This window comes from Coregonus clupeaformis, chromosome 30 (genome assembly GCF_020615455.1).
Source record: "Coregonus clupeaformis isolate EN_2021a chromosome 30, ASM2061545v1, whole genome shotgun sequence".
Lineage (NCBI taxonomy): Eukaryota > Metazoa > Chordata > Actinopteri > Salmoniformes > Salmonidae > Coregonus > Coregonus clupeaformis.
This window is the reverse complement of record NC_059221.1, coordinates 47,897,548-47,949,387: the sequence shown is the minus strand read 5'-3', so window position 1 is coordinate 47,949,387 and position 51,840 is coordinate 47,897,548. Positions and strand designations below refer to the sequence as shown.

Here is a 51,840-nt window from a genome sequence, read left to right as displayed (position 1 = left end):
AGCTTAGAATCTTTGCTAGATTTATATAATAGTAGGAAATAATACCATGCCGGAGAAGGACCCATTTTTCTTTATTTTTCTTTCTCTTCTCAAGAGAAAAGTTTTTAGTGAATATGACAATGGAATATGAATATAAATGCATCAATTTAGGCATGGATACAATAACAAACTTATCCCAGTATACAACAGTGACGCTACAAAAATCAGTAATAGTAATAGTTATGATTATGCAATTAAAGTGCATAAACTTAATGGCATTATTAGGCTGTGGGTTTATGTAGTCCAGTTCCCTCAAAACTACAGTTATGGCGCCTCTGAGCGACCAATAAGAGCACAACATGTAGACTTCCGTGGGACTCGGCTTCACACATCACGGGGAGGGGTGAATGGAATAGCCGACAGAAAGTTTTAGTACCACTTCTTCGGACTTGACATGAACTAAGGAGAAACTGGGACCATTGTACAATTATTTACAAATGCCTAATGACATACCGTGTCATATTTCTGCTGGCGTTAGTGTGTTTAGGCCTACTGAGCGGTAAGTTTTCTCCGTATGGTTTTCTCTGGCTTTCATAGACTTTCCCTGGCGCATGTAATCGGCAATACCGTTACTTTCTGTTTTTTAAACCTAACGGCTCTGGATTTGCTCATGGAAACTATCTGTATAATTGAAGTTTCATCAATTATTATTTTTTTTATAATGGATGATTTTATTATATACTGTAGGTTTGTTTTTGTGGGCAGGTGTCATGATGATTCAAGTTGTCATTTAATCATTTTTGGAAATATGTTCTGAAATGACTAAGGTGTAATTTACAATGTTGGCAAATTCTGGTTACTAAATTTTTAATGCAACACTTATCTTGTTTTGATGTGTTGATACTAATGACTGTATGGGGTTGATACACTGTTACTGCTGACAGTGCTTCTCCTTGCTTCCTGCTTTGCAACTTCCTATGCAGAGAAGTTGATCTGAAAGAAGAAGTTGAATAAGCTTCATACGCACCATCATTACATAATTTTTTTTATTATGAGCATAACATATCATTATAGAGTATCTTATTATAGGCTAAGTTTACAAACATGAGATAATTATACATGCTACATTTAACATCCCTTATACATCCATCTATTCTAATCTAAACAAATCTATTCCATTCTTCCTTGATAATAGATAACTCGTGTTATGGAACAGCAAGTGAGTGATGAAGAAGAACCTCAACCCGTAGTCCTTAGAGAAGAGAACCGGAGGAGGAGAAGAAAGATGAAAGCCTTTACCTCCACCTCCTCCGTGGCCATGGACCAGATAGCCGTCGAGTTCATCCTCCCCACCACCACTAAGAGTAGCCACAGCCCTGACACCTTGCTCCTGGAGGTGGCTGGGAACTGGACGGTGGAGCAGGTGAAAGCCCAGGTGTGGCTGAGGGCAGTAGCCACCAACCTGTGCCCTGAGTTCTATCAGAAGTACTCCCCTGATCACTGTATCCTGCTCTACCAGAAGAAGGGCAACTGGTGTGAGATCTATGACAAGCACCAGGTGTTTCAGACCCTGGACTGCATCCGCTACTGGAAAGGTAGAAGCTTTTAGTCCTAAATCTGTCTTTTATATAGTTGAATTTTTGTATATATTTTATTGTGAGTTGTATTGAGATGTTTTAATAAAGTTGTATTTGATTCGAAAGCGCTGAAGAAAGATGTGGGGAAGATCCACCTGACGTGCAGGCCTCAGCCTTCCGAGGAGTCCACACAGTACCAGAGGTACCTCAACTACCTGATTGGCTACGACGTCACCGATGTCAGCAACGTGCACGATGACGAGCTGGAGTTCACCCGGAGGAAGCTCCTCACACCCCGCAAGATCGAGCTGTCCGACCGGGACCCCAAACTCTACTCAATGGACCCTTGGATCACATCCAAGCCCCTCCCGGAGTACCTGCTCACCAAGGTATGTAACCCCTAACCTGGCTGCTCCAGGGGTGCAGCTCTGTGGCGACCCTGTGCTGCTTGCCTCCTCCCAGCCTGTTCTGTGTTGGGTGATACAGTATAGCTGGGTACTATGACAGCAAAAAATAGCAAATTTCTTCAATATTTCATCAATAAAGATTAAATCATATTTGATTCTAGGTGACCAACAGCCACATCCTGCTGGTCATTCACAGGAACAAGGCCAGCCAGACCATCAAGGTGTCCATCGACGACACGCCCGTCCAGGTGCTCCAGACCTTCTTTACGAAGATCTCTAATAAGAGGGCTCTGCTGGGAGTTCCTGAGGATGTGTGTGAGGCAGACTACGTCCTGAGGGTGTGTGGCAGGGAAGAGTATATCTATGGGAACCACCCGGTCAGGGACTTCCACTGGGTCCGACAGTGCCTGAAGAATGGGGAGGAGATCCATCTGGTTCTGGAGTCGGCTCCTAATCCGGATCAAGACCTGGTCCAGAGAGAGGACTGGGCACAGGTGGATGACTGTACTGGAGTGGCAGGTAGGCTAGCATCAATATTCCCATAGTAATCATATCAGAATATTTCACCAATAGATTACAATTGACAATATGCGCTTTTCATAAAGTAAACAAACTCCCCAAGCCCATAGAGTTGTGCCACAATAACCAATATTATAGCACTTGATTTGACTGTGGAAAATATTGCTTTGATGATTAAGATTATTCCTATTACTTTGTTCCAACAGGCACCCATGAGCAGCTGACGATCGACGAGAAAGACCATGAGCGGGTCTTCACCATCTCTCTGTGGGACTGTCACAGGAAGTTCAGAGTTAAAGTCCTGGGCATAGACATCCCGGCCCTGCCAAGGAACCCAGAGCTGATCGTGTTTGTGGAGGCCAGTATCTTCCATGGCCAGCAGCTCCTGGCTCAGGAGAGGACCTCCTCCAAGGCTTTCACTGAGGAGGTGCTGTGGAACACCTGGCTGGAGTTTAATATACGTATCAGAGATCTGCCAAAGGGGGCTCGCCTCAGCCTACAGGTAAACTGGTGAACTGTATAATGGGATTTGTTTAGCCTGGCAGCAATATCTATATTTGCTTTAGCCAACTTCTTTGTTGTGAACATGCTATTATTTCTGGGATTTTTTTTGTAGAATACCAGTCTATTATTTGGAGAATATAATATGAATCACAACTTAATGAAATTAATTGCAATTTAACTCTATTCTATTTTCTCCTCTCCCCAGGTGTCCTGTGGGAAGGCCCAGACCCAGATCTCTAAGGGCACCTCCTCCTACCAGGACAATGGAGGATCCCCAGTTGGAGGTGGCAGCGGCAGCCATGATGGTAATAAGACTAAGAGTCGTCTGCTGTACTACGTCAACCTGCTGCTGGTGGACCACCGCTCGCTGCTGCGCCAGGGAGAGTTCATCCTCCACATGTGGAAGATGCCTGAGAAGACCGAGGACAACAGCAGTGTCAACGCAGACAAGCTGACCTCGGCCACCAACCCAGACAAGGCCTCCTCCATGGCCGTAGCCATCCTGCTGGACAAGTACTGCTACCCAGTGGCCCTGCCCAAGAGCAGGGAGGGCAAGGAGGCTGGGGGGGAGGGTCGGGAGGCCGAGGGAGGGGAGAGGGGGCAAAGGGAGATGCCTAACCACCTGAGGAAGCAGTTTGAGGCAATTGTTGAGACCGATCCACTGCACCCTCTCAGCCAAGAAGACAAAGAGCTGTTGTGGCACTTCAGAGAGGAGTGTATGCGTCACCCCAGGTAGGACTGACTGGCATGGTCATGTAATACAAATTACTGAATAACTTTGAGTAATCTGAGTTTATAACACAGAAGCACTTGTTTCAACCCAATGCCATCTTTCTGTAAGAGTATCACTGAGATCCTTCTGTGAATATGATTCATTGCGATTTTTGGGAGTTTTATTGAAATGTTGTAAAACTCCCTACTGTTTCCTCCCAGGGCGTACCCCAAGCTGCTGGGCTCTGTACGGTGGGGTAGACAGGAGGCTGTGCTGGCCACCCATAGGCTGTTGGAGAGGAGCTCTGTGTGGGACCGTAGTGTGCTGGATGTGGGCCTGGCCATGCAGCTGTTAGACTGCCACTACTCTGATGCTCACGTCCGCTCCATGGCAGTACGCAAGCTGGAGACCCTGGGGGACGACGACGTCCTGAGATACCTGCTGCAGCTGGTCCAGGTGAGTTAGTCAGACTTGTTGGAACCAACATTTGTCTGATAAATGTCTGATGTGTTTCAGTCTTGGTTCTGTCAAGATTCGGTCTGTGCCATAGAGGAACCGAGTTTCGTTACCCAGCCCTAGTCATGCAAGTTGATGTTTATTGTCATGAGTCTTGTCCTGGAGGCAGAACAGAGCGATTTCCCCTTAAATAGGCCAGCTGCAAAGTCAAAATTGGCTATATTGTAAAAATTTATGAAAACAAAAATGTAAGGTTAGGTTTACGCATTAAGGTTAGCAGTGTGGTTAAGGTTAGGGTTAGGTTTAAAATCAGATGTTATGACTTTGTGGCTGTGCTAGCTAGGGACCACTCTGCAAAGCTGCCTCCAAAACAAGATTCATGACGAGAAAGACTAACCTGCCCTAGTCATAGGTGGTTGGTCAACCTGTCTCTGAGTGTAGAAGCACACATAAAAACAAAGTAGTTGTTTACATTGACTAGAAAAAACACAATAACAACCTTTACAGACAACACTTCCCTTTTACCTGGTGTTTTCCCTGAAGGGAGCACCTGTGGGTAGTTTTGCATGTGCCATTCGTCAGTGTAGAGTCAAATAAACTGTCACTACTGTCAACAATGAGGCCTTGGTTAAACATGCAAAACAGTATGTCTCCTTCTGTATTTATGTTGTGTTTATGTTGAGAAAAATGCATATGTGTGCTCTCTGTAAAAATGTATGCACACATGACTGTAAGTCACTTTGGATAAAAGCGTCTGCTAAATGGCATATTATTATATATTTTTTTCAGGCTGTGAAGTTTGAGCCTTACCATGACAGTGCCCTGGCCAGGTTCCTGCTGAAGAGAGCTGTCAGGAGTAAGAGGATAGGTCATTTCCTGTTCTGGTTCCTGAGGAGTGAGATAGCCCAGTCCATGCACTACCAGCAGAGGTACGCTGTGCTGCTGGAAGCCTACCTCCGAGGCTGTGGAGAGGACATGCTGCAGGACTTCAGACGCCAGGTGGGTGATCATATAGCCTCGACCCCAGCCGTAAACAAGAGTATGGTGTGATGGGACACAGTAGGAGTGGGTGAGGAGAGTTCCTCCTCCTTATAATGTGACTGTAGGGCTTTGAGTATTGGAAAAATATATATAAATCCCAGGACGACTAGAGGTCGCTAAAGTGTCAGATAACGAGGATATGAATAAAGAATCATCCAATTAATTATCATCAACAGGTGGAGATGACAGAAGCCCTGCAGAAAGTCACCAGGGAGATTAAGGCCATTTCTGCTGAGAAATATGATGTCTCTGCACAAGGTGAGCCTGTCACCTCAAGTCAACGTACCTAGTATAAGAGATCAAGATTAAATGAATATGTAATGAATCCTGGTGGTATGTTCAGTTGTGTTCCAGCTGCGTCAGAAGCTGGAGGTCCTGCAGACGTCTGGGCTGCCAGAGAGCTTCAGAGTGCCCTATGACCCGGGTCTACGGGCTGGTGCTCTGGTGGTGAGTGGAATAATACCTATCCATCTCTATTCTACCGCCTCTTATTTTCCTCCATGTCTCCTCTCACCTGTCTCCATCCCTTTCTTTACCATCATTTCCTGTATCCTCCTCATTCTTACTCCTCCATTCTCTCCTGTGTTTGACTGTAAACATGGGTTCCTCTCTTCAGATAGAGCAGTGTAAGGTGATGGCCTCTAAGAAGAAACCGTTGTGGCTGCAGTTTAAGAGGGCTGACCCCACCACCCTGTCCAGTGACACCATTGGGGTCATCTTTAAACACGGGGATGACCTCAGGCAGGACATGCTCATTCTACAGGTGTGTGGGCTTGCCTTCTCAATGGGTTAGGCAAACTGTCCGCCATGTTGGCACCAAATGTTCCATGACAACGACATTCTCCTCCTTTAGATTCTGCTGATCATGGAGTCCATATGGGAGGAAGAGTCTTTGGACCTGTCCTTATTGCCCTATGGCTGTATCTCTACTGGGAATAAAATAGGTATGTCAACTGACTTTACACTGTCATGATGCTTTAATAATAATATATTATAACATATATAATATATATAATATATACTGTATAAATAATAATATACAGTTGAAGTCGGAAATGTACATACACTTAGGTTGGAGTCATTAAAACTTGTTTTTCAACCACTCCACAAATTTCTTGTTAACAAACTATAGTTTTGGCATGTCGGTTAGGACATATACTTTGTGCATGACACAAGTAATTTTTCCAACAATTGTTTACAGACAGATTATTTCACTTATAATTCACTGTATCACAATTCCAGTGGGTCAGAAGTTTACATACACTAAGTTGACTGTGCCTTTAAACAGCTTGGAAAGTTCCAGAAAATGATGTAATGGCTTTAGAAGCTTCTGATAGGCTAATTGACATCATTTCAGTCAATTGGAGGTGCACCTGTGGATGTATTTCAAGGCCTACCTTCAAACTCAGTGCCTCTTTGCTTGACATCATGGGAAAATCAAAAGAAATCAGCCAAGACCTCAGAAAAAAAATGGTAGACCTCCACAAGTCTGGTTCATCCTTGGGAGCAATTTCCAAATGCCTGAAGGTACCACGTTCATCTGTACAAACAATAGTATAAACACCATGGGACCACGCAGCCGTCATACCGCTCAGGAAGGAGACGCATTCTGTGTCCTAAAGATGAACGTACTTTGGTTCGAAAAGTGCAAATCAATCCCAGAACAACAGCAAAGGACCTTGTGAAGATGCTGGAGGAAACAGGTACAAAAGTATCTATATCCACAGTAAAACGAGTCCTATATCGACATAACCTGAAAGGCCGCTCAGCAAGGAAGAAGCCACTGCTCCAAAACCGCCATAAAAAAGCCAGACTACGGTTTGCAACTGCACATGGGGACAAAGATCGTGCTTTTTGGAGAAATGTCCTCTGGTCTGATGAAACAAAAATAGAACTGTTTGGCCATAATGACCATCGATATGTTTGGAGGAAAAAGGGGACTGCTTGCAAGCCGAAGAACGCCATCCCAACCGTGAAGCACGGGGGTGGCAGCATCATGCTGTGGGGGTGCTTTGCTGCAGGAGGGACTGGTGCACTTCACATAATATATGGCATCATGAGGACGGAAAATGATGTGGATATATTGAAGCAACATCTCAAGACATCAGTCAGGAAGTTAAAGCTTGGTCGCAAATGGGTCTTCCAAATGGACAATGACCCCAAGCATACTTCAAAAGTTGTGGCAAAATGGCTTAAGGACAACAAAGTCAAGGTATTGGAGTGGCCATCACAAAGGCCTGATCTCAATCCTATAGAAAATGTGTGGGCAGAACTGAAAAAGCGTGTGCGAGCAAGGACGCCTACAAACCTGACTCAGTTACACCAGCTCTGTCAGGAGGAATGAGCCAAAATTCACCCAACTTATTGTGGGAAGCTTGTGGAAGGCTACCCGAAACGTTTGACCCAAGTTAAACAATTTAAAGGCAATGCTACCAAATACTAATTGAGTGTATATAAACTTCTGACCCACTGGGAATGTGATGAAAGAAATAAAAGCTGAAATAAATCATTCTCTCTACTATTATTCTGACATTTCACATTCTTAAAATAAAGTGGTGATCCTAACTGACCTACAGTGAGGGAAAAAAGTATTTGATCCCCTGCTGATTCTGTACGTTTGCCCACTGACAAAGACATGATCAGTCTATAATTGTAATGGTAGGTTTATTTGAACAGTGAGAGACAGAATAACAACAAAAAAATCCAGACAAACGCATGTCAAAAATGTTATAAATTGATTTGCATTTTAATGAGGGAAATAAGTATTTGGCCCCTCTGCAAAACATGACTTAGTACTTGGTGGCAAAACCCTTGTTGGCAATCACAGAGGTCAGACGTTTCTTGTAGTTGGCCACCAGGTTTGCACACATCTCAGGAGGGATTCTGTCCCACTCCTCTTTGCAGATCTTCTCCAAGTCATTAAGGTTTTGAGGCTGACGTCTGGCAACTCGAACCTTCAGCTCCCTCCACAGATTTTCTATGGGATTAAGGTCTGGAGACTGGCTAGATGATACAGAGCAGAATTCATGGTTCCTTCTATTAAGGCAAGTGGTCCAGGTCCTGAAGCAGCAAAGCATCCCCAAACCATCACACCACCACCACCATGCTTGACCTTTGGTATGATGTTCTTACTGTGGAATGCAATAAGAACTGACTCAAGTTTGCCAAACAGCACCAGGATGATCATCAAGACTCTTGGAAGAACATTATATGGACAGATGAATCAAAAGTATAACTTTTTGGACGACATGGTTCCAGTAATGCCTGGCGAAAACCAAACTCTGCATTCCACAGTAAGAACATCATACCAAAGGTCAAGCATGGTGGTGGTGGTGTGATGGTTTGGGGATGCTTTGCTGCCTCAGGACCTGGACGACTTGCCTTAATAGAAGGAACCATGAATTCTGCTCTGTATATGAGAATTCTACAGGAGAATGTCAGACTATCCGTCTGTGAGCTGAAGCTGAAGCGCAGCTGGGTCATGCAGCAAGACAATAATCCAAGACATACAATCAAGTCTACATGACAATTGCTAAAAAGCAACAAATTGGAAGTTTTGGAATGGCCTAGTCAAAGTCCAGACCTAATCCCAATTGAGATGTGGCAGGACTTGAAACGAGCAGTTCATGCTTGAAAACCCACACGTCACTGAGTTAAAGCAGTTCTGCATGGAAGAGTGGGCCAAAATTCCTCCACAGTGACATGAGAGACTGATCAACAACTACAGGAAGCATTTGGTTGGAGTCATTGCAGCTAAAGGTGGCACAACCAGTTATTGAGTGTAAGGGGGAAATTACTTTTTCACACAGGGGAATTGGGTGTTGCATAACTTTGTTTATGAAATAAATATGTAATTGTTGTGTTATTTGTTCACTTATGTTCCCTTTATCTAATATTAGGTTTTGGTTGAAGATCTGATAACATTCAGTATCACAAATATGCAAAAGTAGAGAAAATTAGAAAGGGGGCAAATACTTTTTCATAGCACTGTATGCAATTTTTATTAAACAAGCATTGTTCTCTATTCTCTTATTTTATTCTCTTTCTCTCTCTCTCTCTTTCTCTTCTCTCTCTTCTCTCTCTCTGTAGGGATGATTGAGATAGTGAAGGATGCCACCACTATTGCCAACATCCAGCAGAGCGTTGTGGGAAGCACAGGAGCATTCAAGGACGAGATCCTCAACCAGTGGCTGCGGGACAAGTGTGTGAGCGAGGAAAAGGTAGCTAGCTATAGTTACTCCCACGGTGCTGCAAATGTCTCTCAGCTGTAGAGGATATAACAGCGCCGCAAAGGGGGAAGGAAACAGCCCTGCTGCATTTCCTGTTACCCGGGGCTTTGTCTGCAGCACTATTCATGTAGACTCAGACTATGTAGGCTGAAGCACCTCCACATTTTCAGCTCTGCTATGTCTATTTTTGAATTGGCCTTTTAGAAATATCCCCATGCAGCAGAGTCACCATAGCTTTAGGATGAAGGTATACCACAGAAGATTTGAGTCACTGTGTTTGATCCAATGTTGTCTGTGTAAATAATCGAGCATAGCTGGTTGTATGAAATGGAAGCTCACAAATGCTCTTAATTTCCTACACTTTGTGTCTATATCACTTCCCCTCTCTCTGTCTCTCCCCTTTACTTGCCATTATTGTCTCTCCATCTCTTTCGCTGTCTTTCTCTGTCTTTCTCTCTCTGTCTGGCTCTCGCACTCTGTCTCTGTCTCTGTCCCCCTTGTAGTTCCAGCAGGCGGTGGAGAGGTTTGTGTTCTCCTGTGGAGGGTACTGTGTGGCCACCTACGTCCTGGGGGTAGGAGACAGACACAACGACAACATCATGATCACTGAATCTGGTACCAGAGCTCATCCTCATCTCCCTATAGCACAAGCATGATACAGTACTTGGCTTTAAGTGGTTGGAAAAACATTAGGAATACATTCTACATATGTGGGTGAACCCATAGAACGTTATTTGCTGTTGATCTGAATGTAGTAATTTGTTTCTGATGTATTGGATGGTTTATCTATAACGTGCTTTTTTTCCACTTGATATGTCTGCCCACAGGTAACCTGTTCCACATAGATTTTGGCCACATACTGGGGAACTATAAGAGTTTCCTAGGTATCAGTAAGGAGAGGGTTCCCTTCGTCCTCACCCCAGACTTCCTCTATGTCATGGGCACATCAGGGAAGAAGAGCAGCCAACACTTCCAGAAGTTCCAGGTACTCAAACTAACATGTTGTCTAACCAGTAAAGATACATACACACACACACACACACACACACACTTAACTAGAGTATTGATCTCCTCTAGGGAACTAACACACCTATACCTACTCCCTCTCTCCCAGGATGTGTGTGTGCGGGCCTACCTGGCTCTGAGGCATCACACCAACCTCCTCGTCATCCTGTTCTCCATGATGCTGATGACGGGCATGCCCCAGCTCACCAGCAAAGAAGATATCGAGTACATACGTGAGGCGCTGACTGTGGGCCGGACGGAGGAGGAGGCACAGCGTCACCTGCTGGACCAGATAGAGATTTGCAGGGACAAGGGCTGGACCGTTCAGTTCAACTGGTTTCTACACTTGGTGCTGGGCATCAAGCAGGGGGTGGAGAAACGCTCTGCTTAGGGGGCTCCCCTTATGGTGCCAATGGCTTAGTGGGCTGACAACACCAGAGTGATGGGTTTGAATCCCATATGGGCCACATATGTGATAATTGTAAACCACTTTTGGTAAGATTACTATGTCGATTGGACTCCCAAATAAGGAGAGCGGGAGATATAGTCTGAGATTAAAGTCTGGATCTAAAAGTTTGTCAATCCTTCCTCAATGATGCAACCACTTGTTTCGGATGCATTACCCATTGACTGTACCATGGACTGTATACAGTACCAGTCTTATTTTTGCACTTTCAAGATCAATGAGTTACACATAATATTGACTCCTGTTTGCTTCCTAATGCAATGAATCCGATTGTATCATCTGTTAATATAACATCAGACTGATGGTGGTAAGGAATACCATAATAAACCTGAACCTAGAGAAATATAGTTATGTATTACCTCCCATCGCTAGAGGGCAACATGCAGATTTTAAACAGAGTTACTCATCAAACTCATCAAAGGAAGAGGTCTCTAGGAAACCAAAGGAAGCTTTTCCACACTACGGTGAGTTCAGGTAAACAGTCAGAATTTCGGTGTTTTATCGTGGATGTAGTCAGTATAGTTTTACCATAAAGTGACCTTTCACTCATCAAGATAAAAGAGGTTGAGGATCAGGCGCGCAGTATCGAAGTAGGCTAGCTAGCTACTTCAATTGATATGAAATGTGTGCATCACCACGCAATGTCGCCCGTGACGCGTTTATGCGCGAGGCCAGTACAATCCAATTATTGCCATTCAAGCCAGTGAAACCCAGCTAACCCAATTCGAGCCAACCCAATTGGGTCTGTGTGTCCTGGACAGGTAGCCTCTCTCCATCTCTCAGGTCTTGGGTATGGGGATGCGGTTGCAGCCTCAGTGTCTGCAGCTGGAGTCCGTACTGCAGACAGTGAGTGTCCTGGAGGCAGTGATCGGGAGGAGCTTTGGTCCTGATGGGGGACAGGTGCTGTTCACACGGGACACGGGACAACCCATCTATTTTTTTGATTACCTAGACCTACCATTTGGTTTTGAGGTATTGAAACCAAACCATATGATTTGAATGAAATGTACTTTAATAAACATGAAAAGGTGAATGTAAGAAGTGCTCATCATTTCAAATAGGCTACATGTCATATTAAACAGCATATAAACACTCTAAATAGGGCAGCAGCCAGATATGGAGCCTAAGAAGAAATGAAAATGAAATATTTAGGATATATTACAATTATTTCAAGGCTATAGCCTAAAAAGAAATGCATTTGCGAGTGCAACACACTAGGCAGGTAGGGAGTCAGGGACATTAAGCTTTCAGCATTTAAACAACAGTAGCTAAAGCAAGGGGCTATAGCAGCACACAAGTAGACTACAAATGCATGCTGGGCTAGGCATGCCCTGAGCTCGTGAAGTGAGCGCTGCTGGAGTGCTATTGGAGCGAAATTGGAGAGGGCGAGAAGGACGATGCTCCAGCCTTTGGGAATCTCGCTCTGCACTCCAGTCCACTTGGGCACGCTCCAGCTCTGCTCCGCTCACATACTCTGACACAAACACACACATACATACATATACACCAGTGGAGGCTGCTGAGGGGAGGACGGCTCATAATAATGGCTGAAACTGAGCAAATGGAATTGCATCAAACACTTGGAAACCATATGTTTGATGTATTTGATACCATTCCACTGATTCCGCTCCAGGCATTACCACGAGGTCGTCGTTCCCAATTAAGGTCCCACCAACCTCCTGTGATATATACACACTTTCATGCTTACAGTAGTTTGAGAAATCTCAATCTCTGTGTGTGTGTAAGATGGTGGTGGAGTGTGTGCGGAGACACAGCTCGGTGACAGGAGACGGCTCCAAGACCTTCGTCCTGCTGCTCGCCTCATTGCTACGGGAGATACAGAAACACCCCGAAAAGCCCCCGGGAAGGCGCAGGCGCCAAGCGTTTGGCTGAAGCTCTGCTTGTCTTTGGATTGGATGAGCTCAGTGATGTCATCACTGTTGGAGTGGCTCCACATGGCTTTCAGACACACACAACCCAGGACAAACAGACACACACACTCTCTGCCGCCTACTCAGTGCTTTCCTTCACACCCGGATCAGCCCTACTCATGCTGAAATCATCAGCCAACTGACCTGTGAGCTGCTCTCCGATTGGAGCTGCCATGGCGACTTCGTTAACGAACACTTCCCTGCTCTGCACACAGCAGTATCAGGCTTCCCTATTGGCTGTTCCCATCTGCTGGAAGGCCAGGTCATACATGCAGATTTCTCTACACCACTCCCACTCCGCGGCCATGGACCAATCAGGGCCCTAGTGGTGACGGAACCCCTGGAACCCAGCCTGCTGATTGGTGGAACTGTGCTGGAGCTGGGTGGGGTTAATAGAGGGATAGAAAGTGTGTGTGTGAGGTCAGGGCGGGGGTTAGAGAGTGAGTGTGTCATCCTACAGCATCTAGGAGTGTCTCTGCTCCTCTCATCAGTCAGACAGTCGGAGGCCATCCTGGCTGCAGCGGGGAGGTACGGGGTGTGTGTGTTAGAGTGTGTGTGTGAAGAAGACCTCAACTTCTTCTCTCTGCTCAGCGGAGCCCAGCCTGTCTCAGACTGGGCCGTGATTGGACAGGAACATGTTGCTACGGTTACCTTCTGCCGGCCGCTGGTGCTGGGAGCTCACAGGTATGGTAACAGGATAGTTACACGCACAAACACACACTCACACACACACACTATTCTAATTATGTGGTTTTCTCTCTCTCCCAGGTTCGTCAATGTTGGGTTTCCTAAGCCAGAGGACAGGGGCAGAACCCACAGTCTGGTTGTGTGTGGACTGACAGAGGGCCAGACGGAACAGAGTGTGTGTGCTGTACGAGATGCTCTACACATGCTGCATACTACCTGGGGGCCCACACACAGGACTAGAGCTACAGACAGAACCGCTTACACACACACAGACACACACACAGACACAAACACACGCACAGACGTGATGGAGCCTTGTCGTGTCCTTTCCGTGGGCGGGACCTTTAAGTTCCTGTTACACCACACCCTCCTACAGCACACACACGCAAACAAAGACACGCACACTCCGTCAAACACAGACACACACACTCTGTCACACTTGGACACCTCTGCCATCTCGGGGATGCTAGCGGAGGCTCTACTGAGTGTGCCCAGACAGATCTACTCCCACAATCCTCGGCGCTACCTGGAGGCTCACGCACACACTCTCAGCTGCATACGTAAACATGGTAACTCTCCCGACACGCCGGAGACGAGTGCTGTTCTGGCAGCGGATGGTTCTAATATGGTTCAGGCTGACACTGGGTCAGGGTCTATGTCTGGGTCAGGATCTGGGTCAGGGGTAAAGGTGGTGTCGGTTGGGTCAAGCTCTGGCTCTAGTTCTGGTGTGGAGTCAGTGTCCTGTAAGTATCAACTGATCCTGGCTGTTCTACAGTGCCTCAGGAGTCTACTGTCTGTGGACACTGTACTACACACTAATACCTCACACACCTGTCAGAGAGAAGAGGAGGAGGATGACGACTGAGAACTCAGACTTGAATTCCTTAGTGTTTTTGTTTCATGGTTCATCCAAATGTTTTGTTTTCACTTCTTGAAAAAGTAATCTATTTGTGTAGTATGTCTATGTATATGAATTTGCATGTTAATAAATCAGATTTTTATTTGATGAAATAGGAGTATGGTTATATTACATTGTTACAGCGACTGAACAGACTGTGTCCTTCATCGCCTCTCCTTAGCTCCAATGTAGAGGAGAAATCACAATGCCCAACCCACCCTTTTTCTATCTTTCTTATTCATTAACTTCTAAGGAGGTCAGTTGCTGTATTTAGGTATCAATTAAACATTGAATCTCCTTGTGAAATAAAGATTCACAGTGTAGGCCTACATAGGACAATTTTTATGCAAAAGGCAAGTATTATGCTAGACTGTCAGTATGAAAATGAATGCACTCTTAACTGTAAGTCGCTCTGGATAAGAGCGTCTGCTAAATGACTAAAAATGTTAAAAAATATATATGCATTAATAAATATTGGGAATAATGTACTGATGTGAATTTTGAGAATGGTAAAATCACAGTTTCTAAACATTCTGTATTGTCTGGTAAAATGATGCTATCATGAGATTGAGTAGTGACTGATCTGCTCACTGTTCAATTTCTCTAGATGGGTGGTTGTCATGGATACCTGGGTCACATGTGTGGGTTTCCTGAAGCCAGCAGTAAAATGATGCTAGCTAGGTAGCAAGCATTTTTACTGGCATTTTCATTCAGTTGACATCAAAAGGCGGTAGCTAAGTTAGCAAGCTCTAACTAGCTACAGATGAATAGAAGTTGAGAATGGATATAACGTTAACAACATTTGTAGCAAAACGCTGTGTTTGTGGAATAATTTTTCAAGTGAGCTGTCAACCCTTACAAGCCTGAGCTAGAATATAATTTTTTATATTCAGAAAAAGCCACCGGTATTTTTATTTGCCTGACTCTTCAAAGACTGATTAGAAATGAGTATTGAAATCCCAGACGGACTGACGGAGCTGTTGCAAAGCTTTACAGTGGAAGTGTTGAGGAATCAGCCAGGAGACCTTCTGGACTTTGCCTTGCAGTATTTCATCCAATTGAAGGAGAATCAGACAGAAGCCGCCTTTGACAATGCCCGCAATTCGGCTAACGGTCGACCTGGTGCTGGTGGCAATGTTAGCCGTGGAAGGGCGGTCAATTTTGCCGAGGAGGCCATGCAAATTGATTCAGAAAATGAAGAAGATGATGATGAGGAGGAGGAATTCGTAGGTAGCTAACCTCACCGTTCTGATAGAAAAGTCAGTAATGCTTGTGGTGCTGCTAACCTTGATAGCTAGCTAACGACGTTAGCGTAGCAGCCACTGAGACAGTCAAGCTCACTAACGTTATGCTACTAGCTAGTCAGCCAAGCTAACTAACGTTATCTACTGACCATTTGACAATTAATCTCTCGTGACAACTTTCGCGAGAATTTTACTTCTGAGTAACAGAGATTATCTGACCATTAATGGGAAAAGGAGGCAGATGCCAGGCCAAGAAAAGGCAAATGAACTCCCATCTCAAAGGGAAATAGCTATCTACTGGTAGCTACCATCCCAAAACCTTGAGTAACCCCCATTGTTTACCTTCGCCAGTGGAGTGGAAATCATTTTCTGAAAGTGTCTGGTTAGCCACAGTGGCTATCCTGAACTGTGTGAGCATCAGTAACTAGCTAGATTAATTGCCATGTTAGTTAGCTAGCTGAAAACAATCAACAGTGATTATAGGTTAAGACTGTTAAGCTAGAACCTTGTTACATGGTTATATCATAGTAAATACGCCTCATCTTCATTTAACTTTTTTTAAATTAGCTCCAGTGATCAACAGATTCTTGAGAAGAACTTCAGGTAAGAAGGTTTGATATTCTAGCTATGTCATCTAGTAATATTGTAGCTAACGAACTCTGGTTTGGTTGTCCTTTGTATTTTGCATCTGCAAAAATACCCACTTTTCCAGTGCTTTCTACAGACAGTGACAGGAAATGACTTCAGAAGTGTGCGTTTGATGGGAATCATGATATCCTCTCTGTGGCTGGGACTATTGATCCAGTCAGAGCAGCAATTGCAGTTGTCATCACTATCACATTGTTAATAGTACTGTAGCAGGATCACACAACTGTCTGTCAGCTAGCCAGAGGGTTTTCAATGCACACAATACTCAAGTATCAGGAGCAGTCTAGAGTTCAGCTTGTTCACCTATAGAGACATTACAGGCTTAAACAATGCTGGGTGACATGGATTACACTGCAGATTATGTGACCACCTGGGTTTGGTGTGGTTGGAATCACTCTTAGAATCCTGAGTGAAATCTGAACGAGGCACTCAAGTGTAATGTGATGACTCTTGTTCCTCTCCACAGTGTGTGCTGAAGCATTTAACCCTGAGGAGGAGGAGGACAAAGAGCCCAGGGTAAGATCACTTATCCTTCATCACTTAGGTGTTGACCTCTAACCTTTAACCTCTAGTTAGCTAATGATGTGATGCCACTAGACCACTGTAAACCATTTGTTGATCACAACTGGTTTAGGTTGAACGTTTGTGTATTTATCAGGAACTAAAGAACATTTCAGCATAAGAAGTCAGATGCTGAGTAAAACAGGGTGGGAAGGAGATTAGATGACTCTCTGTACCTGAACCTGATACAGTAGCTATAATAATACATGCTAATTATGGCTCTGCTCTGCTCTCGTCCAGATCACCCATCCTAAAACCGACGAGCAGAGGCACAGACTACAGGAGGCCTGCAAAGACATTCTGCTGTTCAAAAACCTAGACCCGGTAAAGTGAAGTGGGGTGGAAAGACTATATATTAAACAAATGCATTGAGGAAAAGTCAACAAATACTGTATATGGATGGATGCTGCTGTGTGCCGTGTCACTGAAATATCGCTGTGTTTGTGTTAACAGGAGCAGATGTCCCAGGTACTGGATGCAATGTTTGAGATGCCAGTGGAGGCTGGCGAACACATTATAGACCAGGATGACGATGGGGACAACTTCTATGTTATCGAAAGGTAGGACTTCAGATTCATCAAAACACTGTAAACAGACTAGACAGTCTATACAGCACTTTTTGAGACCAGGGCCCATATCCACAAAGCATCTCAGAGTAGAAGTGCTGATCTATAATCAGTTTGGCCTTTTAGATCATAGTGAATATAATTATATGGACAGATCCTTGATCAGCACTCCTACTCTGAAATGCTATACTGGCAATGATGGGTCTGAAATGGCATCCTATTTCCTGTATTATGCACTACTATTGGCCAGAGTTGGGTGCGATATTAGATTTTCCCATATAATAAATACTTATCCAATTCATTAATTTATCATTATGGTGTTGCCTTCTTTCCCAGAGGGACCTTTGACATCCTGATGAAAGCAGACAGGGTGGAGCGTGTGGTGGGTTCCTATGACAACCAGGGCAGTTTTGGCGAGCTGGCCCTGATGTACAACACCCCCAGGGCTGCCACCATCATCGCCACCTCTGTTGGAGCCCTCTGGTGCATGGTAGGTTTAAGTCTTTAGGGTGAACCAGTGGATTGTACTGTAGCTGAAATGGATGAGAGGAGGTGTAGGTAGCCTGTTACATACTGTAGGTTTGAATGGGAGACTATGCCCCCCGGTAGATTGTGGAGTGAATTACAGAAGTGATGCCTAAAGCAAAACATGCCAACATGCCCTGGGTTGTCTGAAGGCATCAGCCGACTCTCTTGAAATCATAATCTTAACCATTACGGGACAAAACGGTAAAACTGACCCTAGATGAGTGTTAAAGCAACTTGGTTACTGGAGTAACCATGTAATGCGGTGTTTGGTTGAAATGATCTGAGGCCTGTGATGTTGTATGTACTCCAGGACCGACCGACGTTCAGGAGGATCATAGTAAAGAACAACCACAAGAAGAGGAAGATGTACGAGGCTTTCATCGAGTCACTGCCCCTGCTCACATCCCTACAGGTAACAACTGTGATCTCTATAGGTTGTTATCAGTAAACCTCTCAGTAAGGTGCAGAACGTTCGATTTGCCTGCTGGGGAGCAAGTAGACCCCCAGCTCCGCTAAAACCATTGACAACTGCGTGCCATTTTCAAGGGATTGTCAAATAAATTACCACTATTTGATTGAAAAATAATCAGCTCCTGAAGAACAAGTCAGAACTACTAATTTGGGATTATTCCATGCAAAACTGGAACATCTTGGAGAGTGATGCTGACTGAGTGACGATAATGCATTAATAGCACAGTTCTAACACTTTGCATTCTATAGTATATACAATGTATAATGATATACACCATAAGCACCTATAACTACAGTACAAGCGTGTTTATCTCCATCTGTAGAGTATTGTAACAGCTATCACAACTGTTCTCTCTTGTCCTGACAGGTCTCTGAGAGGATGTGTGTGGTGGATGTTCTATCCTCCAAGATCTACACTGATGGAGAACAGATTATAGCTCAGGTAATTCTCTTTCTTATTAGCCCTGTATTTGGAGAAAGTCCATGTAAAATGTTAGAGGTGCTACTCAAATGACTAACTGTTGCTGTTCTTCCAGGGGGCCACAGCTAACTGTTTCTACATAGTAGAATCTGGTCAAGTACGAATAACAATGAATACGAACAAGGTAAGCCTACTCTATGCTTCTGGATGCTCTACTGTTATTGGAACTGTTGATACGTATTCATGCACATGTTAATACATGTCTGGAGTTAGTGTTGACAGGTTAAAATGAGCCGAAAGCACTGTTACCGAGCATGTCAATGATACAGTTTGTCCTATGGAAACCGCTGTATGTCCTGTATTGTCTGACTGTCTTTCCCCCCAGTTGAAAAAGGAGGACGGAGAAGGGGTGGAAGAGGATGTGGAGATTGCCATGTGCACCAGGGGACAATACTTTGGAGAGCTGGCTCTGGTCACCAACAAGCCCCGGGCTGCTTCAGCGTACGCTGTAGGAAACGTCAAGTGTCTAGGTAAGTAGCTAATGACTGCAATCAGTTGGAGGAGCACTGCACTCCAGGAATTGTCTCATGCTCAATACTCATGCTCTCTAGTCTAGATTATATCCAATAGCCTTGCTACATTAGCTGCAGCTGTTGTGGTTGTCCTTGTGTTTTTGTGTGTGTTTGGTTGTGTGTGTGTGTGCGTCTGCATCTGTTTGTGTCTGTCTGTGTTTTTGTCTATGTTTGCGTCTGTGTGTGTGTCTACGTGTGTGTTTGTGTGTGTGGTGTTTGTGTGTTCTAGTGATGGATGTGCAGGCGTTTGAGCGCCTGCTGGGCCCCTGCATGGACATCATGAAGAGGAACATCGTCAACTACGACGAGCAGCTGGCCGCGCTGTTCGGAAGTGACACTGACATTCACAACAACGACACCGCATCATAGAATACACTCGGCATAGACAGCTGAGACTCTCCTGAGGGGCCAAATACCCCTGGTACTGATCTGCTTTATTATCAGTCTGCTTTAACACATATCACACACTATGTTAATATTACAGCATTAGCAATCAGACCATTTTAGATAGATAGAGGTTTGTTCATACTGCAAACTTAGACTTCATATGAGATTAATCACATTTGTATAGTTTTAGTATTTTGTATGATACATGAACATAGTGGTGTTTGTTAATGGCCTTCAGATTCATTCCTGGCCTTATATCCAAATGGTACATATTAAGACACACTTTTATCAGGTTTGTCTAATAGATAAACTACGTTATGGCTTTTGATTCAAAATGCAACATTGGGGTCATCTATTGTCCAGCATTTAACCTTCCCTCACAGAAAAACACTTTAAAAAGATGTTGGTATTTTCTTTGTTGCCTATAAATGTTACCACAAGCATATGAATTAATAATGAAATAAGATTACATCTGTTGTTTCTTATCTCCCAGATGTATTAGCTACTTTTTAGATTAACATTTTAGTCTGGACAATTTATGTCATATGAAAACAACCTTTTTTTCCAGCACAAAAAAGCAACATAGAGCTGGTAGTAATATATTTCAGTGTACCTTTAATTTGTAGTTGGCAATTTATTTTGGATTAAATTGAACAACGCATATTGTACTTGAAGTTTGTAATTGTGCTATAATCCTGGGATAAGCATTTATGATCTAGTTGGTAAAGAGCATTTGTAGCCAATCATTTATTAAACTACCGTTTTATATTTGTTAAATCAAATGGGACATTGACATGACTTGGTGCTCAGTAGCTAAAAAAGGCAGTATTTCCTGACAAATCCATATGTAAAGTTGGTCTAAACAGAACCAATGAATGAATGGACTGTGTTGCTTACTTCATTTCTTTACTAGTTATTGTGTTATAAGCTGTTAATAAGTTGTCAGAGGTTGTTTCTTTGATAGTGTCTTTTCCCATGTGATTTCTGATGTATCAGTGGGTGTTTTGGAGAGCTGATTTTGAGCTGTTCACGGTTATGATGGAGCTCTTTGGTCTAAGAGCTTCACTGCCTGTATTGTAATGATTCCCTCAATATTTCCAAACAGGTCAAATAGACAGGGTGTCTTTATAGGGAAATATCAGATAGGGAAATTCTCTTAGCATTTTGCATATTGCTGCTAGACTTCGGTACATAGTTTCTTTGGTACAGTCCTTTAAAAAGAAACGTCTTCTTTGTTTTTGTAATTCAACGCACTGCTCTCCTTAATAGCTTAGTACCGTATTTGCCTTTTTGAACCAGAGATTTCATAAGTGTCATAATTTTAACCTGCCAATACATTGTCAGATAGATGTTCAACCTCCAATGCAAGTAAATCTCTAAACCAGTTTTATCAGTCAACTGAAAGGATTTATCTTGCCTACCTCTGCACATAATTACCTATGCCAACAACAGGTATCTGCCATTCCTTGTTTCATGGTGTTAATGTTAGTGTTCTGTGTGTGAAAACAGAGTTCAATTTCATATTTGTTTTAAGGGTCCACTCCGGCACTTGCTTTGCAGTTTCCCCTTTGTCTTGTAATGTTGTTTACAATACGCCTAATTTCCTGAGTATTTTCAGTATCTTAACTGTTATTTGAATTTCCATTGCAATAAACTTCGGTTTTGTATAAATAATTGACCATTTGCATCTTTTACTGTTGGAAAACTTTTAAAAAACTCATCTGGTGTGTAAATTACACAGGTAAAAGCAAACAGCAAATGCATGCATGTTTACAAACCTTTATCAAAGACAGTCTGTGCCTTTATTTTTGACTGTCTTTGTCAGTCCCTGAAATTGTAGTCAAAACTGTTACCAAACCTGATACAGTATAAAAACTACAATTGCTAGTTGCACAGCTGATTGAAGTCGTCCAATTAGAGCCATCTGAGAAATGAGGGACATGGATTACAGCCAAGAGGAACAGCGCAAACAAATATGTGGGTGTATTTACTTATTGAATAACCAATTAACAAGAGAGAAGCAAAAAAAGAATAATATTAATCTCTCGCACTTCTCGCTGATGGCGACTGTTTTGGTGAGTTGTAAAGAAAGTTTATTAGAAATACAGTAGACAAAGGGTTTAGTTCAATGAAATTAAGAAATAAATAGCAGAATCTTACAGACACATAGAAAAAAGCCGAATTTTACATTGCCTCCTCCAGTTTCGAATGACATGTCAGATCGCATACAAATGTCATTGTTGGCATTTCGTTTTTTTACCAGCTTGAGCAAGAGACGAATGTATAGCCTCTTTCATTCTTTCATTTCATTGTATACAAATATTGACATTTGCTCCTCGTGACATGTTTTACTATTTTCTGCATATTGCAGTACAAGGTCCAATACTTGTCGTCGATTTTTAAACAGTTTTCTGTCGAGCTCGACACTTCTGTATTTTGACAAAGCCTTGGCCAAACTTGCGTTTGCCAAATCAATGGGATCGTATATTACTATGTAAGTATTTCGTTGTAAACCAAATCACTCGGCAGTAATAAAGTTTGCTGTCAATGCAGCCGCCGGGTAGAACTATTTGTGAGATATTTTAGTGATTTTAAACTTATGTGAGTGAGTTATCGTCCTTTCACGGTATTGAATGAATGAGCTCAAATGCGCATGCGCGATGTCCTGAACATTTATAAACAAGGCCTGCATCACATGATACTGTTGCGAAATCGAGAGGAAAAAGTTTTCTCAAATTTTACTCATGATGGTACATTGTTTATACAATTATATGAGTGTTTTTTGTTGTTGTTGACAAATGGCATAGGCGTATTTTGTTCTGCCATAACCCTCCCTTCCTCATCTCACCCCTTCTTTTCCCACTTCAACCCTACTTTCCAATGTTGTACACCAAGGTACACTGTCCCGCGAAACTCTCGTAAAATTATCCTGTTGTCCCGCATTTGGGTATTTTAAATGTGTTCACCCTAGTTATAAATAACAGTTGTATTGTGTTCACATTCAATAACTTTGTTAATAAAACGTTAATGAATTAATGGATGGTGTGTGTGTGTGTTTGTGTCCAGTTAGATGACCTAAAGAAGCATTATAACATGGTGTGGGAAGTTAAGAGTCCTCTGAGCAGCAGCAGTAGTATGTTGGATATCACAGGGCCAGGGCCAGGGCCAGGGCCAGAGGCAGGTAGAGACCAGGGCTTGGACCTGCTCCAGTGTGAAGAACACCTGCCTTCCTCCCCCGGATGCCCCACCAGTGGCAGCCACATGGAATACGGTAATAATAAGCCAATGTCATGTTTATGATGTGATTATAGATGTGTAATGTAGGCTATGCTTTATACAGGTAAATATTATGGTAAATCATTACGATACTTTAAAATTATAAATCACCTTTTATACATCATTTTGCAGCCAAAGCAGAGTGATACAAGTTCATGATTTACTGTGAAACATCATGCTTTTAGATCTCTGTTCATTCTAACTATTCTATTTATATATTTAACCCCTTAAAGGAACTCAGATCATTCTAGTTATTATGTTTCTATAATTTCCCCTTAGATGACCTTCCGGAGCTGCAGGAGGTGGAGGAGGACCAGACAGCCCCCGTCATGTTTCAGGTGGGGGCGGGGGTGTCCCATCAGGAACGTGATGGACACACAAACACTCACACGGCCGGTCCCCCGGACACACACTGGCTCACACAGCTAGCTCACATCGCCACGGGCCCCCAGAGTCCTCTGCTACAGGGCTCCACTCAAGTCGTCAGGTAGGGCTGTTACTGTACCGCATACACACACACACACACACACACACACACACACACACACACACACACACACACACACACACACACACACACACACACACACACACACACACACACACACAACACACACACACACCTGCTCCCCTTTTAATACTTCATAACTGTTCATTTCTAACTACCACAGGTCAACTCCTGTTCACGTCTTTGGCCCCAGTAGTAACCTCCATTCCTACGCCCGGCCTCCCCACACCCAGCCTCCCCTGATTTCCAGCAGCCTGCCTTCTAGAGGCCAACACAGGGAGCGTAGCAGGCAAGTCAGGGTAAGATCTGTTATGCTACACTACATGGACCAGTGCAGCAAACACAGCACTGCTTTTACTGAGAATATCAAGTCAATTTCAAGTCGATCGTCTTTCCCCATGTATTAGGAAATATGGAGTTGTTTGAGAATACAAGTGGAAGTTAGCTAGTTAACTAATTGATCCTGCTTTGGTGATAATGCCCTCTGGTCTCTCTCCTCTCTACAGGTCAGTAGTGAGTGTGAGTCTGCTGTGTCCTGTCACTCCTCTGTGTCTGATGACGAGGACATGGGCTGGAGCCACTCCTGGCCCCCTACTGCCTGGCACTGCTTCCTCAAAGGTACATATATATACATAATAATATAGGTACGCCACCCATTTCACAAAAATGGATCGCTCCTACAGTGAGTCACGTAGCCGTGGCTTGCTCTATAAAGCAGGCAGACAGGCATCGAGGCATTCAGTTACTGTTCAATTGAATGTTAGAATGGGCAAAATGTGTGTGGCATGATCGTCGGTGCCAGGTGTACCAGATCCAGTTTCTCAGAAACGGCCGCCCTCCTGGGCTTTTCACGCACAACAGTGTCTAGGGTTTACAGAGAATGGTGCAACAAACACAAAACATCCAGTCAGCGGCAGCCCTGATGGCGAAAACAGCTCGTTGATGAGAGAGGTCGAAGGAGAATGGCAAGAATCGTGCAAGCTAACATGCGGCCACAAACAGACAAATAATGACGCAGTAAAACAGTGGTGTGCAGAACCTGCATCTTGGAACACACAACTCGTCGATGCTTGTCACAGATGGGCTATTGCAGCAGACGACCACACCAGGTTCCACTCCTATCAGATAAAAACAAGAGGAAGTGGCTCCAGTGGGCACGTGATCACACTGGACAATTGAGGAGTGGCACGACGACTCCCAGTTCCTGTTGTGTCATGCTGATGGCAGAGTCAGGATTTGGCGTAAGCAGCATGAGTCCATGGACCCATCCTACCTGGTGTCAACGGTACAGGCTGGTTGTGTACTGGTGTGGGGAATGTTTTTGTGGGACACGTTAGGTCCCTTGATACCAACTGAGCATTGAACGTTTCCGACACCTTGTAGAACCCATGCCCCGAAGAATTCAGGCTGTTCTGGAGGCAAAGGGGGGGTCCGACCCGGTACCTCCTGAGTGGCGCAGTGGTCTAAGGCACTGCATCGCAGTGCTAACTGTGCCACTAGAAATCCTGGTTCGAATCCAGGCTCTGTCGCAGCCGGCCGCGACCGGGAGACTCATGGGCGGCGCACAATTGGCCCAGCGTCGTCCAGGGTAGGGGAGGGAATGGCCGGCAGGGATGTAGCTCAGTTGATAGAGCATGGCGTTTGCAACGACAGGGTTGTGGGTTCGATTCCCACGGGGGGCCAGTATAAAAAAATAAAATAAAAATGTATTCACTAACTGTAAGTCGCTCTGGATAAGAGCGTCTGCTAAATGACTAAAATGTAGATGGGTGTACCTAATAAACTGGCCACTGAGTGTATACGTTTATGTGATCACTTCCGGCCCCGAATGCCTGACCTTGTTGTGTAATGATCATTAATCCATTATCTATACATTTCTTCCTGTGTCCTCAGGCACTCGTCTGCGGTTCCATAAGGATTCTAGTGTGGAGTGGCAGGATGCTGAGGAACTGGTGTCAGATGAACACTCAGACGATGAGTCAGAGGCAATATCCCACCCCCTGAAGGTACATACTCATTTAGAGGCAATACCACATCCTCCTAGCTCAGTGGACTAATGCATTCCTGAGTAACACAGATGAACTGAAATTCTTTAATATGTTGTCCTATCATCTCCTATCTCCCTGTGAGCCCCTTGTGAGTACAGTTCCCCATCACTAACCCTGTTGTGTCTTGTCCTCAGGGCTATGGTCGTGAGGGCCTGAGGCTGGTGACCCACACAGAGAGCCGGGCGTTCGGCCAGTCCGTCTTCAAGCTGACCTTTGACCCAGGTGCCTGTGGGGAGTGGCTTCTGTCCGCTGAGTGTAAGCTGGACCACCCGTTCTACGTCAGAAACAAAGGTAGGAGGCCTGGGTGTGTGTAATGTGTGTGTAATGTGTGTGATGTGTGTGTAACATATGCATAAGGTGTGTGTGTAACGTGTGTTTTTATAACGTGTGTATGTTCCTGTGGCAGGCTGGTCATCGTTCTACCCCAGTCTGACCGTGGTGCAGTATGGGATCCCGTGCTATGAGTTGATGGTGGGAGACGTGTGTCTGCCTCCTGGACACAGAGATGCCGTCCACACTGACGACTCCCTGGTGTTTGACACATTCAGGAGGTAAAACCCCTGAGCATTAGCTCAATATCGATAGTAGTGTCCATTCTGTAGTTTACAACGCATGTGTGACACACTGGATTTGAACCGTGGCTCAAGACTGTGTTAGCCCCAGTCTCAGTGTGTGACTCTTCTTTGTGTTCCTGTGTTTTTCACATCAGTTATGACTTCACTCCCCTGGACTCGTCGGCGGTGTACGTTCTGAGCAGTATGGCCCGGCAGCGTAGGACCTCCCAGTCCTGCGGGGGCGCCGTCAGCCCCAACCAAGACACACACCGCAACAAGCCAATTAAGAGCCAGCCAGACTTGGGAGCAGCCGGCGGGGCATCGCCCACAAAGTGCAAGCGGCCAATGAATGCATTCATGCTATTCGCAAAGAAGTTCAGGTTGGAGTACACCCAGATGTACCCTGGGAAGGACAACAGGTGTGTGTGTGCGCGTTTGTGTGTACAAACAAATCAAAAAATTCACTGGACTACTCAATCAAGTAAATATAACACATTATTGTGTGTGTGTGTGTGTGTGTGTGTGTGTGTGTGTGTGTGTGTGTGTGCTACCCTCAGAGCGATCAGTGTGATCCTGGGAGAGAAGTGGAAGAAGATGCGAGGAGAGGAGAGGAGGATGTACACCATGGAGGCCAAGGCTCTGGCTGACGAGCAGAAGAGACTCAACCCTGACTGCTGGAAACGCAAGAGAACCAACTCAGTGAGGAGAGGACACACACACATATCCTATGAAGCCTCTAGCATGGTGTTACTTTCAATATTAGCCCCTTGGAACTGTTCCTAACCTTTCCTCTCTCTTTATCTTGTTCTCCATTACAGGGTTCCCAGGGGAACTAAGAGTCGCAGACACACGAGAGGGATGAGGCAGATGACTGGAGAAAAGAGAGGGAGGCGATGGAGGGGAGGACAAACAGAGAAGAGGGGTGTATGGGGGGAGGCAGTACACGCTCAAACCAGCTACCACTCCTGAGCTGAGGAAGACGCGTGCACACGAGCACACACACACACACACACTTTAGAGCCAGCTACACTTCCTGTGACGTTACTCTACTGTGATTAGGTGTATGCTTGCTTTCTAAACAAACAGAGAATCATGTAAGAAAAAATAAACATATATATACAGTACCAGTCAAAAGTCTGGACACACCTACTCATTCAAGGGTTTTTCTTTATTTTTACTATTTTCTACATTGTAGAATAATAGTGAAGACATCAATAATAATAATATAATATGCCATTTAGCAGACGCTTTTATCCAAAGCGACTTACAGTCATGCGTGCATACATTTTTGTGTATCAAAACTATGAAATAACATATATGGAATCATGTAGTAACCAAAAAAGCGTTAAACAAATCAAAATATATTTTAGTAGCCACCATTTGCCTTGATGACAGCTTTGTACATTCTTGGCATTCTCTCAACCAACTTCATGCGGAATGCTTTTCCAACAGTCTTGAAGGAATTCCCACATATGCTGAGCACTTGTTGGCTTCTTTTCCTTCACTCTGCGGTTCAACTCATCCCAAACCATCTCAATTGGGTTGAGGTCTGGTGATTGTGGAGGCCAGGTCATCTGATGCAGCACTCCATCTTCCTTCTTGGTCAAATAGCCCTTACACAGCCTGGAGGTGTGTTTTGGGTCATTGTCCTGTTGAAAAACAAATGATAGACCCACTAAGCGCAAATCAGATGGGATGGCGTATCGCTGCTGAATGCTGTGGTAGCCATGCTGGTTAAGTGTGCCTTGAATTCTAAATAAATCACAGACAGTGTCACCAGCAAAGCACTCCCACACCATCACACCTCCTCCTCCATGCTTCATGGTGGGAACCACACATGCAGAAAACAACTGTTCACCTACTCTGCATCTCACAAAGACACGGCGGTTGGAACCAAAAATCTCAAATTTAGACTCATCAGACCAAAGGACACATTTCCACTGGTCTAATGTCCATTGCTCATGTTTCTTGGCCCAAGCAAGTCTCTTCTTCTTATTGGTGTCCTTTAGTAGTGGTTTAGTTGCAGCAATTCGACCATGAAGGCCTGATTCACGCAGTCTCCTCTGAACAGTTGATGTTGAGATGTGTCTGTTACTTGAACTCTGTAAAGCAACTTTTAACAAGGCACACCTGTTAATTGAAATCCATTCCAGGTGACTACCTCATGAAGCTTGTTGAGAGAATGCCAAGAGTGTGCAAAGCTGTCTTCAAGGAAAAGTGTGTCTACTTTGAAGAATCTCAAATATAAAATATATTTTTATTTGTTTAACACTTTTTTGGTTACTACATGATTCCATATGTGTTATTTCATTGTTTTGATGTCTTCACTATTATTCTACAAAACCCTGGAATGAGTAGGTGTGTCCAAACCTTTGACTGGTACTGTATATATACAGTATATATATATATATATATATATATATATATATATATATATATATATATATATACACTGCTCAAAAAAATAAAGGGAACACTAAAATAACACATCCTAGATCTGAATGAATGAAATAATCTTATTAAATACTTTTTTCTTTACATAGTTGAATGTGCTGACAACAAAATCACACAAAAATTATCAATGGAAATCAAATTTATCAACCCATGGAGGTCTGGATTTGGAGTCACCCTCAAAATTAAAGTGGAAAACCACACTACAGGCTGATCCAACTTTGATGTAATGTCCTTAAAACAAGTCAAAATGAGGCTCAGTAGTGTGTGTGGCCTCCACGTGCCTGTATGACCTCCCTACAACGCCTGGGCATGCTCCTGATGAGGTGGCGGATGGTCTCCTGAGGGATCTCCTCCCAGACCTGGACTAAAGCATCCGCCAACTCCTGGACAGTCTGTGGTGCAACGTGGCGTTGGTGGATGGAGCGAGACATGATGTCCCAGATGTGCTCAATTGGATTCAGGTCTGGGTAACAGGCGGGCCAGTCCATAGCATCAATGCCTTCCTCTTGCAGGAACTGCTGACACACTCCAGCCACATGAGGTCTAGCATTGTCTTGCATTAGGAGGAACCCAGGGCCAACCGCACCAGCATATGGTCTCACAAGGGGTCTGAGGATCTCATCTCGGTACCTAATGGCAGTCAGGCTACCTCTGGCGAGCACATGGAGGGCTGTGCGGCCCCCCAAAGAAATGCCACCCCACACCATGACTGACCCACCGCCAAACCGGTCATGCTGGAGGATGTTGCAGGCAGCAGAACGTTCTCCACGGCGTCTCCAGACTCTGTCACGTCTGTCACATGTGCTCAGTGTGAACCTGCTTTTATCTGTGAAAAGCACAGGACGCCAGTGGCGAATTTGCCAATCTTGGTGTTCTCTGGCAAATGCCAAACGTCCTGCACGGTGTTGGGCTGTAAGCACAACCCCCACCTGTGGACGTCGGGCCCTCATACCACCCTCATGGAGTCTGTTTCTGACCGTTTGAGCAGACACATGCACATTTGTGGCCTGCTGGAGGTCATTTTGCAGGGCTCTGGCAGTGCTCCTCCTGCTCCTCCTTGCACAAAGGCGGAGGTAGCAGTCCTGCTGCTGGGTTGTTGCCCTCCTACGGCCTCCTCCACGTCTCCTGATGTACTGGTCTGTCTCCTGGTAGCGCCTCCATGCTCTGGACACTACGCTGACAGACACAGCAAACCTTCTTGCCACAGCTCGCATTGATGTGCCATCCTGGATGAGCTGCACTACCTGAGCCACTTGTGTGGGTTGTAGACTCCGTCTCATGCTACCACTAGAGTGAAAGCACCGCCAGCATTCAAAAGTGACCAAAACATCAGCCAGGAAGCATAGGAACTGAGAAATGGTCTGTGGTCACCACCTGCATAACCACTCCTTTATTGGGGGTGTCTTGCTAATTGCCTATAATTTCCACCTGTTGTCTATTCCATTTGCACAACAGCATGTGAAATGTATTGTCAATCAGTGTTGCTTCCTAAGTGGACAGTTTGATTTCACAGAAGTGTGATTGACTTGGAGTTACATTGTGTTCTTTAAGTGTTCCCTTTATTTTTTTGAGCAGTGTATATATATATATATATATATATATATATATATATATATATATTTATATAATATACTAACTGTGCTTGAATATAATATATATTTTTAATGTCCGACTTGCCTTAATCTTCCAAAGCAAGAATTTATTATTTTTAAAGAATTTTGATTCATTTCAGGTCTTTTCATACCTTATAGCTTGAAAAACATGAATCCCTGTGGTGCTGTAGAGTAGGAAAAGGGGTGGTAAAAACTAAATGTCTATTTTACAACCAGAGATCAGTCTAGGGAATTTAAATATGCTTCCGATTATTCTTATGCCTATATTTGTATAACTCGGTATATTATTGCACAAAAAAAAAACTATTTTGACTTTGTACATGCAGAGGGGAACGGAGGGAGGGGTAGGTGGGATATGTGCTTAACTATGACTCTTGCCGTATTTCAAATGGACACCTACCCCTTAGGCACTTAAAAGGAAAACTCCACTCAAAAACTATATTTTGGTATTTGTAACATTAGTCCATTGTTGATACCAAAATGTTTGCATGTCAGCAGTCAAGTTGTCAAGATATTGGACTTTCAAGAAGCAAAGTTTCACTTGCCACATCATAGTTTTTGAGTGGATGTTTCCTTTAAAGTAGATCTTATCTAGTCCCCTCATATCTACACTAGTGTCTACGGGGGAGGGGTTGGTTTGGAACTGGGAATATCTTATCCAGGTCAAGCGCACTGGGTGTTTGACAAACGAATAGGCCATATAATAATGATGTGTTGTATTATAATGATGTTAACATACCTATAGGACGGACATGCATACTCTCACTGCACTTTGGGGATATGTGTTATGCACTATATACACTTTATTTTCTGTATGACGGATATGTGTTGTGTACATCAATATCTAACGTATAATTCAAGTATAGCTATACTTTCTAATGCAAGTATAATTTTTTGACTCAATCTCAGTTTAACTATCAAGATTGTGAAATTGATTTGATTAGTTTATTTATTTATCTTTATCAATTATGTACAGGTATTCCTGCTCAAGTATTATAGTATAAATAAAAGCATGGATCTAAACTGTTTTTTGAAAGAGTTTCATTGAGGTAAAGGAAAGATTACTGAGACAATGACAAGAGTTTGTTGTGATAGTAAATGACGAGTTTAAGGTTTAGATAACATCTTTACTCATCCTGTTCAAACCCAAATATACAGTGCTGTTTATAGTAATCTTATGACTACTGAAACTCCATGCCTCTATAATGTTAAAAAAGACCAAAACATTTCAGAAATATTAAAAGCATTATCGACATTTGAACTAAAAAAACGGACAAAAAAAACATAGTAATAACGTTTGTAAATGGATAGAAAGCCAACTCCATAGTAAAATATCAAATCTAGAGGTATAAATACATTTGGCCTTTTGATAGTGGTCAATTATTAATATTTACATAATATGAAATAATATTATATAATTCCACCTTTCCAACTGATCATCTCTTATTCTACATGTTTAACACCAGTATTTACACAAGTCATCCACAAGAGCAAGAAGAAACATATAGTAGATAGAATGACACAGGAAGGATATTTATCCCTTTTAAGTAATTACATAAAATTAAGACATTTCAAAGGGATAGATAGTTAAATCAAACAACTCCAAAACTTTAACAAACTTTAAGCAAGACAGTGGTCACCTTTAAAAAAAAAGAGTACAGAACATTTGGCATTAGTCACAAAGACATAGTATCAAAACAGTTTTAAAGTACAACATGAATCACAAAATGAATTACACCAGAACCCTAGCAGCCAGTTGCAACGTGTGGTCATACATGACAAACAGTATGTTTTATTGTGATAATTGGATGCATAATCTCATGTATTTTATAGGCAGCTCTCTCTCTCTCTCTCTCTCTCTCTCTCTCTCTCTCTCTCTCTCTCTCTCTCTCTCTCTCTCTCTCTCTCTCTCTCTCTCTCTCTCTCTCTCTCTCTCTCTCTCTCTCTCTCTCTCTCTCTCTCTCTCTCTCTCTCTCTCTCTCTCTCTCTCTCTCTCTCTCTCTCTCTCTCTCTCTCTCTCTCTCTCTCTCTCTCTCTCTCTCTCTCTCTCTCTCTCTCTCTCTCTCTCTCACATGAGGGACTCTAGGCTCTCTGCTGCAGTGGTGGCCACCAGGGGGACAGAACCGTTGGTCTCAGGGGACTGTAGGGCCCTCTGGTTTTCCTGGCTGTCCACCAGACTCAACACGGCCCTGTACATGAACTGGTACTGCTCCTAGGAGTGGAGCGGTGAAAGACAAGAGTCAGTACAGGATGGGCCAGGTGCAGGGTGCGAATTACGGGAGAGCCGGGGGGGAGGGGGGCTCAGCTCCCCTGAATGAGACGTTAGCTCCCCTAAATGCAGCAAAAGTCTCTAAATAATGCACATTTATCCATTCTTCTATTTGTTTAAAATTCAGTGGTAAATATTAAAATGAAAGCTTCCAAATGAAACTAACACCCCCATCGCTCTGTCATGGTTTTAACCATTTCTTTCTTTGTGGCTGAGCTATCCACTCAGTAGTGCTGAATTTCGGCCTGAGCTGAGCTCTTTTACGCATCAATTTTCCTTTGTACTTCCTAATTTTCGCCATTTATTTGCCATGCGTCCTTGATAAAAAAAACAGCCTTTATTCCAATGCATTAGATTTATCCATTGATTTATCATTGTTTGCTTTTGTCAGTCTGCTGTTTAGAGCGCTCATTGCTTTGTTTTTCAGGTGCGTGTTACATAGGCGTAGGTACACATTTTTTCAGAGATCTCCAAGATCCATGATTCGTACAGGGTTTAAGTTCAATGTTCTAATTCAATTGTTAAATGCTTAATAATGACAAATAACACAGCCATAAATGTTATTAATGTAAGGATAGAAAGGTAGTGTTTGTTTTATTTCACACGATCTGTGAAGACTCCAAGCATTAACTCATGAATTATGGACAATTGTGAACTAGGGGGTAAAACATGTTTTCATTCAACTATTATATTGAATGTAGGCTACCTGTTCTGCGTATGTTCATGTGTGTAAAGCTGCCTCGGCTGAGAGGGTAGGCTACAGCAGTGTAGGCCTAGTGGAGGGTAAACACAAGTTTTAGCAAACAATTATTGTGGTTCATCCTATATTCTCCCTAACATCCTTACCCCCCTTGCAACAGATGTGGGATAAACACACACGCACATACTCTATTACACTCAACCCCTTTCCTCCACAATCAACCATAAAATCAGATGCTCAACGGTTGTTACATCCCAGAGCCCAACTCAAGAAAGGACCTGATTTACGAATGCATATACGAATGCATATACAGTTACAGCTGTTTGAGAAAGCATGCAAGATTGAGCAAAAATTTACAACAATGTGAGATTTGATTAATCTATTTAATCTATGTCAAGTCCTAGGTGATGGAGATCAGATCCACCCTCTTCACCTGAGACACAAACACTGTGGTCCCCCGTTGTTACCATTTTTCCCAAGCATCTCCGTGCAGTCAGACCTTTGACTATTTTGTGCCACATGGGCCACAATGATAAGCCCCCTCTCTGATTGTCCGAGTGTGACCCCCTCCCATTGGTTACTGCAGCCAGTGTTGCCAGCACTGCCACTACCTGGGTGGGGGTACCCCACCGGAATCCCCACCAGCTAGGTACAAGGTCGTCAAGGTTCTCATTAGCAGCTTTGAGAATTTCCTTGTATATTATGCTCTCCCATCAGGGGGCTCTGGCTTTGTAGGACCAACCCTGCCAGGCAGGCTCAGAATCTTGAGGGGGCGGTGCTGCTCAAGTAGGTCTCTGACCGCATTTATTTTTCTGTTTTGGCTGCATATAGTCAACTCACAGCAGGTCCATAAAACAGATGGGGACTTCTCTTTGGTGTATGGGTCGCTCAGGTGGGTGTCTAGGATATAGGGTTGGGGATCGTTCCATCATGATAGGACAATAAATAAATAAATATTAGATGTATACTATATTTTAAAATGTATATCCCTCATCTACCAAAATTGAAAGCTCTCTCTCACAACCCCTGCTCACAGACACATGTTGGTTCTGGGATATGCAACCATTTCCTTTCTCAATCACTTAACGCCACACTTATTCAAACACAAAAACGCACACCACACCTTCCATCACAATTCATCCACACATACCCACATACTGTGCCTTTTATGTCTTCTGTTTGCTATGTTTTTATCTCCACTATGTAGATTGAGTACTTGTGTTCTAATTTAGTTGTATTTGAAGATGTATTATTTAGCTTGTTATCTTTTCTTGTAATACCGTATTTTCCCTTTATAAATTACTATACCTACTATAAATACGTTTTATTATTACAATCCCTACCATGACTAGTATTGGGTGTTCTATTATTCGACTCCTCTATTAGAACTTTCAGAATAGCCATGGCGTAGTCTTTGTGTCGCGGAACATTTGGTTGTCAATATCCAGTTTATCGACAACAAGAGCAACACGCTTCCCTTTTAATCTATTTTCCTTGAAGATTGGGTACAGAACTTTGCACCTTTCTGCAATCTCCCTTGGGAACTGATCATTCATGCCTATTTTCGTGCCAGCAAGTCTTTTACCTTTTTTACCATTACTTTATCCTTATAAAAAGCAAATTTGGCAACGATTGGACGCTCATATCTCTGTCCTCTGTCTGAAACGGTGTACACGTTAGAGTTGGATTTTGTCGACAGCCTCGAGTGGAATTTGAAGCGCTGTAAGAAAGAAGTCCTTCACTATTTTTTCTGTAATCTCTCCGTCTTTTTCCTGGATACCCGTAAGTACTAGGCTTCTCTCAGAAAGTTGTTCTCCTTTTTAAGTTCCTTAACGTCCGTTTCCATCCTAGTGACTGTCCCTTTTAGTTTTTTTGTATCACTCTCCATTATCGCAGCTTTTCCGTCACTCATTTCAAGACTCGCCTTCAACTCTTTTACATCATTACTGACCAACTCTAGTATGCCCAGTTTGTCATTTATCGACTTCAACAAGTCGCTTTCCACACTTACCAGTCCCAGTGGTGAAAAGTATAAATCATCTGTATCAGTCGAGGAGTCGCGTTTTCTCTTGGAGATTGATTCTCCTCGTTTATCCTTCGTCATGTTTGGGTGTTGCGTGTTGTTGTAATATTTGTCGATACATTTCTCTAGCCTTATAATTTGTTTTGTGTTATTATCCAGATTGAATGTTATTACCCTCGAATATATGAAATGTTAATATTTAGTCTAACTTACTGATATTGAATATTATGTTTTTATCTTGAGGTGATTTGTATCTTGTATACCTGCCCTCGACCGGAAATCTCCCTGTGTCTTCATTCACAGCAATTAACTGCAGTAGTAGTTTCATTGTTAGCTAGGCTAGGGGTTAAGGTTAGGGTTAAAATTAGGGTTAGGATTTAGGTTAAAGGGTTAAGGTTAGGGTTTGGGGAAGGGTTAACTAACATGCTAAGTAGTTGCAAAGTAGCTAAAAAGTAGAAATTAGTTAGGGTTAGGGTTAGTTGCTAAAGTTGTCCGTGATGAGATTTGAAAACGCAACCTTTGGGTTGCTAGACGTTCGCGTTATACAACCACCCATCCACCCTGACCAACTCCTGTCCTTTTGTTTTTGCCTTAAGTAACCTTCTGTCTTATGTAACCATACCAAACATAACATATCATACTCATTTGAATGTCCCGGATTTATGTTTACTATGTTAAGTCTAGTCTATGAGATCAGCCTGGTGTGAGTATGTGTGTGTCTATGTTCCCCGAGTTGCTGTGTTGTGTGTACGATGTGTGTGTGTGTGCTGTTCCAGGACATACCATGTCGTTGAAGACACCAGGCCTCATGAGGTTGGTCATGCGTGCCACCTGGTACACGTCCACAGAGCCCTGCTGCTCCAGCTGCTGTGCCAGGGTGGTGAGGGCACAGAACAGCCCCGCCATCGAGCCACCCAGGCTAGCACAGACACAGACAGGGGAAATATGTTATGAACCAATTACACAAAAAAACAACCAAGTCTTTCTCACAAACACAGATTAAGCCAACTACTTCTGGACCAAAAAGCACTTTATGTGGTGAATCAGTGAAACCAGCTCCCTAAGTGAGTTACACACTCTTCAAATAAGATTCCTCGCACCCTAACAGCCCTCAGGTGACATGCCAGCCACAGAGAACACAGAGGGAACAGAGAAGACCCAAGGAACAGAGGAGAAGAGTAACTCACCGGTCATGTACGACTATGGTTCCTTCTCTTTGTCTGCTGTCCTCTGTGATAATGTTGAGCAACTGGAAGGTGCTGCTGACGGGGCTGTCTGGGTTGGGCCAGCTGGGGGACATGTACTGACGCACCTCCAGGACATAGTTATCCTGGGGAAAGAGGGAGAGAGGAGTGTGGGAAGAGTGTGGTGTATGTATGTGTAGTACTCATTTGTGTGTGGTCCTCATTTGTGTGTGTGTGTGTGTCTGGTTTGATCTGTGTGTGTGGTTTGATCTCTCCCAGCTAGCACATTTGGTTCCTTGGAAGTTGTGGGAACGTATGTTTTTGGTTTCACATTGGTTGTGGGAATGAAGCCATACGTTTCCTGACCGGTAAAATTGAACGTTTTTTAAACGTTCTGAGAACAGAAGTGAAAATATAGCCTGTTATGGGAACGTTTATATTTAGTTCGCAGCCAGGGATGTTCTGAGAACATTTTACTCTGGTTACTTGAACATTTCCCTGGGAGGTTTTATTAACGCTCTGAGAACAGAAAATATAGGTTATTTGGAGGTTTTTTAATAACTTCCTTTAAAATGTTCACTGAATGTTTCAATAAGACTTAATAACACTGCTAGTTTAACTCCAAGCACAGATGGAACACATGGAAATTCATTTCCTTAGGCAGTAGCCTTTACCTGCAGTCAAATGACCAAATCGCCCTCTAGTGGGATCATGGGTGGAATGTTATTAATATTTTTCATAATTTCATAATTCATAAACATTATTATTTTTTAAATGCTGAAAATCCGGTGTTTCTATGTCAAACGGTTTTGTTATATTTCAGTCTTCTGTGATGTATATAAAGTGGAATATTGGGATGCGAACTCAAAATGTAATACATTTCAACTCTATATCTGACATGCTACAGGTGTCTTCTTTTTTTAAGCCCATAACCATGTGTGTGAGGTGTATACTTTTGTTTCAAAGTAGATTTGTTTAAGACTACCAAGAAACACTCTGTATAAACCTGATTTAGTTCACTGCAGTAAAAAGTTTTAATCACACAAACACATTTATGTTTTATTGTGACACAGCATCAGTGAGATTCAAACCTGTGATCTTCTGTTCTCAATCCATGGAAATAGTCCACTGCGCCACCAGGATGAAGCTAGCATTCCATATTGTTCATTTTAGTCTATTAAAGCAGACACCATTTCAAAGGAAACAAGCACTCATTAAGATCAGGTGTGGCCAATTAGTGGGTGCGGCCAACACACCTCAACACACTTAACAAGAGAGAGGATAAAGAGAGTTTTGTAGATGCTAAGAATGGAATGTTTAAGTTCTCTGAACATTACAAATGTTTTCTTGTGTTTTTTATGGAAAGTTTTCTTAACGTTCTCAGAACAATTTGAGAACACGACTTTAAATAGAACCATGAGGAAACCTGTAGGAAACATTATGCTAAAGTGCTGAAATTCCCACAGAAGTAGTTTCTTAACGTTCTCTGAACTATCTGACAACATTCCCAATGTCAATCTAGTTGGAGAACGTTAATAGAGCATTACCAACATTGAAATTAAATGTAACCATGTTTGAACTTTTAGGAAATGTTCTGTTAAAGTAATGAAATACCAATAAAAATCATTTTTTTGTGAAGTTCCTTAAATGTGCCGAGAATGTTCCAAAGGCAAGCAACTATCCTGCACCATTCCCAGAAAGTTGTGGGAAGGTTGTATACAAAATAACCATAGGACAACCATGTTCACACCAAGATCTAAGAAACATATGGTTCTCAGAATGTTATGTGCTAGCTGGGCTGTGTGTATGTGTGGTTGGATCTGTGTGTGTGTGTGTATGCGTGTGTGAGCGTGCACGTGTGTGTGGTTGGATCTGTGTGTGTGTGTGTGTCCTCACCTGTGTGGCCTCCAGTAAGAAGTCGTGGACCACCAGTCTCTCCTCGTTGGCCAGACAGATGTGGTCCTCTCCAGAGAACGACACTATGAAACCCTCACAGCTGATTGGCTGATCCTTACTGGGCCAGTATACACAAGACTCCTCCCCCTCGCACTGATAGGACACAATGGAAACAGCATTATAGGTGTGATACTGTTGACCAGTGTGTGTGTGTGTGTGTGTGTAGTGCTACCTACCTACCTGTGCTGTGTGTGTGTCAAGCAGGGAGATGATGAGCTGTGAGTTGTGGTCCCAGACCATTCTCCAGAAATCAGAGACAGTGGAGGGGAGAGGAGACTGGGTCAGGATAAACTCCCTGCTCTTGTTGTAACCCTGGAACACAGCACAGACACAGTCAAAATAAACAACATGAATCTGGAACACACATATGACTTCGCTTCTACATGGTTTGTGAAGCATCTACATTGAGTGTACAAAACATTAGGAACACCTTCCTACTATTGAGTTGCATCCCCTCAGAACAGCCTCAATTCGACGGGGCATGGACTTTACAAGGTGTCAAAGCGTTCCAAAGGGACAGTTGTGTCAAGTTGGCTGGATGTACAGTACCTTGGTTGGTGGACCATTCTTGATACACACGGGAAACTGTTGAGTGTGAAAAACCCAGCAGCATTGCAGTTCTTGACACACTCAAACCGATGCGCCTGGAACCTACTACCATACCCCATTCAAAGGCACTTAAATCTTCTGTCTTGCCCATTCACACTCTGAATGGCATACATACACAATCCATGTGTCAATTGTCTCAAGGCTTAAAAATCCTTCGTTAACCTGTCTCCTCCCCTTCATCTACACTGATTGAAGTGGATTTAACAGGTGACATCAATAAGGGATCATAGCTTTCACCTGGATTCACCTTGTCAGTCTATGTCATGGAAAGAGCAATTCCTAATGTTTTTTACACTCAGTGTATGTAGTGTTTATGATGACCCTGTGAATGCTCTATAAAGCATTTATAAGGGGCCTTATCAAATGGTCAACCTTGTTCTTACCATGATATAGGAAGCGTTGATGTAGTCTGAAGATTCTCCTTCCACTGGACAGGACAGACACACTCTGGATCTCTCCACTGTAACACACACAGAAACACACAATCTATTATTTTAAAGTGGTCCTAAAGTATTTAATTTATTTATTGAAAGATTTCTGGTTTGCTCAGATAAACTATTCAATTTTTTTATTGCTCTGAATCAAAATGTTATTTTGCCTATTTCTCTTCTCTGCTGGGGTAAGACATACAGTGGGGAAAAAAAGTATTTAGTCAGCCACCAATTGTGCAAGTTCTCCCACTTAAAAAGATGAGAGAGGCCTGTAATTTTCATCATAGGTACACGTCAACTATGACAGACAAAATGAGAAAAAAAAATCCAGAACATCACATTGTAGGATTTTTAATTAATTTATTTGCAAATTATGGTGGAAAATAAGTATTTGGTCAATAACAAAAGTTTCTCAATACTTTGTTATATACCCTTTGTTGGCAATGACACAGGTCAAACGTTTTCTGTAAGTCTTCACAAGGTTTTCACACACTGTTGCTGGTATTTTGGCCCATTCCTCCATGCAGATCTCCTCTAGAGCAGTGATGTTTTGGGGCTGTCGCTGGGCAACACGGACTTTCAACTCCCTCCAAAGATTTTCTATGGGGTTGAGATCTGGAGACTGGCTAGGCCACTCCAGGACCTTGAAATGCTTCTTACGAAGCCACTCCTTCGTTGCCCGGGCGGTGTGTTTGGGATCATTGTCATGCTGAAAGACCCAGCCACGTTTCATCTTCAATGCCCTTGCTGATGGAAGGAGGTTTTCACTCAAAATCTCACGATACATGGCCCCATTCATTCTTTCCTTTACACGGATCAGTCGTCCTGGTCCCATTGCAGAAAAAACAGCCCCAAAGCATGATGTTTCCACCCCCCATGCTTCACAGTAGGTATGGTGTTCTTTGGATGCAACTCAGCATTCTTTGTCCTCCAAACACGACGAGTTGAGTTTTTACCAAAAAGTTCTATTTTGGTTTCATCTGACATTCTCCCAATCCTCTTCTGGATCATCCAAATGCACTCTAGCAAACTTCAGACGGGCCTGGACATGTACTGGCTTAAGCAGGGGGACACATCTGGCACTGCAGGATTTGAGTCCCTGGCGGCGTAGTGTGTTACTGATGGTAGGCTTTGTTACTTTGGTCCCAGCTCTCTGCAGGTCATTCACTAGGTCCCCCCGTGTGGTTCTGGGATTTTTGCTCACCGTTCTTGTGATCATTTTGACCCCACGGGGTGAGATCTTGCGTGGAGCCCCAGATCGAGGGAGATTATCAGTGGTCTTGTATGTCTTCCATTTCCTAATAATTGCTCCCACAGTTGATTTCTTCAAACCAAGCTGCTTACCTATTGCAGATTCAGTCTTCCCAGCCTGGTGCAGGTCTACAATTTTGTTTCTGGTGTCCTTTGACAGCTCTTTGGTCTTGGCCATAGTGGAGTTTGGAGTGTGACTGTTTGAGGTTGTGGACAGGTGTCTTTTATACTGATAAGAAGTTCAAACAGGTGCCATTAATACAGGTAACGAGTGGAGGACAGAGGAGCCTCTTAAAGAAGAAGTTACAGGTCTGTGAGAGCCAGAAATCTTGCTTGTTTGTAGGTGACCAAATATTTATTTTCCACCATAATTTGCAAATAAATTCATTAAAAATCCTACAATGTGATTTTCTGGATTTTTTTCTCTCAATTTGTCTGTCATAGTTGACGTGTACCTATGATGAAAATTACAGGCCTCTCTCATCTTTTTAAGTGGGAGAACTTGCACAATTGGTGGCTGACAAATACTTTTTCCTCCCACTGTAGATGGAGGAGAACCTATTCCTAGTATTGACTGAATATCTGTCTCTTACCAACTATATCTTGTTGTGTGTGTTTGGCTACTTCAACTCACCAGGCATGAGAGAGGAGGTCCTGTTTTTGTCAGCGTTTCCTTCTCTCAGGGCAGCGGCGTAGTCAGCCTGTCTGGCTCTACTCTGACTCACAAGCTATAACACCACAGTAGTAAATGTTACCATAACGCTATCAGATTAACCACAATACCAACACATTACCATCATTCCCGCTCCATGGCTTTCACCAATCAAAGTCATGCCAGATCAGTGATTACTTCAAGGAAAGGAGGAAGGTAGAGACAATGTATTCTCAAAGTGTTTGAGTAGGTCCCAAGTCAGGGCCCTGAAAGTAGCGTAGTAGGGTATAGGGTTCCACTTGGGACAAACCCCCATCTCTCTGTGTGTGTGTGTGTGTGTGTGTGTTCTGACCTTGAACTGTCTCTCCATGCGTGTCCTGCCGGACGGCCCAGTGGTCAGCAGGTCAGAGACGTAGGAGTGGACCAGGTCAGAGGTCACCAAAGTGTCCCTGCTGACGATGGCCTCCACCAGGGCATCATGGATAAACACATACTGCTCCTGAGGACCAGAGCGACATAACACAGAGAGAGACTTCTCACTCACATCACATACAGCAGGGCTGGGGCCAGTTGCATTTCAATCTCTAGCCCCTTCTCCTAGCTCCTATATTTTCAGAGTTTGCCTATTGGACAGAGCCTTGTTGCTTTCACCTTTCCAATATTTTCAGATCTGTATATATCAAAGCAGGCCATAAAGGCATCAGGTAGCCTAGCGGTTAAGAGCGTTGGGCCAGTAACCGAAAGGTTGCTGGTTTGAAACCCCAAGCTAACTATGTGAAAAATCTGTTGATGTGCCAATGAGCAAGGCACTTAACCCTTATTCAGCATTTCCCAAACTTGGTCCTGGATACACATTTTGGTTTCTGCTCTAGCATACACAGCTGATTCAAATAATCAAAGCTTGATGATGAGTTGGTTATTTGAATCAGCTGTGTAGTGCTAGGGGAAAAACCAAAATGCGCACCCCTTGGTTACCCCAGGACCGAGTTTGGGAAACGCTACCCTAATTACTCCTGCAAGTGTGTGTATTACCTCCGTCTGTACCAGGAAGTTCCTCTGTGTTCTGACGTGTTTGAGGAAGCCCAGTATGTTGACTGTTCCCTGCTCCTGGATCTGTTGCAGCATACTGTCCAGCACGATGTAGGTCCCTGTCCTCCCCACACCAGCACTACACACACAGAACATACTTGTGAGAGAGTCCCACACAACACAATGCTTCCCTTTTCAGAAATGAATACTTGGATATTCACCTCCTGCACAAAGCCATTGGATGTGCATACTGTTAATCAAACCTTTCTTACGCAATATTCTCGTCTTTCCCCCTGGTTGTTAACCCCCCCTTCCCCACACACACCCAGCCCACCTGCAGTGTACGAGGACGGGGCCCATGTCCTGAGTCCTGGCCTGGGACGAGGCACATACGAAGGAGAGGACAGGCTGGGTGTATTCAGGCACGCCCATGTCAGGCCACTGGGTGTAGTGGTACTGGACCACCGTCCTCTCAGCACAGCACCCCCTCTTGGAAGCCTGCAGGTACAACACACAGCAGGCAGGGTCAAAAAGACTAGAAGCTCTGTGTACTGCAGTGCAACTTCTTCAAGGTGTGTGGGTGTGTGTGTGTGTCCAGGCAGGTACCTTTTGTGAGGTGTCTCTGAGGGTAAAGGTCCTCAGGGTATAGTAGGCCAGGGTCTTGGTGTCCTTTAGGGTCACCAGGAAATAACCATACTCCTCCTGGTTCTCCATTGGCCAGTACTGGTCACACTTCCTCTGACATCACAGAGGGAGAGAGCCTCAGTCACACAATGGTCAAAACAGTATATATAAAAGTCATATAAAAACCTTTCCCGGGTTACCTCACAAACATAGATATGTTCCATTTTTCTTTCCTCTTGAACCAATGTTTTATGTTTAAACTGTGTAAAGATACACACATTAACACAGTGCCCCAGCTTGCAGTCTATCTGAGTGACTAACTGACCCGTCCCTTCTCCAACAGGTTGGTGATCATGACGATGACTCCAACATTCTCCTGCCACACCATCCTCCAGAAGTCCTCTGTCCCAGACTTCAGGGGCCCCTGGGCCGCAATGTAGGCTCTCGTACGCTCAAAACCCTGACAGGAACACAAACACACACAGACCAATCAATCAGTCCGTATTTCTATACTAATCCCCTTTACATAGTGTACGTACATGTTCAGTATCTGATTGTGATATTAATGATATTAATGATTAGGAGAGGAGCTACTTACATCAACAAAGTTAGCATTGATGTAGTCTCCACCTTTTGCCTCTTCCAGCAGTTTGACTCTGCTGTGGTCATCTAGAACAACAAAGAAGGTTAATGCATAGTGTGTATGTGTGTATGTGTGTATGTCTGTGTCTGTGTGTGTGTGTGTGTGTGTGTGTGTGTGTGTGCGTGAGTGACGTACAGGCCATGATGTTGATATATCGGTTCTTGTTCTTGTTGTCTGGGTGGTTGGAGCTGTCAGTGGTGATGCCCATCTCCACCGTGCACGCCTGCACCTCCTGCAAGAGAAACACACACTGGCACTCAGTCACACAACCCTGAACGATGACCAATACACACATCTGCACGCACACACACACACTGAGCCATTACGAACCAACACACACAACCCGGCCGGAGCCCAACACGCAAGTCCAATTTTCAAATAGAAGGTAGCATGCAAGAAGAACACAACAAACAAGAAAACACTAAAATACATGACAGCAGACAGTACAGCTACTCAGAGATGTGATCCATGCAACAAAGAAAACACTATCAGTCAATTCCAATGATAGGATAAAGAGAAAAGGTCTTCCTGATTCTGAGGTCAAAGGTCAAATAATCAGGAAGTCCTGATGAATCAGGATAAGATGAGATCACATCTTTGATACTGTGTGAATATCTAATCTAACACAAAGGGAGTCTTACCTCATAACACTCTGTAACAATCTAATGGGAGGGGGAGGAAGGAGGGGTGGGGGGTGAGAATGGGAGGTGGGAGGGTGGAGGGGAGGAGGGGGTGAGAATGCAGAAAGCACAGCGATGAGGGGTTGGGTGACACACAGTGACCAGTCAGTGCAGATACACAAACATGAGGAACAGCTCTCTGTGTGTGTATGTGTCTGGAGGTAGTGGGGTCACCTACTGATACACACAGTGTTGCAAACTGTACGCCATGTTGACACCAAACATTCTATTGGAGCGTTGTCTTGGAATGGGTGGTGTGAACATGGCACCCATTAAAATGTCTAAAAGGTTTGCCAAACTCTGTGTGTCTATAGCTATGTACACGTTTTACCAGAGTAAGGTTACCTACAGAGACAGTGTAATGTAGTCCCTCATCTAAACATACAGTACACCCTCAACATGCTATCCCACAACCCCAACAGTTACACTGAGATAGATAGGGACATCTAATACACATATTAACATCTGCAGACAACAACTAAAATGTTTCTCTAACCATTCTCATTGGCCATTAAACAAACGTTTCTGTTTCAGACAGTGCCACCTTTCAGACAGGATGCCTCACTTACCAGTAGTGTTGAGTTCAGTTATACTCTGAACTAACATACACTTTTATTGATTAGAAAGGGATAATGGCAGCTTTAGTAAGCAGTGAGGGTCACATCCCAACCATGACTACAACACTGTGTCTAAGTGATGTTAATACTGCTGGGGAGCATTAAGAGCAGCATGTATAATACATACAGTAGTATCAGGTTGATGTCTCTCTCACCTCAAACTCCTTGGAGAAGGTGTTGTTCTGGTGGAGTTCTGCCACGTGCTTCACAAACTGCTTCACTGACAGCGCCTCGTGCTCTTCTGGAAACACAGACAGGAGTGAATGGACGAAGGTATGTGTGTGTGTGTGTGTGTGTGTGTGAGTGTGTGTGTGTGTGTGTGAGTGTGAGTGTGTGTGTTACCTGTGGCGAGCAGCAGAGGTGAAGACAGAGCAGAGATGACTTTGGGTGAGGCGGTGTCTTCAGTGTAGAGTTCAACCGTCTGGAAGCAGTTTCTGTTAAACAAATGTTGCAAATTGAAATATAATGAATAGAGCTGACACGACTCCCAATTCTACAGGGCAGACAATCATACCTGCTCTTTACAATACATTTCTATCTGAACACACACTGTAAAACATTTCCTGTAAAATGTACAGTAACTTACTGGCAGCAATTGGCCAGTAAGTTACTGTAATTTATTTTACAGTACAGCTACTGTAATCCATTTTACAGTAATCCATTTTACAGTACCAAAAATGTGACTGTAATCTAATTACAGTATATTATTGGAATTACCCATGCAGTGACATATTACCCAGTGTTCTTTGCAAGTTTTCATTTTTACATTTAGATTTTGGTCATTTAGCGGGCGATCTTGTCCTTAGCAACTTACAGTCAGTGTATTCAACCAAAGTTGATTAAAAAAATCACAATCATAGCAAGTAAAAAGCTTCTCCATTACTTGTAATTACAATAGGATATCTTATGATATATCTCTGGATAGTGCCAATACAATACTGAGATATTTACAGTAACTTGATGACAGAGCAATGAGCACAATACAGTAAAACTGACTATTACACTATTTTTATTTTAAACTACAGTATTTTACTGTAATTACAAGGGATTAGAGCAAGCAGGTTGGCTTTATGCATTTGCATATTAATGAATATTAGGTGTTTCATATCACTTAAACTTCTAGAGGCCTAATCAAAAGCTTCCAAACTGGCCGTGATTACATGGCAAAACAGATCAAATGGACATGGGTAAATATTCAGCCATTAAAAGGTTTAAGACCTGCTTCTACTCTGATCTATTCCCTATATATACTGAACAAAAATATAAACGCAACATGTAAAGTGTTGGTCCCATGTTTCATGAGCTGAAATAAAAGATCCCAGACATTTTTCATTTGCACAGAAAAAGTATTTCTCTACAATTTTGTGCACAAATTTGTTTACATCCCTGTTAGTGAGCATTTCTCCTTTGCCAAGATAATCCATCCACCTGACAGGCGTGGCATATCAAGAATGGTCATTACACAGGTGCATCTTGCGCTGGGGACAATAGAAGGTCACTCTAAAATGTGAAGTTTTGTCACACAACGCAATGCCAATGCCACAGAAGTTTTGAGGGCGTGTGCAATTGCTATGCTGACTGCAGGAATGTCCACCAGAGCTGCTGCCAGAGAATGTAATGTTAATTTCTTTACCATAAACCACCTCCAATGTCGTTTTAGAGAATTTGGCAGTACTTCCAACCGGCCTCACAACCGTAGACCACGTGTATGGTATTGTGTGGGTGAGTGGTTTGCTGATAACAACGTTGTGAACAGCGTGCCCCATAGTGGTGGGGTTATAGTATGGGCAGGCATAAGCTATGGACAACGAACACAATTGCATTTCATCGATGGCAATTTGAATGCACAGAGATACCGTGACGAGATCCTGAGGCCCATTGTCGTGCCATTCATCCGCCGCCATCACCTCATGTTTCAGCATGATAATGCACAGCCCCATGTCGCAAGGATCTGTACACAATTCTTCGAAGCTGAAAATGTCCCAGTTCTTCCATGGCCTGCATACTCACCAGACATGTCACCCATTGAGCGTGTTTGGGATGCTCTGGATCGACGTGTACGACAGCATGTTCCAGTTTCCTCCAATATCCAGTAACTTCGCACAGCCATTGAAGAGGAGTTGGACAACATTCCACAGGCCACAATCAACAGCCTGATCAACTCTATGTGAAGGAGATGTGTCACGCTGCATGGGGCAAATGCTGGTCACACCAGATACTGACTGGTTTTCTGATACACGCCCCTACCTTTTGTTTAAAGGTATCTGTGACCAACAGATGCATATCTGTATTCCCAGTCATGTGAAATCCATAAATTAGGGCCTAATTAATTTATTTCAATTGACTGATTTCCTTATATGAACTGTAACTCATCTTTGAAAATCTTTGAAATTGTTGCACGTTGCATTTATATTTTTGTTCAGTATACATTTAATTGTTAGGGAACTACTACCACATATCACTTAAATTGGTATAGGACTCTCACTAAACGGTGAAACAAATATAGCCAATGCACGCCTTAAAATATGTTATTGAGCCAGCTATTCTTTCTACTGTGCATTTGATGGGTTTTGAAATTATAGAAAGGTCTTACAGTGTGCTGTAAAACAAATGTACGGTATTTTACTGTGGATTGTACGGTAATCTACTGTATTCAGTTTATACAGTAAGTTACTGAAATTACAAAACGGCTAACAATGCAGTGTGCTAATCGTACCTCCAGTAGATGAGGATGCCCACCAGGACCAGTAGACAGATAATGGTGAGGGTTGATACCACAGCCAGAGGGACCACTGTCCTCCTCTCCCTCTCAGCAACACTTCCCACCATTTCTACCCTTGACTCATGGCTGCTGTTACTGATCTCTGGGGGGGAAAATAATGGGTTGTTATTTACAGACTTGTATGCACACGCACACACCCTGGATTTAAAAACACATAATTTATTAATTTAAATCAGTAGGAAATATGTTACCACCTCATTGAGTATAAATGACAAAATCATATTTCCTCTCCTACACAAGGAAATCTCATATCACTCTCTGAATAACACCACCTAACCCGCCACCATGATTGGAGATTCCTAACCCGCCACCATGATGTTACCTTTCCTCAGCTCCTCCACAGCCCTGTTGTCAGGGAGGACAGGGACACGTAGATCTATACCAGGGATATGCAGCTCTATACCAGAGTTACCAGCGCTGGGCTGCTCCACTAGGACCTCTCCATCTCCAGACCCACTAGCCTCACCCAGTACCACAGACCCCTGGGGATTGGCCCCTGCTCTGTCCACCTCAGACACACCACTACCAGTCTCACTCTCAAAGTAGAAGCTAGAGGAAAGACCCTCTAAGTCACCGCTGCTCTCTTCCTGTGTCTCTCCCTTTGTTGTGTCCAGGGCTGAGGCCAGTATGAGTGAACGTAGGTCTGTCCCAAGGGAAAGTGTTGCCCCTCTCGGCCAGTCCTGACCTAGGGTGACCCCGTCCCCGTAGAGGCCAGAGCCTGACCCACTGATGTCTGTCTGTCCAACCTGAGAGTTCACAGTCTGTCTGTCCGACCTGGGGTCCTCTTCAGAGGGGCGGACAGAGGGGGAGAGGGTTGTGTATTTTTCGGAGGGGGTGACAGACGGGTAGAGGGTTGCTGTCTCTTCGGAATGGCTGAGAGAAGGGTGCAGGGTGGTGTAGCCCCCTTGGGAGGGTGTGAGAGTAGGGTGCAAGGTGCTAGAATCCTCTTCAGAGAGGGAGACAGAGGGGTATGGGGCTGGAAAGTTGAGAGGTTCTGTGGGCTGCTGAACCAAAGTCCCCCTCTGAAAGCTGGTACTGACTGGAACAGAGAGACCTGTGTGGTCAGACTGAGTGTGAAAATAAGCACTAAACTGAATACTTAACAAAGAGACACTACATCAGACCACCAGAGAACGAAGGATAGAAGAGCAGAGACCTGGAGAAGAGAAGCACAACAACCACAGAGTCTGAGTGGCTATACAGAGCAGCCACCAGAGGGCAGACTGGAGTCACGGAGGAGCAGCCAGCTCACCCACAGCAAGGCAGGTAAAGAGTCCCAGAAGAAGACATAAGATGTGAATCCTTATGATTCAAGGGAAGAAAGACAGACTGGCAGAGGAATACCACCACCACTGGATATTGGTAAAAGACATGGATCTCTGAAGTACCAGTATGTCCCAGTATGAACCACTGGGCAGCCAGAGGATGAGAGAAAAGTTGAAAAGGGTAGATCACCATAGACAGACACCGAGAGCTGGACTGTTACAGCACATCACCACCATAACCACCACCGGCCAGTAGAGCGCCAGTCCCTTCTCCACTATCATTATTAACACCCACCATCACCATTGTAGGTCTAAGCGTCAATATCACTCTTATCAACAGCACAGCAGTAGAGAGAGGCAGATGGGCAAAGAAGAGAGGTGCAGGTCACACAACCATCATACAACCATCAAACAACCATCATAAAACCATCAAACAACCATCAAACAACCATCATAAACCCATCAAACAACCAGCATACAACCATCAAACAACCAAACAATCTAAGAGTTGCTAGCTTTGGCAACAGGAGGAGAGGGAAAGGCATAAAGGTAATGTGTAATTTAGTTTATATGCACACTACACAGACATTTACAGCATGCATGCAGGGGACATATGTGTTTCTTACCGGTGAATATGGGCTGGGTAATGTGCTGTACGACCTTGACGAGGCCTGAGGTAGTGGAGGAGCCGTAGGCCGTGGAGAGGGAGTTTCTGGGACTTGCAGTCCTGGATCTGATCCAGGGCACAGAGGGGGTTGAGGTTACAGAAACCAGGGTCTGTTGAATAGGGGTGGCCCTTGTCACTGTGCTAACTTTGTTATCAGACAGCCTGGTGGTCAAAACCAAGCCCCTGTCCTGTCCTTTCATTGTGACTTTAGGTCTGGCAGTAAGAGGACTGAGAACTCTATCATCCAGTGTTTTTTTCAGTGTAGTTTTAGATGCCGTAGTTACGAACTCTAAGGCAGTGGTGTTGACAACGTCCTCGTAGTAAACATCAGTGACCACCATGCTCCCCGCCGGAGGGGTGTACATATCGCCCTCTGGGGGTAGCAGGCCGACACCAGAAACGTCAGGTTTCTGGGCAGCGGAACCACGGTTTTGGTTCCGGCTCTGCTGAGGCGACCACGACAACGAGGCCTCCTCTGTGATTCGCCGGCGGACAGGTGGCGGGCTGGTCGTCCGGGAGACCGGAATCAGGAAGCCCGGCTGGTCGGTCACCATGGTGACCCAGATGGCGCTCTTGCGGTTGGAGGCGGCACTGGTGAAGGGGCGGTACGGAGGGATACGCTGCTTCTTCTTGTCCTTCCTGGTCTGGTCCTTCTTGGTCTTGTCCACTCTGGACTGGTTCACAGGGTTCTGGTCGATCCGGTTCTGGTCATCTCTGGTCCCTGGTGGTACCGGCACAGAGCTCACCTGGTTGGCAGCAGTGGTGGAGGGCTGGTCAGGGAAAATCTGCTGCCGATCCTCTCTGGTTCTGCTCTCTTCTACTGGGTTCTGGTCTACTGGGATCTGGTCTACTTGTTCCAATATATCCACTGGTTCCAATATCTCCTCAGGTTCCCTACTGTCTGGATCAGACTCAATCTCTGGAGAAAAGAGAATGGGTGGTTATATATATATATATATATATATATATATATATATATACGTATATTAGACAACTGTTATCATGATGAGCACATCTATTTTGATAACTTTCATACTTACTTTAACGTTGAAAGTAAGTATGAAAGTTATCAAAATAGTTGTGCTCATCATGATAACAGTTAACGGACTTGAACGTTGAATGTCCGTTAACTAAAGCACTTTACTCTCTCCTATGAATCTCAGTAGTATAGGCTCACGCTGGACACAGATTCCTGGATTAAAAATCCCTTTTAGAAACTGGTCTAGTCTCTTGTGACAGGTTTAACATTAAAATGTTTGGTTGTGGGTGCCGAGATTATAGCTGGTCTCACCCGGGTCCTCCTGGGGCATGTCCACTATAATCTGGTCACTCCAGCGCCCCGTCAGGCCATTGGTGCAGACAGCTACCACCTGGACCACATAGCTGCTGTTGGACAGGAGATTGAGGATGATGGCCCCCTGAGAGAGGGTGATTGATCATTAATACGTCAGCCAATCACACTCGTCAATAAGTCAGCCAATCACAGCAGTGACAGTCAGTTGCTTGTCTCAGCTTTATTCACTCTATTTAACAAATGAGATTGATTTCTGACTAAAATGCAATGCTATCGATTTGTGTAAGAAGGGACATAAGGTCAGATGAATACTAACCATCACACACACAACAAAAACAATCACAGCTGTATTGATATAGTCCCCTGTAGCTCAGTTGGTAGAGCATGGCGCTTGCAACGCCAGGGTTGTGGGTTCGTTTCCCACGGGGGGCCAGTATGAAAATGTATGCATTCACTAACTGTAAGTTGCTCTGGATAAGAGCGTCTGCTAAATGCCTAAAAATGTAAAAAAAAAAAAAAAAAAGATATATTGTAAATCTCTGGCCAGATTGTTTACAGGTATCTTTTGGTTATCACTACGGCAACAGCCTCCAGGAACAACACAATATTTATATTTTACAGTTATTCAGAAAAGAATCATGAGAGCGAGAACGCGAGAGAGAGCGAGAGAAAAAGAGCGAGGGAGAGAGTGAGAGAGATGACCCACAGACAGACAAGTAGTCCCTTCCAGCACTGACTGGTATGCAACAGTAGATGGATAAGTAGACAGGTGCATTACCACGTCCTGGTCTCCGTCGGTGCGGTACTCGTGTTTGGACTGGTTCTGGTCCTGCAGCCTCTGGTAGGTGACAGAGTACCAGTCAATGGTTGTGTCATACACCACACGGGGGCGCTCCCACATC

General features: G+C 43.8%; 5 protein-coding genes across 7 annotated transcripts in view; 4 read left to right on the top strand and 1 right to left on the bottom strand.

The window, feature by feature from the left end:
* The first annotated feature begins 375 nt into the window (after positions 1–375).
* pik3cg (phosphatidylinositol-4,5-bisphosphate 3-kinase, catalytic subunit gamma) lies at positions 376–11,127 on the top strand. The gene is made up of 16 exons (XM_041857320.1): positions 376–538; positions 1,175–1,574; positions 1,683–1,945; positions 2,125–2,482; positions 2,689–2,984; positions 3,192–3,718; positions 3,920–4,154; positions 4,944–5,153; positions 5,372–5,453; positions 5,539–5,642; positions 5,812–5,958; positions 6,049–6,139; positions 9,285–9,415; positions 9,928–10,039; positions 10,252–10,409; positions 10,539–11,127. Exons 2-16 carry the CDS (start codon positions 1,187–1,189, stop codon positions 10,818–10,820), a joined length of 3,384 nt encoding a protein of 1,127 aa, XP_041713254.1. The 5' UTR covers positions 376–538; positions 1,175–1,186; the 3' UTR covers positions 10,821–11,127.
* A 566-nt stretch (positions 11,128–11,693) lies between these two features.
* Positions 11,694–14,839, top strand: LOC123482247 (Bardet-Biedl syndrome 10 protein homolog). The gene is made up of 4 exons (XM_045209286.1): positions 11,694–11,795; positions 12,642–12,763; positions 12,842–13,510; positions 13,595–14,839. The coding sequence occupies exons 1-4, from the start codon at positions 11,694–11,696 to the stop codon at positions 14,376–14,378; spliced, it is 1,677 nt and encodes a 558-aa protein (XP_045065221.1). The 3' UTR covers positions 14,379–14,839.
* Positions 14,840–15,049: 210 nt separating this feature from the next.
* Positions 15,050–21,483, top strand: LOC121546226 (cAMP-dependent protein kinase type II-beta regulatory subunit). Its single transcript, XM_041857321.1, has 11 exons — positions 15,050–15,641; positions 16,223–16,258; positions 16,770–16,819; positions 17,105–17,188; positions 17,318–17,424; positions 17,767–17,920; positions 18,269–18,370; positions 18,797–18,871; positions 18,966–19,034; positions 19,236–19,380; positions 19,652–21,483. Exons 1-11 carry the CDS (start codon positions 15,356–15,358, stop codon positions 19,789–19,791), a joined length of 1,248 nt encoding a protein of 415 aa, XP_041713255.1. The 5' UTR covers positions 15,050–15,355; the 3' UTR covers positions 19,792–21,483.
* Positions 21,484–21,836: 353 nt separating this feature from the next.
* LOC121546833 (HMG box-containing protein 1) lies at positions 21,837–27,363 on the top strand. Of its 2 annotated transcripts, none has more exons than XM_041858076.2 (11): positions 21,837–21,884; positions 22,876–23,080; positions 23,365–23,572; positions 23,757–23,892; positions 24,100–24,211; positions 25,487–25,599; positions 25,776–25,932; positions 26,048–26,192; positions 26,351–26,614; positions 26,753–26,894; positions 27,014–27,363. In XM_041858076.2, the coding sequence occupies exons 1-11, from the start codon at positions 21,870–21,872 to the stop codon at positions 27,029–27,031; spliced, it is 1,515 nt and encodes a 504-aa protein (XP_041714010.1). In that variant the 5' UTR covers positions 21,837–21,869; the 3' UTR covers positions 27,032–27,363. The 2 variants fall into 2 exon arrangements, with proteins under 2 accessions (XP_041714010.1, XP_045065271.1); XM_045209336.1 differs by having other exon boundaries at positions 21,841–21,884; positions 22,880–23,080.
* Positions 27,364–32,285: 4,922 nt separating this feature from the next.
* The window catches only part of LOC121546227 (receptor-type tyrosine-protein phosphatase zeta-like), a 47,698-nt gene continuing 28,143 nt past the window's right edge, over positions 32,286–51,840 (bottom strand). The window contains exons 10-30 of one of the 2 annotated variants that reach the window (XM_041857323.1): positions 51,717–51,840; positions 50,936–51,062; positions 49,604–50,563; positions 47,647–47,794; positions 45,273–45,364; positions 45,086–45,171; positions 44,275–44,295; positions 43,769–43,865; positions 43,589–43,659; positions 43,316–43,450; positions 42,973–43,104; positions 42,701–42,864; positions 42,370–42,505; positions 41,690–41,836; positions 41,320–41,413; positions 39,387–39,463; positions 38,575–38,706; positions 38,335–38,487; positions 36,442–36,584; positions 36,038–36,173; positions 32,286–32,474 (exon numbers count right to left, since the gene is read on the bottom strand). The exon at positions 51,717–51,840 is cut by the window's right edge and continues 61 nt beyond it. In XM_041857323.1, the coding sequence (XP_041713257.1) occupies positions 32,331–32,474; positions 36,038–36,173; positions 36,442–36,584; positions 38,335–38,487; positions 38,575–38,706; positions 39,387–39,463; positions 41,320–41,413; positions 41,690–41,836; positions 42,370–42,505; positions 42,701–42,864; positions 42,973–43,104; positions 43,316–43,450; positions 43,589–43,659; positions 43,769–43,865; positions 44,275–44,295; positions 45,086–45,171; positions 45,273–45,364; positions 47,647–47,794; positions 49,604–50,563; positions 50,936–51,062; positions 51,717–51,840 (3,319 nt within the window). In that variant the 3' untranslated portion in view covers positions 32,286–32,330. The remainder of the gene's footprint in view (positions 32,475–36,037; positions 36,174–36,441; positions 36,585–38,334; positions 38,488–38,574; positions 38,707–39,386; positions 39,464–41,319; positions 41,414–41,689; positions 41,837–42,369; positions 42,506–42,700; positions 42,865–42,972; positions 43,105–43,315; positions 43,451–43,588; positions 43,660–43,768; positions 43,866–44,274; positions 44,296–45,085; positions 45,172–45,272; positions 45,365–47,646; positions 47,795–49,603; positions 50,564–50,935; positions 51,063–51,716) is intronic. The other variant, XM_041857324.1, reaches the window with a different exon arrangement.

Coding starts and splice junctions, on each gene's coding strand:
- LOC121546833 (XM_041858076.2), top strand. Junction 25,933..26,047: donor GTTCTACGTCAGAAACAAAG/GTAGGAGGCCTG, acceptor TTCCTGTGGCAG/GCTGGTCATCGTTCTACCCC. Junction 26,615..26,752: donor TACCCTGGGAAGGACAACAG/GTGTGTGTGTGC, acceptor TGCTACCCTCAG/AGCGATCAGTGTGATCCTGG.
- pik3cg (XM_041857320.1), top strand. CDS start 1,187: ATGGAACAGCAAGTGAGTGATGAAGAAGAACCTCAACCCGTAGTCCTT. Junction 6,140..9,284: donor CTCTACTGGGAATAAAATAG/GTATGTCAACTG, acceptor CTCTCTCTGTAG/GGATGATTGAGATAGTGAAG. Junction 9,416..9,927: donor AGTGTGTGAGCGAGGAAAAG/GTAGCTAGCTAT, acceptor TCCCCCTTGTAG/TTCCAGCAGGCGGTGGAGAG.
- LOC121546226 (XM_041857321.1), top strand. CDS start 15,356: ATGAGTATTGAAATCCCAGACGGACTGACGGAGCTGTTGCAAAGCTTT. Junction 15,642..16,222: donor TGAGGAGGAGGAATTCGTAG/GTAGCTAACCTC, acceptor TTTTTAAATTAG/CTCCAGTGATCAACAGATTC. Junction 16,259..16,769: donor ATTCTTGAGAAGAACTTCAG/GTAAGAAGGTTT, acceptor TCCTCTCCACAG/TGTGTGCTGAAGCATTTAAC.
- LOC123482247 (XM_045209286.1), top strand. CDS start 11,694: ATGCGGTTGCAGCCTCAGTGTCTGCAGCTGGAGTCCGTACTGCAGACA. Junction 12,764..12,841: donor CCCGAAAAGCCCCCGGGAAG/GCGCAGGCGCCA, acceptor TCACTGTTGGAG/TGGCTCCACATGGCTTTCAG. Junction 13,511..13,594: donor CTGGTGCTGGGAGCTCACAG/GTATGGTAACAG, acceptor TCTCTCTCCCAG/GTTCGTCAATGTTGGGTTTC.